This window comes from Prunus mume, linkage group LG6, assembly GCF_029339155.1.
Source record: "Prunus mume cultivar Tortuosa linkage group LG6, ASM2933915v1, whole genome shotgun sequence".
Lineage (NCBI taxonomy): Eukaryota > Viridiplantae > Streptophyta > Magnoliopsida > Rosales > Rosaceae > Prunus > Prunus mume.
The window spans coordinates 15,075,933-15,134,277 of record NC_142703.1 but is presented as its reverse complement, the minus strand read 5'-3'; the positions used below and the strand labels follow the sequence as shown (position 1 = coordinate 15,134,277).

Sequence of the window (58,345 nt, the reverse complement as noted above, 5' to 3'; positions counted from 1 at the left end):
AGGAAGGGAATGTTAGGACCCAACCCTTTCTTTGGGCCATGGCTTTAGCCCAAGAGATCATCAAGCTATTTTCCCCAAATAAGATGTTTTACTTTTCCGTGTATTCAGGAGTTGGTTAGTTTTTCTCTATCAACTGATTGCTAGTTGGCAATCGAAGCTAACTGTATAAACACCAGTCTGCTTGGTGGTAAAGGCATGAATGAAATTATAGTTGATTTCCTTTCTTTTCTTCCTTATGTATTTTGCTAAGTTCCTTTTTAGGTCCAAGGTCTCCCCAACCCAACTATCTTCTTCCCACCTTCGAATCTTCGCCACCAAAAATCAGCACTTCATTATAGGCTCGAAAGAAGCTCTGTTTCACTATCTATGTCGTCATGGAGGACCAAAAAGCAGAGCACCCGTCTCGAGAATTGCACAGAAAAAGCCCAAGAGGCTGTTGATTCTCAGATCCCAATTGTAATTCCGTCCGTATGTGTGGCTGAGAAGTTGTCCAGGAAGAAATAGGAGAGGTTCACTTATCGTCTTGTTGCGGTGATGTCCAGCTTTGGTATTACTTCCATGATTGTCATGGTGTTTATTACTGATTTTACTGGCAAATGGAGGTACCCAATTTCTCTCTGCTCCTTAAACCATAAAAGTTACGAACTTTATATTCTCTGGTTGAGTTTTTGAATTGGGTGATTTTGTTTTCTGTGTAGGGTGGGAATGTGCCTTTGTTTGAAATGTTGGGTGCATTTGCTCTATCTGTTGGTGCTGCTGTAAGTTCATTGACTGCTTCTCAATTGGGGAAACTACTAAATCGATTTGGATTTTATATATGTATATTTTAGGTGGGAATGGAGTTTTGCTTCGAGGTTTGCTTCGAATTTTGCTACTTTTTGTTATCTTTTTGATGCCAACACAATTTTGAGTTTGGAATTTTGTTTCTTTTCGTTCACTGGGAAACCAGCAATGAAAGAAACATGACAAGCTTGAGTTTTTATATTATTTTTCCATTCAGTTTCTTAGCATGACAGACCCGCCTCAATTTCAACCCGAGGCGATTTAACCTCATGGAGATCCCGGCATCACCCCATGCCGGGTTCACTCCTTAAATCTATGTCCTCGTTTACAGAGAGGATTAAGAGCACGAGACTTCTGCACAAATTTCGTAGTCTCCTAAATTGAACATTTTCCCAAAATTTCCACTGCATAAACACATTTTATAACCCATCCGGCAGCACGCACAATATAATCTCATGCAATTTACACAAATGGCCTCCGGCCTTCAAATGATTCTAGCAGAACTACCCACAATATTTTTAAAATAATTTAATGCGTCAAACATGCATATAACAAATTCAAAATCTAATTACGCACACCTTCACTCACTTAGTCCCCAGGACAAGCCTCAATTCAACCCAGTTTTGGGACCAACAACGAGGTCCAACCCAATCCCAATAAGACCACCTAAGTGGGGTCTAATCTGTGGCTGCACCTAGTAACTTCAGTGCCTACGTACCCTACTAAGGGATCAAGCCACACGTAGCTCTTTCGTATCTATCCTGGCTCCTAATATCAAATAAACCATTACAGCCATACAAATTCATATATGCTAGGATCTATCCATCACAACTCACCAAACACAATCACAACAAAATTCCCTCATCGACGGACGACCCGGCCTCGTAGGAGTGTCAACTCGCCGGCTAATCCAAAGACGCGTGCGACCTCTGGGCCTGGCTACATTCTCACCAGCCCTCACACAATCATATCTCCTTATCGTCGGGACGCACCCACGATGGGTGCTCAACACGGGCTAATCCAAAGACGCGTGCGACCTCTGGGCTCGCTACATTCTCACCACCTCACCTGAATACACCCGACTCCAATTATTTCATATTTTAATTTAATTAAGAGAAATATTAATTTACTCTTGGGTTAAGGGTAATTTTGGTCAATTTCGTATCCGGGAAGAATTTGGGACCATGAGTGGTGTGGTTGCGTAGGTGGTCTGAGACGAAACCGTAGGCAAAGTGTAGGCTTGAATTGGAGATTTAACGAAGTTTTGGCGATCAAAACTTGTTCGGTGGCGAACCGTAAATATTCGAAGGGTTTAGTAAAAAATCAGATTTTCACGATTTTCACCTCACTTCCTCTCTCTCTGTCTCTCCCGCGCTTCTTCTTCTCCTTCCTTGCGATTTTCCCCCTCCTGTTCGCTTCACCGATCGAAAAATTCATCACACCACCACCTCGACCACCCCATCCGAGAGACCGGTTCCGTTCGAACCGCCACCTCTCCCTCTCTCTTCCCGCCAAAGAAACCGGGATTCGCGAAAAGCTGCCGGGTAGCGAACTTCCAGCCGCTCGATCTCCCTCTTCCACCACCATTTCCGACGGGTAAGGTGAGGTTTCTCATCCATTTTCTGTGTTCTAGCTAGCTGTGGGATAGGTTTGGATTGATTTGCAGTTTAAATTCATGAATTTGAAACCTAGGTTTTGGCCGGTTTTCAATCTGAAATTCCGGCCACTTGCCGTCCGAATTGGACGTTGCCGTAGTTGAAAAAGTTGCTCCATTCTTCGAGTAGTATCTAGGATTGGAAGGGTGGTTCGTGATTTGGAGATTTTCCGTCGCCGGAAATTTCTCTACACACCCGCGCGCTGCGGCGCGTGGGCAAGACGGGTGAAGTTGTTTTCATCCTGATGAGATCCTTAGGATGTCACGAGTGCGTAGGATTTTGCGGATCTCAATTTGGATATCGTTTGACTATCGAACGGATTTCGCATATTGTGCGTTATCCGGGTTCGATAAGTTCTAACTGTTGGATCGTTTCCAAACTGAAGTATGTTGATCTAGGTACTCTTAGAAACCTATAAGAATTCGCGGATTGTGAATCGGAGCCCCGGATGTTCCGATTCAATAATTTGAAGTTTAGGGAAATCGCGATTACCTTGTGATCAAGCGATTTCCAAACCTCTAACCGGACCTTAGGATATTTCCTTGGACGTACACGCACCGGGAACTTGGGGATTTAAGTATTTCCTTTTGTGAAATTCTATTTTTGGAAGTACGTGATATTAATCAAGGATTTGTATCTCGAAATAGGTACTTCGGTTGATCACTCATGCAGGGACCCTCTCGGGGCCGGGCAGCTTGGGATTATTTGTGAGTGTACTTTGTTTTAAGCATATGCGTGGTTTTATTGATGAAAGTTTTGTGCATATATCTTAAATGGTGACTTTGAGTTAATAAGCATTTGATTGATGGATTTGAATATTCTTATACATCTTGGCTATATATATTTTGAGTATAGACATATATATATTTGAGTATGATGAATATGTTGATTTGGATTTTGGGATGACTATCTATATTATCTATGTATAGAGTATGAGAGGTTGTTGTGGTGAGATTGTGGAAAGATGTGAATTTGAGGGATGGTTGTGAGATGTATGAGTATGGTAGGTGAGTACCATTCCCTAGTTACTAGGCTTCCCACACACGTCGTTGGCAGTGCCGGTGGGGTGGGAAGGCCATGAGATTGCGGGTCTCACACATGTCGTTGGCGTGCCCGTGTGTGAGACACTTTCCATACGTATGCGTTGGCGGTGCGGCGATGGGAAGAGTATGTATATTGCTTGAGTATCATCACACACGCCGTGGCGGTGCATGGGGTGATGATACCGTCTGTAGCGCCGCGAGGACTTGATATAAGATTTGTGAGCTACACGTGTCGTTGGCGGTGCCGGCGTGTGAGCTATGGAGTTCCGTCCCCCGGTTGGACTACTCATCCACGGCCGGGTTAGTGTTCGAAATCCTGCGTACCACCTAACAATCCCGCTGTTGGATTGTTTCCCCGGTACATTAGTATGGAGAGAAGCGTATATTATATTAAAGTCCTATATATATATGGATATATATTTATATATGGGTATTTACGGGTTGATGAGAGTTGCATATCTTTGGGGGAAATGAGTTGTGGAGTTGAGAGGTGGAAATGTATCGGACTTTGGGATAATGTGTTTTGAGTTTTTGGTTTTCTGAATTGTGAAACTGCATGCTAGAGCATTATTTTTACATGGTGGGGTTACTATGTTGTTTTAAAGTGAAACTTTACCTTATTTTTGTCCACTCACATATTTCTGTTTTGCGCCTGAGACAGTAGTTGCTTTTGGAGGCATTCGAGTAAGTCACGAGCTCCAAACTTGTCGCGATTGTTAGGTCTCAGTATAAATTCTTTCTACCCTCGCTTTGTTGTAAACAAATTCGTAGATACTCATATCGCCATGTTAGGTTGCTACTTGAGGCCGAGGCCATTTTATGTTGGATTGTTGTATGTTAAAAGCATGCTGGCAGTTGGAATATATTATGATGTAAATTATGCAGTTGAATATTGTTGGGTTTGAGCATTTTACATGGGAGATTCTCGACAAAATTTTGGTAGGATGTCTTGGATTTTTAGTAAGCGGGCCCGCATCGCAGTGTGATGTCGGCACCAAGACGGATCCGCCTCGGGTTCAGAGGAAATTCTGGGCGGCTCTGTCACACACAATCATATATCCTCATACGCCGGACGACCCGGCCACGTGGGAGTCCGCAGTCAACACGCCGGCTAATCCAAAGACGCGCGTGCGACCTCACACCGGGCAGCTACATTCTCACCAGCCCTCACACAATCATATAATCCCCTCATACGGCCAGGGGCGCACCCGGCCTCGTATGGGTCCATCAACACGCCGCTAATCCAAAGACGCGCGTGCGACCTCAACACTAAGCCCGGCTACATTCTCACCAGCCCTCACACAATCATATCTCCTCATACGTCGAAGCACCCGCCACGTATGGGGTCGCAACACGCGGCTAATTCAAAGACGCGCGGCGACCTCAACACGGGCCTGGCTACATTCTCACCACCCTCACACAATCATATAATTCCCTCATACGACCAGGGACGCACCCGGCCTCATATAAGGGGTCTGTCAACACGCCGGCTAATCCAAAGACGCGTGCGACCTCAACACGGGCCGGCTACATTCTCACCAGCCACACGGGTTTAAATGCCTCAACATGATCACAATATGGGTACGTGGGGTAGTGCGTATAGCACTGTAAACTAACATTCGATTGCTTTATTTACCTTTATACATCCACAAATTAAATATATAAAATATAATTTGTACTCCTATACAAACCTCAACCCTGATATAGTATCTGATAATTTCGCAATTTAAATCATATAATAATATTCTAAATTCACGTATAAACCATTTAACTCAACAACGCTCAAGACCTGTCACTAAGGTCATTCTAACCCTCCTGGGATGATAGAACTACAACAAAAGTCTAGCGGTCAACCCGGGTCAAACTACCCAAACTTGGTCACACAGGCCCGCGGGGCCCACGACCTCCAAATTCCGATCCGAAAGTTCCTATAGGTTCTACAGGCTCTAGGACACATGTCCTGCAAGTTTGGTCCAGATCGGACGGTCGGATCGCTCACGATCGCACGATCGGACGGTCACTAAAACACTAACCCTAGGGTTGGCATTTTCGAGTATCCGGGACTCCATTTTACGATCCGTCAAATCCTACATGATCCTGGTAATACCTAGATCAACATATTATAACTTTAGGACCATCCAACGGTCCAAACCTAGTGAACCCGAAAATACGCGATATGCGATATCCGTTCGGAACTCTAACGGTATCCAAAATGAGATCCGAGCATACCTACGCGCTCGTGACATCGAGAGGATCACAGTGGGACAAAAATGCCCTCAACGCACGGCAGCCGTGTGGGTGTCCAAAGAGATATCGCATCGCCGAAAACTTCCAAATCGTGAGCCAAGACTCCTACCCTAGGTAATACACCTAATTTGGAGTCACTTTTGTTCTTGTGCACACCTCAAAAATTGACCGAGGTGGCCGGAATCTCGATCCTAAACCGGCCGAATTTCAATTCGTAGATCGAGCTACTTAGTCTCAAAATTTATGAAATCCTACCCAACCATCAGCTAGATCATGCGAAGGGATGAATTTCCATACCTTGATTGCTAAAAATGGCGCTTGGACGACGGAGAACGAAGCCGAAATTTCTGTCAAACCGGAGCTTTTCTCCTCGTTTTCCCGCGAAATCACGGCGGCTGGCGGCGGAACTAGCTGGGGTAAGAAGAGGGCCCATCATTTTGGTATCGCCCCGTCGACCTTGGTGGGGACGAGAGTACGGCCTACCAAACGTGGCTCCAAATTCCGCGTAAACCGAGGAGAGAGAGGAGACGCTACCGAGAGAGAGAGAGAGAGAGAGTGAGAGAGAGAGAGAGAGAGAGAGAGAGACGGGGGCAATTCAGTCTTTTAACCAAAAATCCATTTTCCAAATATTTACGATTATGCCACTGAGCTTCATTTAATCATATCTCTCTCGGTTACAACTCCGATTCGAGCCCACTCGTGTCTACGGACTCATCTCACCGTGCTCTACGCAACGGTACAACCGAATTCCCAAATTCCTTCCGGATAAGAAAATGACTAAAATACCCCTATCCCACGGGTAATTTCTCAATTCCACTTAGATAAATTAAAACATGGGATAAATTTGGGGTCGGGGTGTTACATAGCAACCAATCAGTGTTTGATATTTGATATGAACTTTAATTGTCGTCTCACCACCGACCCAGAGAAGGTCCATTCGAGCTTAACGATGGACTGAAACATAGAGAGAAGAGATAAGGAATCTGGCGGAGAGGAAAGAAAGAGAGAAGGGAAGGAAATAAAAAAAAAATATTTTATAATTTTGGATTGATTTGACGATTATATCCCCGGATTTAACAGTTTTTTTAACAGAGAGACTATTTAAGAGCACCTATATAAATGTTAGAGACCATGAGTGATACAAAAAAACTTTAAGGATGCAATATGATAGTTTCGCAAACGTCAAGGACGTTTTGTGATTAAAAAACCTTTGTATTTTCATGGAAATGAATAATTTGAGCTTAAGCAAGCTGTAACAGCTATAATACAAGATTCAAATGCATTAGCTAACAAATCTGGGATCTGAATCCGCTATCTAGAAAGACGTATAAAATGCACACCAAATAATCGTATTGGAGCATTGGCCAGTCAAAGGGCACTTGCAAGAGAATCCCTCATCATTTATCTGAAAGATGGACAACTCAAATACATTTTGACTGTTATATGAAAATTGAATGAATAGCTTTCATTTAAATAGGAATTTTATGAACTCCCTTTAATGGAGCCCATGAAAACATAGTTGATAAATTGCCTCAAGATATTCCACATCAATCAACATGCAGCGATTCAAATGTCATGGGATGACCAAAGATATACTAAAGGACAGCAGTCCCCAGGTCTATACTACTTGTATCCTCTGGGCAGTCACTGAACCTTGTAACCCACGAAATCTAGCAACATGAACCAGAACCTGAAAACTAGGTCCGAAATAAATCCTGTAACCACCAGTATAATCTTCACTTACATTTTACAGTGCCCCAATTACTCCTACCATCATGACCTGTGTGTTTCCTCTTAGAAACCACATCCTGCCACAAACAGAACTATCAGAGGCACAATCTTAACAGAAGTCGTAAACATCTACCCACCTATAACTCTTGCTATTGTGCAACTTCCCCATTTTTAGAGTTAAGCAGCATTAGGATAATACACAATACAAGATTTTTATCTATCTAAGAAAAAAGGTTGATAACTAGAGTAAAGTAAATTATTAAACACAAATCAGGGAAAGGCGAACTGGATTCTAGACCCCCACCGAGATGAAAAGAACTGCTACCAAAAGAAAAAGAAAAAGTAATATAAGATGAGTATCAATTAAACACATTCAGTGTCACTCCAGAGGAAAATCAATATATTTAACTTCCATCTCCTATTTCCCTCAAGAAGCACCAAAGATACTTGATTACTTTGTAATATTCCATGCTTAGTATAGTAAGACCAACTGAGAAGAAAACAAATGATGCTTATATAATTGAACCACTAATGTGAGGAAACAGATAACCAGCACAGCAAGCATCAATGTACGTGATTCATGTCAAAGACTTTGGTAGGACTACTTTCAACCCAAGCCTTCTTCCCATCAAGAGTAAATGTATCCATCAACTCATTGATTCAACTATCTGGTTCGTACATAAAAGTGACAGTGGCTGCAGGTGACCACTTGGCATGATCTTTGCCAATCCCTTTTCTGGCAATGGCCCTTAGCCTCAGCTCTTGCCCCTTTCGCAACTTCACAATGATAATCCCTTTAAAACCACCAAAAGTAATGTTACCCAATTTCAACAGCAAAACAATTCAACCATACCCAAATAACAATTCATATAATAGATTAATAGATTAACATCCAGAATGCATTGAAATTAGTATTAGTATAGGCATATATAATATAAATATGTTCAACAAAGAAGATGGAAGGAAATACATTTAATTGTTTGCAAAGTCCAAGTTGAGCCAATGACCTATTGCCACCTTTTATTACATAATAAGAAAAGGAGAAAATAAACTAATCTTCTTACAACTTGGAAAAGAAAAATGAAAAATAACAAGGTTGGTCAAAAGCCATATATCCATCCATCCACTTATGAATGAGTGCTACTGTACCTGCTGCTTCCTTCCTTGCAAAAGTCTCGCCCATTACAAGAAAATCGCTGAATCTATTACTTTGACGGTTCTTAATGTATTAGTACCTACAATGCTCTGAATAAAAAATACTCTGGGACCTACACGATGCTCTGTTTCTTGAACATCAATCCCATGCATTAAATGCATAGGCATATCAACCAATAATAGAGATTTAAGATTTTCGAGGTGGCGGATGCCGGAGGGCACCTGTCGCAGTTGTGGACTAGATTCAATTTCCAAAGTTTCAAGAAGGGCCAATGCTCCATTGTGTATTGTCATCAATTTCAAGCCTTTCAAGTTTTGGAGCCTGAGGTCCTTCAGTTTTGGAAATCCTTCTTCAAAGTGCAGCTCCTCACAACTAAATGCCTCATAGATATAAAGTAGCAATAAATTGGGCAGACCTTGTAGGACTTTTAAGGGATTGTGATCCCCTGCTAGTCTCGACCAACATAAAGCTAATCGAGTTAAAAGACAAAGTCCTGCAATCCAATCAGGTAGCTTTTCTAGACGCCCCAAGAAATTGAGAGATTGAAGACGTTGAGGTGGATTGGAGATCTGCTGCATATCAATAATTTCTTCATTATTTATTGCCGTTACTTCCAATGATTGCAACTGAGGCATCTTTCCAATGGAAGCGCATAGATCTTTCCCTTGTTTGCTGGTCAGTTTTCGAATTCCGAACCTTCTCAATTGCTTCAAATTCCCAACTTCTTTAACAAGACTATCGGTTGCCTCCACAACATATAGCTTTTGCATGTTTCCCCAACGCTCGATCCCATCCTGAATCACCACACCTCGTCGTCTAGTCATACTATACTTTTTGTTCATGTCCTCATTGTATGCTAAAAGACTTCTAAGTTTAGGAAGCTTATTGATTTCAATTGGTATCTGATCCACTAGGGAATGCTTCAAGTCTAGAGTCTCAAGGTTCACAAGCTTCCCCATGGATTTCGGAAGAATCTTCACTCTTGTATTCCTCAAGCTCAAATACTTCAAGTGGTACATGTATCCAACTTCCTCAGGAAGATTGTCAAGAAGACTATCTTCAAAGTCCAGTACTCTCAACAACTTGAATCTTTTGTACAAGTTGCTACAAGTAGTAAGAGGATTTTGTGGGTCACCTATGCCATTGAAAAAACACAAGGAATGGGCACGAGATTTTTCAATGCAACCAAAAATATTGTATGCATTGCTATAAACACACAGGTGCCTGGAATTTTCATTGAATCTTGAATCTTCTTCCAAAAATTGAGAAAAGCTAAGATCTGCAATCCTTAAAAGGATCACGGCCTCCCGCATGACATCATGGACTTGACATTGTTTGAGTTTCCCACTAGAATTATCAACTAATGACACTTGAACTAGGCTTCTTTGGATAAGCTCGGTCAAGTATTCTTCCAACATCTTCCAATGTTTTCCCTCTCTGCTCCTTTATAAACCCTTCAGCGATCCATTGCCGAATTAGTCTAGAGCATCTGATGGTGCGATTTTCTGGACATGTCCCAAAGTATAAAAAGCAAGGTCTGAGATGGTATGGTAAATCATAATAGCTAAAAGAAAGAATTTTTGTAATATCTGTCAAATGAGGATTAGACTCTAGCTCTGAGCTAAGACTATCAAGCAATTTTCTCCATTGAGACACATCCCCACCTTTGGTTTGTAGAAGTCCACTTATAGCCACAATTGCAAGAGGCAATCCTCCACATCTGCTAACTATTGTAGTAGCAAATTTCTTCAACTCTAGTGGACAATTTCCCCCGGAAACTTGGAATGTCTTCTTGCAGAAGAGTTCCCACGCCTTATCTGGAGACAATGGTTCAAGGTTGTACACTTGATCAAAAAAAGCTTCTCTGCAAGAAGCAGCAACCTCACTCTTGCGAGTTGTGATAATTATCCTACTGCCATTGTTGTTATCGGGTAATGCAAGCTTTACACACTGCCACAAGTTTGTGCTCCACACGTCATCAAAAACAACTGCATATCTCTTTTCCTTGAGATATTCTCTCAGAGTGTCAATCAACAATTTCAAATCCATTGTTTCAATTCCCTCTGGTACAGACTCCTTCCTCACCCTATGGAATTCTGCAATCATGTTTTGAGTATGCCTTCGTTCTTGTATGATTGGGACACTGTGATCCAAGCGCGCCAATCAAACCATTCTATGAACCTTGGGTTATTGTAGACTTTGTTTGCAAGAGTGGTCTTTCCTAGGCCTCCCATGCCAACCAATGAACTGACTGAGCGTCCAGATGCTACCTCTCCTCTTATCGACCAACCTATCAGTTTATCTCTCAAAGTCTGAATACCAACGAGCTCAGCTTCCTCTGTGTAAAGGGAAGCCATTCGTGGGTCAAACAACATATCATCTCTCCTTGAAGAGCTAAATGAAGTTTGCTCTGTTGAATTGAAGCAATATGCTTCACTTGTTTGCTGGATTTGGAGGACACGTTTTTTGATAAGTTGAATCTCCGAGGCTATCTCGTGGCGCGCAAATAGCCCTTCCAAAAAGTGACCAGTTTTATGAAGGAAACCAGTAAATCCACGTTTGTTACGACGGCGTGCCACGTGATGTAGGTATTCATCAATGACATCTTCTATGTGAGTGGCCATCTCCCTTGTTTGCTTCACCCAAGTTTTGACACCACTGCTCATGTTTGCCCTTTCTGCTTTTGCATCTGCATCCTTAAGGAAAGATGTCATGCTCTCTAGGAGATCTTTTATACTTGTAACGTCGTCATGAATGCCTCTCAACAAATTCCTTCTTCCCTTAACAGTGGAACCAACTTGTCAATGACAATGTTCACTGCAGTCTCTGCCATCACTCAGCTAGTTTGCTATGAGAAAACAAAAATAAAGACAAAAAATAATGTACAACTCGTATTAGAGGATAAGTCGTTGAGTGTGCCAGAAAAATTGAAAACAGATGAGTAAATCAGAGATAGCACAGAATCGGTGTTTGAGAACACTAAGTATAATCAACAAAACAAGCAAAGGAGGAAATAAGAACATAACTCAAAGATGAAGAGAAAAGACAGCACATACGAGAAGAAAGATGAAGAGAGAGAGATACCTGGTCACAGAGAGAGAGGAAGAAGGCGTTGGAGAAGGTAGCAGATGATGAGCAGAGGTGGAGCAATGCTAACACCTGGTTGACGAACTTAAAATGCTGCACGACATCACAACTCATTTTCTTATTGTTTATCTTTAAAATTAAAACAAGTATTTGGCTTATTTAAGGGCGGAAAAACACAACGTAGCATTGACCAGCAGGCCAAGGAGCCAAGCCAACCATCATATACACCTACTACGACCCAGCCCAGGACTGGTAAGAAATTTCTAATTTAATTTACGTCCTTTAAATTTGCACAAAAGTTCAATTTGGCAGCTTATGTTTGAAGAGTTCACATGTTACACCTTCTTCAGCTTATGTTTGAAGAGTTCACATGTTTCCTCCCCATTTTTTTTTTAAAATAAAATTAATTTATGAGATAACATTAAACGTATGCAATTTTTTGATACGAAAATCAACAAGTAAAAATTATTTTTAAAAGAGGATCGGGTTAATCACAAACTTGTGCCATACTAGATTTCTTTTATTTATTTATTTATAAAATTTTAACACTAATAAAACAATTGGAAATCTGAAAAGGACTATCCAATAGTTATTTCGTGCTTATATCTAAGTCCACTTAGGCAATCTCCAATGGAGGCCCTCCTCTATTCTAATTATTACAATACTTGAGCTAACGACAAAAAACTCCCTGAAGACTTGAGGTCATTTTCAATATGGGTCATGGGGTTTTAATTTTATCAATTTATACCCTAATGTTTTCAAATCTAATAATAAATTTAATTCTTCCGTTAAGTTGACCATTTAGTCAAACGTTAACCGATGACCTGTCTATTATGGGACCCATCTATTAATCAATCCCTGAAAACATTAGGGTGTAAATTGAATTACCTTGCATGTCTTGTGTAACTATGTATTTATAGTATCCTTGTGTACTAGGGTTTTGAGAGAATAATCCTTATTTGGTTAAGATTATTCTTCTCCAAAAAGATGATAGAAATTATTTCAAAAGATTTGGTGGATATTGGTTCCCAGACTATGTAGTGTAGTTTCTTTATGTTTTTATAGAATTAGTTTTTTTGTTGTTGTTGCAGTTTATGTTTTTGTTTGTATTTTTTTGGTTGCATTTTTTTGTTTATATCATTGATATCTACATTGTTTTGTTATAGAGTATTAGTTTATTTCAATTTTTGTTTTTTTGTTGTTGCAGTTGTTGTTCTGTTTGCAATTTTGTTTGTTTGTTTAAATCGTTGATATCTACATTGTTTTGTTATAAGTAGTTTTTTTATTGCAGTTTTTGTTTTTACATAATTGATATCTACATTTCTTATTATATAAACATAAATAATACCAATATAATATACATAACCTTTTAAAACTTATAAATTTTTGTAACTTTAAATTGATCTATTTATATATAACTCTAGAGCATGAGGAATTTGGTTCAAATCTTGCGTGAATCGGTGTTGAAATGATTTTTTATTTTATTTTTAAAAAATCGTTGACTATTAATATAAAATAAAGTTGGTGTAGTGGTTTGTGAATGAAGCTTTCCTCCCTTAATGATCAAGGTTTGGGTTTCCCCTAAACATAAATTTTCTATTTTTAAAGGATGAATAAAGGACAAACGGAGTTTGTGGCAAAAGTATTTTAATTTTTTGACACAAATTAAAAAATTGGAAATCTGAAAAGGACTTTCAATAATTATTTCGTCCTTATGCTTAAGGTCCACTTCGGACCTCCCCTATTTCAGTTATTATAATACTTTCATGCCCATCATTTAGAGTTGATCAAGTATATGTTTTTTTATGGCTCTAATTTTATGCACTGCTATTTTGCCATTGGAAAAGGGAGTAGATGATAGTGAGAGGAGAGCTACTACCTGGTTGACTAACTTAAAATACTACACACAAGTTGAAATATTTTCTCATTAAAAAACCATATCTTTATAACAATTTGGCTTATTTAAGCCCAGAAAAAACAATGTAGCATTAGGAAATGATAAAAAAAAAAAAAAAATGTTATTGGATGGCCATATATTCACTTATGATGAGTGGCATTAATTATTTTTCATTAAAAGCCATATCTTTAATCACAATGTGGCATTGACCCGCAGGCCAAGGAGCCAACCATCCATTCATGCCAACCCAGGAAAAAAATTTCTATTTTCATTTTAGGTCCTTTAAAATTTGCACAAATGCTCTATTTAGTACCTTATTTTGAAAAGTTGACATGTTAGTACCTTATGTTAAAAAACTAACCATAGTTTAAGCCTTAATTAACAGTTAAACGTGAAAGCATTGCTATTTCATTTTCGATTTGCTTCCACAAGTGAGAGGACAGCTCCCACTAAGAAAACATATGTTCATTGCTTGACAGATATCCAAAACTATTGCTTGCAGATAACAGATTAGCATCCAATGTATAATGAAATTAGTATAGTACAGGCAGTTGAAGCGGCAAATAAACATGCTCAACAAAGAAGATCAATTTAGGACCTCTGTTTCAAGATCATTTTTATCACATTGCAGTCCCCATGGTTCCGAGCTTTCTGGCATCCCCTGAGCAGTCTGATTACATAAAAATCAAGAGCTTTTACATATAGGCCCAATACTTCAGAAAAACACCATGATGCAATTTCAAGTGGAAAATTGTAACACAGTAAAAACCAATTAGAAATGAAAAGTGGCTAGTTGAGGATCTTTTCCTCCAAATAGGCTCTCTAAGGATTTTTGTATAAATTATTTTGTTCTCATTACGTTTTTTCTAATTTTCTTTAAACAAAGCACCGATGTCAGATAATAAAATGGACCCAAGAGATTACATGTAGCAGTGGTTTAATTGTTTGTGTTGCTTTTACATGAAGGCACCCGTCAAGAAATTCAGATACAAGAACTCAAACATCATAGGACGACAAAGATACAAATAAACGTAAGATACAAACATCATAGGACCTATGCTGATCACTTGCCGTTCAAGTCTTTTTAGTCTATGAAAATCAATTTAAATTAAAAGCTGTGTTTCAAGATGATTTATCAATCACTTATGTTCTACATTGGTTGTAAGCCTCCTCAGTCTTAAGGAGCCAAGCTTTTTTTCCATAAATAATAATATAATGAAAAAAGATAATTTTTGTTTTGGTGCATTCATGGAGGGCACCTCTCTCTAATTTTTTTTTTCTTTTGGAGTACAAGGATTGGTGAAGGGGGCTTACACAAATATTCGTTGGGTGCCAAGAGTTTCGAACCTCTGTCCACATGGATGGAGGTGGAAGATGTTGAGTCATATTCTAGTTAAGTTTTCTTTTGGATTCCCTTGTCAACGTTGTAATAGGACATATAATGTAATTACCGAAGCTCAAGGTTAGACTAAGATAAATTGCTCAAGCTGTTCTTTTCTGGCTATTATCTTGAAAGCTCAACACAATCATGTATTGGCAAAGGTAATTTCTCACATTACATTCATTGGAATGCATTATGTTCATTGAAATTACCTTTCCAAGTGATGAGGGTTTTGACCCAAAAGAAAAGTAAAGCAATTGCAGAAGTTGGGTGGTTTGGTTGAAGCAATTACTTGTAGCAGTGAGTGAGGACAAGGATTAAAATATCGGCAGATAATATCGGGCCTCAATTTACGGATATTTCGAGGATATATCGTTATCGTTTTGGGTATCGGGAAAAAATCAACAAAATGATAGATATAGGCATTGAAACACATAATTTTGGTGTAAAACTTTCATAGATGTTATGTACATTGTCAATGAATGTATTGAACAAATAAAACTCAAAATTTACTAATAATAAGATATATATATATATGATGAAATATAAGTGGTATGTAATACGTGTTAATGAAAAGTTTGAAAATAAAAAGTTGATTAGAATGAATAAACCACGCATAAATCCATAGTTTATTTGAACATTGGATTACAATTTAGATGAGTGTCCAACTACATAAATGAAGAGCTCCTATGAGGTTCAAACAATGTGGAACAACCATCTAGATTCATATAATAATCATACAAAGTCATGTAACCCGAGTAGTTTGTAAGCCATGTTTGAACATAGTGCACATATGTCTCTCTTGAGCTCCCTACTGTCATCCCATATATGGGATAGTTAGGATTAACCCAACTAGTAGGTCCATAATCTGTTTCATCATCTTGAGCTCCATATCTAGTTCCACTATAATCATACATGACATAACCATAGCCATCATAAGATTCATTTGAGTTAGTACTAGGTCTAGATTCTTTTGATGCATACTCTAAAACATGCATACTCTAAAACATCTTTTGAATTGAATATTGCCAAAAGCCTTTACACATATATCTAATCACTGCACATATACCTCCAAAAATCTTTTCAGTTTCAATTTGCTTCAAAACTTTTGAATTTTTAGGTTTTGTTATGGGTATCGGAAAATATCGAATATCGGCAAAATATCGGATATCGACTTATCGGGATATATCATCGATATCGGGAAGATATGACCTTACCCCAATATCGTGTCGATTCAAAATATCGATATATCGGTGTATCGATATTTCAATCCTTGGCTGAGGAAAGGCCTTAAATAAGTTGCCGTCATGTTGTGCAGTATTTTAAGTTAGTGGTAGAGCTCTCTCCTCTGTTTATCTTATCATCTACTCCCTTAAACGTACGGCCTCTTCCTCTTTTGGCTTCATCTCTCTCTCCTCGTAAGTGCTGTTAATTTTCTCTGCTCTTATTTCTTTGATTATTCTTAGTATTCTCAAACGTCCATTTTGTTCTATCTTTAATTTTCTCATCAGTTTTTTATATATCAAATTTCCTTGGCGAATTAGATTTGGACTATACCTCTACCTAAACTGATACATCATCCCCACACCATCAGATAATTTAGTGATAAATTGACCGCAGTGCTATTGAAGACTTTTTTTTATATGCAAGTCAAGCTCAAGAGTCAAGACCTGGATCATTAATTCATAAGAGAAAATACAGCAGGTGTATATATGTATATATATATAAAACTATTTATTTTCTTTTTCTTGAACAAGATAACAGAAAGTTTAGAATTAGTTCAACGACTTATCCTCTAATACGAGTAGTACATTATTTTTTTTGTTTTCTCAAAGCACACTAGTTGAGTTAGGAATGGGCACAGCTCGGTTTGAACCGGTTTTTGCTTTAAATTAGAACTGAATGCGGTACTATTTATCCGATTTAGTTAGGTTTTAATAAAAAAATTTCACAAACTATCCGGTTCGGGTTGAACCGATTCCGATCTGATTCAATTTTGAACCAAATTATTAACAATTTTTTTTTTATAATACAAATTTCAACTTTGAAATTTTATTTTTTTTGACTTGAAAATTAACAAATTTCATATAAAAATAAATATTAAAGCTAGAAAAGAGAGATGTTTTGAAATTGAATAAATATTAGTTATGAGATTAAAAATATAGCATTGAATATAAATAAATATTGAAATTATATATTTTTTAATTTGACCGGTTCGATCTTGCCCAATCAAATTTATGGAGTGCAACATAGAACTGTAACCAAAATCGATATGGTTCCCGGTGTGGTTCGCCTCGGATTTCCAGTTTGAATGCCCACCCCTAAGCTAAGTGATGGCAGAGACTGCAGTGAACATTGTCATTGACATGTTGGTTCCACTGTTAAGGGAAGAAGGAAATTTGTTGAGAGGCATCCATGACGACGTTACAAATATAAAAGATCTCCTAGAAAACATGACATCTTTCCTAAAGGATGCTGATGCAAAAGCAGAAATGGCAAACATGAGCAACGATGTCAAAACTTGGGTGAAGCAAACAAGGGAGATGGGCACTCACATAGAAGATGTCATTGATGAATATCTACGTCACATAGCACGCCGTAGTAACAAACGTGGATTTAGTGGTTTCATTCTTAAAACCAATCATTTTGTGAGAAGACTATTTGCATGCCACAAGATAGTCTTAGAGATTCAACTTATCAAAAAACGTGTCCTCCAAATCTAGCAAACAAGTGAAGACTATCGCTTCAATTCAACAAAGCAAACTTCATTTAGCTCTTCAAGGCGATGATATGTTATTTGACCCGCGAATGGCTTCCCTTTCCACAAAGGAAGCTGAACTCGTTGATATTCAAACTTTGAGAGATAAACTGATAAGTTGGTCAATAGGAGGAAAGGTAGAATCTAGATGCTTAGTCAGTTCATTGGTTGGTATGAGAGGTTTGGGAAAGACCACTCTTGCAAACAAAGTCTTTGACAACCCGAAGTTCACAGAATGGTTTGATTGGCATGCTTGGATCACAGTGTCACAATCATACAAGAACGAAGACATACTCAAAAACATGATTGCAAAATTCCACAGGGGTTTCTGAGTATGTCTTCGTTCTTGTATGATTGTGACACTGTGACCCAAGTGCGCCAATCATCCCATTCTGTGAACTTTGAGTTGTTGAAGACTTTCTTTGCAAGAGTGGTCTTTCCCAGACCTCCAATACTGACCAATGAATTGACAGAGCATCTAGATTCAACCTCTCCTCCTATTAACCAACCTATCAGTTTATCTCTCAAAGTTTGAATACCAACGAGTTCAGCTTCCTCTATGTAAGAGGAAGCCATTTGCAGGTCAAATAACATATCATCTCGCTTTGAAGAGCTAAATGAAGTTTGCTATGTTGAATTGAAGTGATAGGCTTCACTTGTTTGTTGGATTTGGAGGACACGTTTTTTGATAAGTTGAATCTCCAAGGCTATCTCGTGGCGCGCAAATAGCCCTCTTACAAAGTGATTGGTTTAAGAATGAAACCACTAAATCCACGTTTGTTACGATGGCGTGCTACGTGACGTAGGTATTCATCAATGACATCTTCCATGTGAGTGCCCATCTCCTTTGTTTCACCCAAGTTTTGACACCACTACTCATGATTGCCCTTTTTACTTTTGCATCTACATCCTTTAGGAAAAATATCATGCTCTCTAAGAGATCTTTTATACCTGTAACGTCGTCATGGATGCCTCTCAACAAATTCCCTTATACCCTTAATAGTGGAACCAACTTCTCAATGACAATGTCCACTGCAGTCTTAGACACCACTCTACTAGTGTGCCCTGAGAACACAAAAATAATGTATTAGTCGTATTAGAGAATAAGTCGTTGAACTAATTCTAAACTTTCTGTTATCTAGAAAGATATATACGTGTATAAAATGCACACCAAATAATTGTATTGGAGCATTGGCCAGTTAAAGAGCACTTGCAATAGAATCCCTCTACTATTGGTGACTATAATTCAAACATACACAACATCATTTATCTGAAAGATGGACAACTCAAAGACTTTTTGGCTGTCATATGAAATTTGAATGAATAGCTTTCATTTAAATAGGATTTTTATGAACTCCCTTTAACGGAGCCAATAAAAATATATTTGGTATTCAGATCAATTGCCTCAAGATATTACACATAAATCAACATGCAGCAATTCAAATATCATGGAATGACCAAAGATACAATAAAGGACTGCAAAATCTAGCGACATGAACCAGAACCTGAAAACTAGGTCCAAAATCAAGCCCTGTAACCGCCAGTATAATAATCACTTGCATTCTACAGTGCCTCGATTACCCCTACCATCATGACCTGTGTGTTCCCTCCTAGAAACCACATCTTGCTACAAACAGAACTTTCAGACGCATAATCTTACCATAAGTGATAAACATCTACCCACCTATGATTCATGCTATTGTATAACTACTGTCTACAATCTACTTAAGACAAAAACCTTTCGGCGATTGGCTCTTCATTGGGGAACTTCCCCATTTCCAGAAGTTAAGCAGCATTAGGATAATACACAATACAAGATTTCTACCTATCTAATAAAAAGGTTGATAACTAGAGTAAAAGTCAATTATAAATACAAATTGGGGAAAGGTGAACTCTAGACCCCTCCTGAGATAAAAAGAACTGCTACAAACAAATGTATTATAAGATGAAGTACCAATTAAACACATTCGGTGTCACTCCTGAGGAGAAGCAGTACATTAACTTCCATCTCCTATTCCCTTAAGAAGCACCAAGATACTTTATTACTTAGTGATATTCCATTAAATGTGTCCTCATGCTTAGTAAGACCAACTGAGAAGGCAATCAAATGATGTATAATTGAACCACTAAGATAAGGATTCAGATAACCAGCACAGCAAGCATCTAAAGCAATGACCTTTACAAAATCAGATTATCACATCCATTAACAAGAAGTACAAACGCAAGAAACAACCAACCTTCTCGGTTTTAGGATCAAAGTCAAAGACTTTGGTAGGACTACTTTCAACCCAAGCCTTCTTCTCATCAAGAGTCAACATATCCATCAACTCCTCATTGATTCAAATATCGGGTTCATACATGAAAGTGACAGTGGCTGCAGGTGACCACTTGGCATGATCTTTGCCAATCCCTTTTCTGGCAATGGCCCTTAGCCTCAGCTCTTGCCCCCTTCCCAACTTCACAATGATAATCCCTCTAAAACCACAACAAAAGTAAATAACCCAATTTCAACAGCAAAACCATTCAACCATACCCAAATAACAATTCACATTACGACATCAAACAAAACTTAGGGGTAAAGGACACATTACAATCTGTTCAAAGAACAATACCAAAATCCTAAAAAACCTTATAAATAAGATATATATGTATATATATATATATATAGAGAGAGAGAGAGAGAGAGAGAGAGAGAGTACATACTTTTGTTCGGAAGATTCCATGCCGGCGGAATCGGAGAAATCGACGGGGACGACGGTGTGGTCAGAGCTGAGAAGGTCCTTGCTAGTGACGTCTAGGGTTTGGTAGGAATGGCACTTGGCACGAAGATGAAACTCGACGGAGCAGAACTCGCACTGGCCGTCGCCGTCGCAGGCGTCGCAGTCACGTGAGAAGCGCATGCTCATGGCTCGGTCGGATGTCAATGGGATGAGGCCGAGTCTGTGGGCTATGAACTCGTCGTTAAGCACGGACGAGTAGTTCTCGATCTCGGCGAGTCGATGGCGACGGTGGGGGCCTCGGCGATCATCATTCGCCAGAGCGCGTTGGCGACGCTTGCGTCGGTGTCGCGGAGCTCGAACTTCATGTAGTCGTCACGCATTTCACGTATTTTGACCCGCGGTAGCCTCTGGTACGATTTGACTAGCACCGTCTCAGAGCTTAACTGTCGTGAGAGAGAGAAGGGGTTTGGGTGAAGAAGACGGAGTGGCTGTGGAGAGGGTTTTGGTCTTTTTATTTTGTTACTGTTTTTATTTTTTATATATTTATTATTGCTATGGAGGGTTTTGGCTTTTGGGCCTATGGTGTGCCCGCGATATAGATCACTTGCCCTTCAAATTTAAGTCTAGGAAATATCAATTTAAATTAGATTAAAAGCTGCGTTTCAAGATGATTTGTGAATCACTTATGTTCTACATACATAAATATAATGAAAAATAATAATTTTTGTTTGGGTGCATTCATGAAGGGCAGCTTCCTCCACAAAGAAAAAATAAGTTTTCCTTTTCGAGTACTCGGAAAAGGGGGCTTACATAAATATTCATTGGATGCCTAGGAGTTTTGAAACTCTGCTCACATAGAGGGACATAGAGGGAGGTGCAAAAACTCAACCAACTAAGAAGATAAGTTTAAACAAGCTGTAACAGCTATAATACAAGATTCAAATGCATTAGCTAACAAATCTGGGATCTGAATCCACTATCTAGAAAGATGTATACGTGTATAAAATGCACACCAATAATCCTATTGGTGCATTGGCCAGTTAAAGAGCACTTGCAAGAGAATCCCTCATCATTTATCTGAAAGATGGACAACTCAAAGACTTTTTGGCTGTCATATGAAAATTGAATGAATAGCCTTCATTTAAAAAGGATTTTATGAACACCCTTCAATGGAGCCCATAAGAACATATTTGATAAATTGCCTCAAGATATTCCACATAAATGAACATGCTGCAATTCAAATATCATGGGATGACCAAAAGATATACTAGAGTACAGCAGTCCCCAGGTCTGTACTTTTGGTATCCTCTGGGCACTCACTGAACAACCCACGAAATCTAGCAACATGAACCAGAACCTGAAAACTAGGTCCGAAATAAATCCTGTAACCACCAGTATAATCTTCACTTACATTTTACAGTGGCCCAATTACCCCTACCATCATCACCTGTGTGTTTCCTCTTAGAAACCACATCTTGCCACAAACAAACTATCAGAGGCACAATCTTAACAGAAGTAGTAAACATCTACCCAAATAACAATTCACATTACGACGTCAAACAAAAGTTAGGGGAAAAGGACACATTACAATCTATTCCAAGAACAATGCCAAAATCCTAAAAGAACCATATAAATAAGAGAGAGAGAGAGAGAGAGAGAGAGAGAGAGAGATTAACATCCAGAATATAATAGATTAATAGATTAACATCCAGAATTCATTGAAATTAGTATCAGCGTAGGCATATATAATATAAACATGTTCAACAAAGAAGATGGAAGGAAATGCATTTAAATGTTTGGAAAGTCCAAGGTAAGCCAATGAGCCATTGCCACCTTCTATTACATAATAAGAAAAGGAGAAAAAAGAAACTACTCTTCTTACAACTTGGAAAAGAAAAATGAAAAATAACAAGGTTGGTGTTCGAAAGCCATATATCCATCCATCCACTTATGTATGAGTGCTACTATACCTGCTACTTCCTTCCTTGCAAAGGTCTCGCCCATTACACGAAAATCGCTGAATCTATTACTTTGACGGTTGTAAATGTATTAGTACCTATAATGCTCTGAGTAAAAAATACCCTAGGACCTACACGATGCTTTGTTTCAAGAACATGAATCTCATCCATTAAATGCAAAGGCATATCAATGAATAATAGAGATTTAAGATTTTCGAGGTGGCGGATGCCGGAGGGCACTTGTTGCAGTTGCGGACTAGGTCCAAAATACAAAGTTTCAAGAAGGGGCAATGCTCTATTGTGTATTGTCATCAACTTCAGGCCTTTCAAGTGTCTAAGCCTGAGGTCCTTCAGTTTTGGAAATCCTCTTTCAAAGTGCAGCTCCTCACAACTAAACGCCTCATGGATCACAAGCTGCATTAAATTGGGTAGAACTTGTAAGACTTTTAAGGGATTGTGATCACCTGCTATTCCCGACCAACATAAACTTAATCGAGTTAAAAGACAAAGTTCTGCAATCCAATCAGGTAGCTTTTCTAGACGCCCCATCAAATAGAAACCTTGAAGACGTTGAGGTGGATTGGAGATATGTTGTATATCAATAATTTCTTCACTATTTATTGCTTTTACTTCCAATGATCGCAAGTGAGGCATCTTTCCAATGGACATGCATAGATCTTTCCCCTGTTTTCTGGTCAGTTTATGAATTCCAAACGTTCTTAACTGCGTTAAATTTCCTACTTCTTTAACAAGGCTATTTGATGCCTCCACAGCATATAGCTTTTGCAAGTTTCCCCAACGCTTGATCCCACCCTGAATCACCACCGCTCGTCGACTAGTGAAACTGAACTCTTTGTTCTTTTCCTCAGTGTATGCTAAAAGACTTCTAAGCTTAGGAAGCTTATTGATTTCAATTGGTATCTGATGCACTAGGGAATGCTTCAAATCTAGAGTCTCAAGGTTCACAAGCTTCCCCATGGATTTCGGAAGAATCTTCACTCTTGTATTCATCAAGCTCAAATACTTCAAGTGGTACATGTATCCAACTTCCTCAGGAAGATTGTCAAGAAGACTATCTTCAAAGTCCAGTACTCTCAACAACTTGAATATTTTGTACAAGTTGCTACAAGTAGTAAGAGGATTTTGTGGGTCACCTATGGCATTGAAAAAACACAAGGAATGGGCACGAGAGTTTTTGATGCTTCCAAAAATATTGTATGCATTGCTATAAACAGATAGGTGCCTGGAATTTTCGTTGAATCTTAAATCTTCTTCCAAAAATTGAGAAAAGTTCAGATCTTCAGCCTTTAAAAGGATCACTGCCTCCCGCATGACATCATGGACTTGACATTCTCTGAGTTTCCCACTAAAATCATCAACTAATGACACTTGAACTAGGCTTCTTTGGATAAGCTCGGTCAAGTATTCTTCTGCAACGTCTTCCAATGTTTTTCGTCTCTGTTCCTTTATAAACCCTTCAGCGATCCATTGCCGAATTAGTTTAGAGCATGTGATGGTGCGATTTTCTGGATATGTCCCAAAGTATAAGAAGCAAGGTCTGAGTTGGTATGGTAAATCATAATAGCTAAAAGAAAGAATTTTTGTAATATTTGTCAAATGAGGATTAGACTCCAGCTCTGAGCTAAGACTATCAAGCAATTTTGTCCATTGAGACACATCCCCGCCTTTGGTTTGTAGAAGTCCACTTATAGCCACAATTGCAAGAGGCAATCCTCCACATCTGCTAACTATTGTAGTAGCAAATTTTTTCAACTCTGGTGGACAATATCCCCCGGAAACTCGGAATGTCTTCTTGCAAAAGAGTTCCCACGCCTTATCTGGAGGTAATGGTTCAAGGTCGTACACTTGATCAGAAAAAGCTCCTCTGCAAGAAGCAGCAACCTCACTCTTGCGAGTTGTGATAATTATCCTACTGCCATTGTTGTTATCTGGTAATGCAAGCTTTACACACTCCCACAAGTTTGTGCTCCACACATCATCAAAAACAACTGCGTATCTCTTTTCCTTGAGATATTCTCGCAGAGTGTCAATCAACAATTTCAAACCCATTGTTTCAATTCCCTCTGGTACAGACTCCTTCCTCACCCTGTGGAATTCTGCAATCATGTTTCTGAGTATGTCTTCGTTCTTGTATGATTGTGACACTGTGATCCAAGCGCGCCAATCAAACCATTCTGTGAACCTTGGGTTGTTGTAGACTTTGTTTGCAAGAGTGGTCTTTCCCAGACCTCCCATGCCAACCAATGAACTGACTGAGCGTCCAGATGCTACCTCTCCTCCTATCGACCAACCTATCAGTTTATCTCTCAAAGTCTGAATACCAACGAGTTCATCTTCCTCTGTGTAAAGGGAAGCCATTCGCGGGTCAAATAACATATCATCTCTCCTTGAAGAGCTAAATGAAGTTTGCTCTATTGAATTGAAGCGATATGCTACACTTGTTTGCTGGATTTGGAGGACACGTTTTTTGATGAGTTGAATCTCCGAGGCTATCTCGTGGCATGCAAATAGCCCTCTCACAAAGTGATTCGTTTTAAGAATAAAACCAGTAAATCCACGTTTGTTACGACGGCGTGCTACGTGACGTAGGTATTCATCAATGACGTCTTCTATGTGAGTGGCCATCTCCCTTGTTTGTTTCACCCAAGTTTTGACACCGCTGCTCATGTTTGCCCTTTCTACTCTTGCATCTACATCCTTTAGGAAAGATGTCATGCTCTCTAGGAGATCTTTTATACTTGTAACGTCGTCATGGATGCCTCTCAACAAATTCCCTTCTTCCCTTAACAGTGGAACCAACTTGTCAATGACAATGTTCACTGCAATCTCTGCCATCACTCAGCTATTGTGCTCTGAGAAAACAAAAATAAAGACCAAAAAAAAAAAATGTACTACCGTATTAGAGGATAAGTTGTTGAACTAATTCTAAACTTTCTGTTATCTTGTTCAAGAAAAAGAAAATAAATAGTTATATATATACCTGCTGTATTTTCTCTTATGAGTTAATGATCCAGGTCTTGACTCTTGAGCTTGACTTGCATATAAAAAAAAAAAAAAACTGTCTTCAATAGCACTGCGGTCAATTTATCACTAAATTATCTGATGGTGTGAGGATGATGTTATCAGTTTAGGTAGAGGTATAGCCTAATCCAAATCTATTCGCCAAAGAAATTTGAAATATAAAAAACTGATGATAAAATTAAAGATAGAACAAAATGGATGTTTGAGAATACTAAGAAAAATCAACAAAATAATCAAAGAAATAAGAACAGAGAAAATTAACAGCACTTACGAGAAGAGAGAGATGAAGCCAAGAGAGGAAGAGGCCGTATGTTGGAGAAGGGAGTAGATGATAAGATAAACAGAGGAGAGAGCTCTACCACTAACTTAAAATGCTGCACAACATGATGGCAACTTATTTTTCTTATTGTTTGCTGATTATTATTTCTCCAGTCCAATAAGAAAGGAGTAAGCTGATTACTATTTTTCCTTGTTTGGTAGATGATGAGTGGTGAAATTTAAGGCCTTTCCTCTGCCCACTGCTACAAGTAATTGCGTTTTCAACCAAACCACCCAACTTCTGCAAGTGCTTTACTTTTCTTTTGGGTCAAAACCCTCATCATATGCTGAGCAGTGGACAATACAGTTGTTTGACAGATTTCCAGGACTACATGCTGAACAGATAATAGGTACATTAGCATCCAAAATGAAATGAAAGACTTGCCTAAACACTCAACAGCAGCCGCGAGATTATTCATTGTATTCTGAAGGCAATGCATTAATATGCAGACAACCATCTAAGAAACGAATGGAGGCATTTAGTTTAGAATACAAATTGTTTCCAAAGTGCACTGTGAGCCAATGAGCCATTGCCACCTTCCATTACATTAAAAGGAGAAAATAAGTACGTATTCTTACATGTGTAATGTTACACCTTCTTCGGCTAAGCAATCTATTCCGAACCGAATCAATCCATACCAACACCTTAAAACATAATAACCTTAAAACTTCACTATAATATATTGGTGCAACAGATTTATTCTTAAAGAGAGATTTTTTCAACAAAGAAGATGGATGATCAATTTAAGAGCTCTGTTTCAAGATATAGTCCACGTTGTAAGATACACATGCAATAACTCAAACATCAAACATACAATGAATGAGTGGAGGTACTTTGAAAATGTTGTTGTTGGAAAGCCATATATCCACTTACGAGTGGTACATGAAAACTGCTGAATCTATTACTTTGGCAGTCATGACTCTTTTGACTCTTTCACCTTCCGTCTTCACAACAATTACTCCGGGACCTACACGGTGCTCTGTTTCTTGAACTTGGATCCCAGCCATGAAATGCGAAGGCATATCCAAGAAGTCTAGATATTTTAGATTTTTGAGGTTACGGATGCCGGAGGGCACTTGTTGCAGTTGCGGACTTGGTCCAATTATCAAACTTTCAAGAAGAGGCAACGCTCCATTGTGAATTCTCATGAACTTTAAAATGTTCAACTTTATAAGAACGAGCTCCTTCAGTTTTAGAAATCCTTCTTCAAAATGCAGCTCCTCGCAACTAAACGCCTTATAGATCGAAAGTCACACTAAATTTGGTAGATCTTGTAGGACTTTTAAGGTATCTTGATCCCCTGCTAGTCTCGACCAAGATAAATCTAATCGAGTTATAAAAAAAAACTAGATCCTGCAATCCAATCAGGCAGCTTCTTTAGACGCCCTATCAAAATTAGAGTTTGAAGACGTTGAGGTGGAGATGTGATAGACTGTAAATCAATAATTTCATCACCATTTATCGCTACTACTTCTAATGATTGCAAGTTAGACATCTTTCCAACGGAGGCGAATAGATCTTTCCCTTGTTTTCTAGCCAGTTTTTGAATGCCCAACCTTCTTATGTGCATGTCGAATTCAAAATTTAGCCCCATCATAATGAACTTTAACCCCAACACCCAAACTCAAAATTTACCATATAAAGCATAAAGTCAAACCATAGACAATGGAAAGGGGGCCAACATGGTCTAGTCCAGTGAAAAATCATATTGACTTGCAAATTAGTGGTTTTAAATTCGAATTTCCATGACACCTTAACAATATGTGTGAGAAAACTAATTTTATACCTAACAACCTACTTGATCAAACCAAGCTTCTCTACAATGAAGAATGACTGAAAAATACTTCCCCGCTTTTATTTTTTTAATGATTGCATTTTTAACATTTGATGCTAAAATAGATATTTGGTTATGCTTGGTTTTGTTTTCTTTCCGTGGGCACATCAAAATATAATATTGTTCTTACTAGACTTTTTGTTCACGCGTGTGATAGAAGATTATATATGACCAGCAGAGCAACCCCGGGAAAAATGAATTAGATATAACACTCATATTCTACATATTATGAAACAAGATAATTTCTTGAAAACGTAAAAAAGATTATGCTTAGAAGGTAAGGGCATGTTTGGTATTCAACTTGAATCCAACTTTTTAAACTCAAAAATAGAATTTGAGTCCAAAACAAAGAAAACCTATTTGGTAGCCCTATTTTTTAAAACTCAAATTCAAGAACAACTAAAAAACACTCCAATTATTAAAAACAAAAAATATCTATTTTTTCAGTTTTTTTCTAACAACCCACAAGTTCTCAAATTTTTAAGATTTGAAAATAGTTTTCAAGTTGCATACCAAACAAGTTTTTTAATCTTAAAAATAAATTTAAGAACTCCTTGTTTTTAAGAAAAATCAAAGTTTTTGAGTTCCCTATCTGAATAGGATACCAAACGCACCCTAAGAGATTAGCATTCAAAACGCAATGCAAATAGTATAGGCAGTTGAAGCAGCTAGCATATGGGCATGCTTAACAAAGAAGGAAGATCAACTTAGGAGCTCTCTTTCAACACATAATCCACATTGTAAAGCACACGTGCAATAACTCAAACATCGACGACCAAGGATACAATAAATGAGTGGAGGTACTTTGAAAATGTTGTATACATGCAATTTTATCACATTTAGTTTAATTGTTGTGTTTCTTTTAGTTTAGAATAAATGTTTCCAAACTCCAAGGTGAGATAATGAGTCATTTCCACCTTTGATTACATAACAAGAAAAAAAAAGGTACATTTACAATTAGGAAAGGAAAGAAAAAAAAAAAGTTCTTGGAAGGCCATATATTCACTAATGATGAGTGCTGGTGCTCTGTTTCTTGAACTTGAATCCCTTCTGTTATGTGAAATGGGAAGGGCATAGTAGATTTTTCAGGTTGTGAATGTCGGAGGGCACTTCTTGTTGCACTTGCGGACTTGGTCCAATTAACAAACTTTCAAGAAGAGGCAATGCTCCATTGTAAATTCTCATCAATTTTATAAGATTGAGCTCTTTGACTTTCGGAAATCCTTCTTCAAAATGCAGCTCCTCGCAACTAAACACCTCATAGATAAAAAGTTGCACTAAATTGGTAGACTTTGTAGGACTTTTAAGGTATCCTGATCCCCAGCTAGTCTCGACCAAGATAAATCTAATCGGGTTGGGTCTAATGGTCCCTGAACTTTGACCTAATTTGCATTTTGGTCCCTCAATTTTCAAAATAGTTCACGTGGTCCTTCAACTTCACTTTCGTTATAACAAATGATCCTACCACCAATTTTATTATCTTTTATGTTAAATGCATGGGCAAAATGATATTTTTGTATTATTTTTAATTTATGCATCCATCCTCTTCTCTCTCCAGCATCCATCCCTCTCCTCCATTCATGTTTCCCAGTTCATAAAAATTATGCAACTCTGTTACTCTCTCTTTACGATCACTCCTTCATCACCTATTGATTTCTCTGCCTTTTTTTTTCTTCCTAATATATTTAAATTGAAGATGAAAAAGTGATAATGGAATGGCTCAACATGGAGAGAGATTCCTCATATCTTTAGGAGAGAGAGTGACGTCGGGATATAGTGTGTGAGTGATGAAGGATGAGTGATTGAAGAGAGAAAAGGAACGGAGGAGAGAGAGGGTCTGAAGAGAGAGGAGAAAATGGGTGCAGAAATTATTTGTAAAATTTTAAATTGAAACTTAAAATTGGTTTCCAACTGTCAGTATTTTATTGGATAGGGATATTTGTAAAATTTTAAATTGAAACTTAAAATTGGTTTCCAACTGTCAGTATTTTATTGGATGGGGATACTAATGTGGAATTCTGACTATGGAATCCCCGTTACAGGGAGGCTTTTCTCCCAAGAGTGATACAATTTCTGATTTTGACCCTCAACAGTACATCATATGCCATGCATGTGCTTAAATTTAACAAAAAAAGTTAACAAAACTGACTGCAGGACCATTTGTCCTAACGAAACTAAAGTTTAAGGATCATAGGAACGATTTTGGAAAATGATGGACCAAATGCGAATCGGGTCGCCATCTAATTGAGTTAAAAAAAACCAGATCCTGCAATCCAATTAGGCAGTTTTTCAGACGCCCTATCAAAATTAGAGTTTGAAGACGTTGAGGTGGATATGGATGACATGATCGCTACTACAAAAAAAGGTAATAGACAACGGCTAAAAACCGTTGTGGTTTTAGTTTTAAAACCGTTGACTTTAGCAATGTTGTCTATTCTATATTATATACACAATGGTTAATAACCGTTGTAGTTTGTATCCTTCCACAACGGTTTTTATATAAAACCGTTGTAATTAGTCACCTTCCATGCTTCTTTTTATGTACAACTGTTGTAATTGGTTAACTTCCACAATGATTTTTGTTTAAAACCATTGTAATTTATCACCTTCCACAACGGTTGTTATATCAAACCATTGTAATTGATCACCTTCCACAACGGTTTTATTTAACACCGTTGTAATTTGTCTACTTCAACAATGGTTTCTATATATGACCATTGTACACGATTATTGTCATAAAACAGAGAAGTACATTGAGGAAAATCCACACCCTTATCTTTAAGCTAAGCCAAATAATCTCTACCAAAAAAAGAAGAAGAAAGGAATCACCAAGAAAAGATATAAAATCCAGTAGTTGAATTCATGGCCACCAATTATATCCCCAGCCTAATAAGAGAAGGAGTAAGGAGTGTGATTATTTGTTAACAAATGATGAGTGGTGAAATTTAAGGATTGGGAAGGGGGGTTACACAAATATTCATTGAGTGCTTAAGAGTTTCGAACCTCTACCCACATGAATGGAGGTAGAAGAACTCAACCAACTGAGTTATACCTAACTATAGAAAAAAGAAGTTAATTTTCTGACAAATATCCAAAGACTAGTTCATACATATATGCTTAGGAGATAATAAATTAACATCCACAGTGTAGTGAAATTAGTATTAGCATAGGTATATATAATATAAACATGTTCAACAAAGAAGATGGAAGGAAATGCATTTAAATGTTTGCAAAGTCCAGTAAGCCAATGAGCGATTACCACCTTCTATTACACAATAAGAAAAGGAGAAAATAAACTACTCTTCTCACACCTTGGAAAAGAAAAATGAAAAATAACAAGGTCGGTGTTGGAAAGCCATATATCCATCCATCCAAAATACAAAGTTTCAAGAAGGGGCAATGCTCCATTGTATATTGTCATCAACTTCAGGCTTTTCAAGTGTCTGAGCCTGAGGTTCTTCAGTTTCAGAAATCATCTTTCAAAGTGCAACTCCTCACAACTAAACGCCTCATAGTTATAAAGTTGCATCAAATTGGGTAGACATTGTAAGACTTTCAGGGGAACGTGATCCCCTGCTAGTCTCGACCAACATAAAGCTAATCGAGTTAAAAGACAAGGTCCTGCAATCCAATCAAGTAGCTTTTCTAGACGCCCCATCAAACCAAGAGATTGAAGATGTTGAGGTGGAGAGGAGATACGTTGTAAATCAATAATTTCATCATCATTTATTGTTTTTACTTCTAGTGTTTTCAAGTGAGGCATATTTCCAATGGATGCGCATAGATCTTTCCAACGTGCTCATGTTTGCCCTTTCTGCTTTTGCATCTGCATCCTTTAGGAAAGACGTCATGCTCTCTAGGAGATCTTTTAGACTTGTAACCTAGTCATGGATACCTTTCAAAAAATTCTCATCTTCTCTTAACAATGGAACCAACTTGTCAATGACAATGTTCACCGCTGTATCTGTCGTTGCTCGCTATATATGAGGGAAAAATTAAGGCAAAAATCATTATGGATAACTCGTATTGAAGGAACATCGTTGAAGTAATTCAATATTTTATTTTTAGAGACTAATTCAATATTTTGTGATATCTTGTCCGCCAAAGAAATTTAAAATTAAATAAAAAACTGATGAGCAAATCACAAATATGACATAATCTTTGTTTGAGAATACCAAGTAAAATCAACAACATAATCAAAGAAATGTTTGCAAAGTCCAAGGTGAGCCAATGAGACATTGCACCTTTCATTACATAATAAGAAAAGGAGAAAATAAACGACTTTTCTTACAACTTGAAAAAGAAAAATGAAAAATAACAAGGTTGGTGTTGGAAAGCCATATATCCATCCATCCACTTATGAGTGATTGCTATACGTGCTGCTTCCTTCCTTGCAAAGGTCTCGCCCATTACACAAAAATCGCTGAATCTATTACTTTCACGGTTCTAAATCTATTATTACCTTTTGTGTTCCGAAACAAAACTCTGGGACCTACACGATGCTCTGTTTTTCTACCATGAATCACATCCATGGAATGCGAAGGCATATCAACGAATATTAGATATTTAAGATTTTTGAGGTGGCGATGCCGGAGGGTACCTGTTGCAATTGCGGACGAGGTCCAAAATACAAAATTTCAAGAAGGGGTAGTGCTCCATTGTGTATTGTCATCAACTTCAGGCTTTTCAAGTGTCTGAGCTTGAGGTCCTTCAGTTTCAGAAATCCTCTTTCAAAGTGCAACTCCTCACAACTCAACGCCTCATAGATATAAAGTTGCATTAAATTGGGTAGACGTTGTAAGACTTTTAGGGGAACTTGATCCCCTGCTAGTCTCGACCAACATAAAGCTAATCGAGTTAAAAGACAAAGTCCTGCAATCCAATCAGCAGCTTTTCTAGATGCCCCATCAAACCAAGAGATTGAAGATGTTGAGGTGGAGAGGATATACGTTGTAAATCAATAATTTCATCATCATTTATTGTTTTTACTTCCAATGTTTTCAAGTGAGGCATATTTCCAATGGATGAGCACAGATATTTCCCACGTGCTCATGTTTGCCCTTTCTGCTTCTGCATCTGCATCTGCATCCTTTAGGAAAGACGTCATGCTCTCTAGGAGATCTTTTAGACTTGTAACCTAGTCATGGATACCTCTCAACAAATTCCCTTCCCTTAACGATGGAACCAACTTGTTAATGACAATGTTCACTGCAGTCTCCGCTGTTGCTCGCTATATATGAGGAAACAAATTAAGGCAAAAATCATTATGGATAACTCGTGTTGGAGGAACATCGTTGAAGTAATTCAATATTTTATTTTTTAAAAGACTAATTCAATATTTTGTGATATCTTGTCCGCGCAAAGAAATTTAAAATAAAATTAAAAACTAATGAGCAAATCATAGATATAACATAATCTTTGTTTGAAAATAGAAAGTAAAATCAACAACATAATCAAAGAAAAGTTTGCAAAGTCTAAGGTGAGCCAATGAGCCGTTCCCTCCTTTCATTACATCATAAATAAATAAAAGGAGAAAATAAACTACTCTTCTTACAACTTGGAAAAGAAAAATGAAAAATAACAAGGCTGGTGTTGGAAAGCCATATATCCATCCATTCACTTATGAATAAGTGCCACACTTGCTACTTCCTTCCTTGCAAAGGTCTTGCCCATTACATGAAAATCGATGAATCTATTACTTTCACGGTTCTGAATCTATTATTACCTTTTGTATTCTGAAACAAAACTCTGGGACTTACAAGATGCTCTGTTTTTCTAACAAAAATCACATCCATGAAATGCGAAGGCATATCAACAAATATTAGAGATTTAAGATTTCCGAAGTGGCGGATGCTGAAGGGCACCTGTTGCAGTTGCAGACTAGGTTCCAAAATACAAAGTTTCAAGAAGAGGCAATGCTCCATTGTGTATTGTCATCAACTTCATGCTTTTCAAGTGTCTGAGCCTAAGGTCCTTCAGTTTTGGAAATCCTCTTTAAAAGTGCAACTCCTCACAACTAAACGCCTCATAGATATAAAGTTGCATTAAATTGGGTAGAAATTGTAAGACTTTTAGGGGAACATGATCCCCTACTAGTCTCGACCAACATAAAGCTAATCGAGTTAAAAGACAAGGTCCTACAATCCAATCAGGTAGGTTTTTTAGACACCCCATCAAACTGAGAGATTGAAGATTTTGAGGTGGAGAGGAGATACGTTGTAAATCAATAATTTCATCATCATTTATTGTTTTTACTTCCAATGTTTTCAAGTGAGGCATATAAACAATGGTTGCGCACAGATCTTTCCCTTGTGCTAATGTTTGCCCTTTCTGCTTTTGCATTTGCACCCTTTAGGAAAGACGTCATACTCTCGATGAGATCTTTTAGACTTGTAACCTAGTCATGGACCTCTCAACAAATTCCCATCTTCTCTTAACAATGGAACCAACTTGTCAATGACAATGTTTACCGGTGTCTCCGTCATTGCTCGCTATATATGAGGGAAAAATTAAGGCAAAAATCATTATGGATAACTCGTATTGAAGGAACATCGTTGAATAATTCAATATTTTATTTTTTAAGAGACTAATTCAATATTTGGCGATATCTTGTCCTGAAGAAATTTAAAATTAAATAAAAAACTGATGAGCAAATCACAGATATGACATAATTTTGTTTGAGAATACCAAGTAAAATCAACAACAAAATCAAAAAATGGTTTGCAAAGTCCAAGGTGAGCCAATGTGCCATTGCCACCTTTCATTACATAATAAGAAAAGGAGAAAATAAACTACTCTTCTTACAACTTGGAAAAGAAAAATGAAAAATAACAAGGTTCGTGTTGGAAAGCCATATATCCATCCATCCACTTATCAGTGAGTGCTACACTTGCTGCTTCCTTCCTTGCAAAGGTGTCGCCCATTACACGAAAATCGATGAATCTATTACTTTCACGGTTAAGAATCTATTTTTATCTTTTGTGTTCCGAAACAAAACTCTGGGATCTACACGATGCTCTGTTTTTCTGACATGAATCACATCCTTGAAATGCGATGGCATATCAATGAATATTAGAGATTTAAGATTTACGAGGTGGCGGATGCCAGAGGACACCTGTTGCAATTGCGGACTAGGTCCAAAATACAAAGTTTCAAGAAGGGGAATGCTCCATTGTGTATTGTCATCAACTTCAGACTTTTCAAGTGTCTGAGCCTGAGGTCCTTCAGTTTCAGAAATCCTCTTTCAAAGTGCAACTCCTCACAACTCAACGCCTCATAGATATAAAGTTGCATTAAATTGGGTAGACATTGTAAGACTTTTAGGGGAACGTGATCCCCTGATAGTTTCGACCAACATAAAGCTAATCGAGTTAAAAGACAAAGTCCTGCAATCCAATCAGGTAGCTTTTCTAGACGCCCCATCAAACCGAGAGATTGAAGATGTTGAGGTGGAGAGGAGATACATTGTACATCAATAATTTCATCATAATTTATTGTTTTTACTTCCAATGTTTTCAAGTGAGGCATATTTCCAATGGATGCGCATAGATATTTCCCATGTGCTCATGTTTGCCCTTTCTACTTCTGCATCTGCATCCTTTAGGAAAGATGTCATGCTCTCTAGGAGATCTTTTAGACTTGTAACCTAGTCATGGATGCCTCTCAACAAATTCCCTTCTTACCTACAATGGAACCAACTTGTCAATGACAACGTTCACTGTAGTTTCCGACGTTGCTCGCTATATATGAGGAAAAAATTAAGGCGAAAATCATTATGGATAACTTGTACTAGAGGAACATCGTTGAAGTAATTCAATATTTTATTTTTTAAGAGACTAATTCAATATTTTATGATATCTTGTCCACCAAAGAAATTTAAAATAAAATTAAAAACTGATGAGCAAATCACAGATATGACATTATTTTGTTTGAGAATACCAAGTAAAATCAACAAAATAATCAAAGAAATGTTTGCGAAGTCCAAGGTGAGCCAATGTGCCATTGCCACCTTTCATTACATAATAAGAAAAGGAGAAAATAAACTACTCTTCTTACAACTTGGAAAAGGAAAAGAAAAATAACAAGGTTGGTGTTGGAAAGCCATATATCCATCCATCCACTTATGAGTGAGTGCTACACTTGCTGCTTCCTTCCTTGAAAAGGTCTCGCCCATTACACGAAAATCGCTAAATCTATTACTTTCACGGTTCTGAATCTATTATTACCTTTTGTGTTCCTAAACAAAACTCTGGGACATACACAATGCTCTGTTTTTCTAACATGAATCACATCCATGGAATGCGAAGGCATATCAACGAATATTAGAGATTTAAGATTTCCGAGGTGGCAGATGTCGGAGGGCGCCTGTTGCAATTGCAGACTAGGTCCAAAGTACAAAGTTTCAAGAAGGGGCAATGCTCCATTGTGTATTGCCATCAACTTCAGGCTTTTCAAGTGTTTGAGCCTGAGGTCCTTTAGTTTCAGAAATCCTCTTTCAAAGTGCAACTCCTCACAACTCAACGCCTCATAGATATAAAGTTGCATTAAATTGGGTAGACATTGTAAGACTTTTAAGGGAACATGATCCCCCGCTAGTCTCGACCAACATAAAGCTAATCGAGTTAAAAGACAAAGTCCTGCAATCCAATTAGGTAGCTTTTCTAGAAGCCCTATCAAACCGAGAGATTGAAGATTTTGAGGTGGAAAGGAGATACGTTGTAAATCAATAATTTCATCATCATTTATTGCTTTTACTTCCAATGTTTTCAAGTGAGGCATATTTCCAATGGATGCGCATAGATCTTTCCCCTGTGCTCATGTTTGCCCTTTCTGCTTTTGCATCTGCATCTTTTAGGAAAAACGTCATGCTCTCTATGAGATCTTTTAGACTTGTAACCTAGTCATGGATACCTCTCAACAAATTCCCTTCTTCCCTTAACAATGGAACCAACTTGTCAATGACAATGTTCACCAGTCTCCATCGTTGCTCGCTATATATGAGGGAAAAATTAAGGCAAAAATCATCATGGATAACTCATGTTGGAGGAACATCGTTGAAGTAACTAATCAAGCTATTGGGACTCATTTAAATTAGACCAAAAAGAAAAGTTATTAGGATGTCAAATTTCTGGTCTGGTGGTCTGTTAAATATTATAGTTTGGTTGCTTTGGATATGCGAGGAGAAGAAAATAAAATGGCACAAGGGCTATTGTCAAGTTGTCACTTTACATTAGCAGAGAATAGACCCAGAACATACCCAGACTTTTTCGTGTTCACACTCAGACTTTTTCGTGTTCACACTCAAGGGCCGCCATTATAGGGCTCTCTCTTCAGTCTATAATCCAGGCCCAACTTAATTATAAAAAATAGGGTCAAAATTTTAAAAGGCCCAACCCAATCAAAACTTGTATTCTCATCTTTTGTAAGGTTTTTGCTCTTCTTCTGCAAGTGTCCCGAACTTTCACCTATAAGGAACGTTAATATTCATGTTTGTAATTCTAAGAGCTTGTCTAATGTAGGGGCAAGGGGCAAGGGGCAAGGGGCAAGGGATTAGATGCTGTTTTGGCCTTTTAAAATGGTACCATTTATAAAATCTAGCATGTCAATTTTTGTGTGGTTCTAGTGGTGGTGAGGGACTAAGGGCTAAAACTCAAAACTTTTTATTTTAGTTTATTATTATTTTATTTGTGATAAAAATTAAAGTATAAGAAAAGCAACACAAACATTTATTTTTGGGAAACAATTTTGCGTCATATTTTGGAACAACAATTTTGAGCAAAATGAAAAAAGACAAATAATTAGAAATGTTTGGAGTAATTGAGAGATTTTTTAGGTGAGAAGGTGATGAACAAATGGTTAGGTTTTTATAGAGTTATGAGGAAAAAAAAGGGCCAGCAATTGGCCGTTGGGCTGCTGCATTTGAGAGCGCCATGTGACAGCTTCTCAATGGCTGTTGGTGTCAGCTTTTCCTACTCCTTTTTTTCTTTTCAAAAATTGACAGTGAACTCCTTATCTAGCCCAGGCCAACAAGTAGGCAAAACCAGCTCCTCATCTTGCCTTAGGCCAAACACATATATTAGAAAGTAATTTTTTTCATTTAAGGCCAGATCTGGACCTAGCCCAGGTCAGATCAGTCTCACTAGAAATGATGGTGTGATACTGATCTTCTGTAGAGTACTCAAATGGAGTCAACTATCAACAACCTTGATTAAAAGCACCACTTGTATGTCATTTTGGAGACATTGATGAGATTATTATTAATTTATCTCTTCATTAAATTCAAATTTACCATTTTGCGTTTAACATCTCCCTTAGAAGTACTCTTACGTGATAAGTTTTTGCCAGTTAGATGGGGCTGCACTGTCTCTATCTCCACATGCATCTATTCTCTTCACAATGGTAGCTTGATATATGTTCTAAGTTATTGGGATCTAGTGGTTGACATAAGCAGGAATTCTACAACAGTAATTAACTTCACACAATTGAGGTCCAATCCAACTACATTCGGAAAACAGAAAATTTTTCTTAAATGAGAAATCTGTGAGACCAAGGTATGTGTTGGATATTGAAGGTTCAAGGAAGCACTGGATATTGTATGTTCAATGTCCTACCGGTAACAGTTCCGGTAGGCCACTAGAACATGGTGTTCCAATTATCCAAGATGATAATTTACATTGCATATCTATCCCATTCCTTGCAAGCACGATCTATGTTCAGTCTTGATGCGTCTTTATTCCATGCTACTTATCCTGGGGCGATCATCATTTCCTGCAATAAATATGACAAAAAGAATAAAGGTCTATCACTCAAATTGATGACAACTCAAACTGCTAAAAAGAATAATAGCGAGCTGATATATATTCCCACGTTAAAACCAAAAAGGCAAATGCCTTTGGCATGAGAATGGGTTTCGATGGTTCAAAACAGACTTTCAAAACACGAAACTTACAAAGATGAGAAAATAAGCAGATGCATCATTTGATAAGAATACATCTTACGGTGATCCTTCTGCACCTGGCAACCTCAAAGGTTAGCAGTGGACAGAATATATTCCTGGTTGGATGTCATCAAGTTTTAAGTCTTCAACAAGAATGATTTCCTGATACATTAGAGCAGTGGTTAGTGTAGAGTATTAAAACTACCTCTTCTTTTGGTGCTAAACTAATTAATGTTGGACAGTGGCTGGATGGCAACAAACAATCTACCAACTTGAACGAATCTACTAAAACAGTCATGATCTGGAGAAACCACTTTTTTCTTGATTCATCAAATATTTTTCTTACCTTGCCTTCTAGAAAAACAAGGTGGGACGGAATCAAATCATCATATGCAGCAACAGATAAGTAATCAATTCCTTCATAAATCCCACATAGCTGCTGTCAAACTCCTTTTGGAACATAAGCCGTCTAAAATTGCAGTAAGCTCTAGTTAATATTCAGCAATAGTTTCAGACTTACGAATCAAATTGAATTAGTGGAAACTTCAGTAGTCCAATCATTGATGAAATCAAGTTTTGGGAAAATATATGAATAAGGTCACCTCAGACACAACATTTTCCTTGTTTATCCGAAAATGGCTAGTTGAACAAACAAGGCATTCTTATTCATGGGAATCATCATAGTTACTAGAAACTACTGACTAAGGGATCAAATTATAATCATGGGAATCATCATAGTTACTAGAAACTACTGACTAAGGGATCAAATTATAAACCATCTAACAATATCTGACAGCACACGAAGATATGACATAACGTGTGAGTAGTGGCGACCATAAGCACTACAATTATACAACATAACTGGTACACACAGATGTGTGTGAGTAGTGGCGATTGTATAAAAGTACCTGTCAGTGTTTAATGTTCTAAACAGCACACGAAGTACCCCCTTGGGAATACGCAAGGACTTCATAACTTCAGCCGTAGTAAGTATATATATAAGACAGTCAAAAACCCAAAAACAATGAAGTAGAATACATGATATGTTCTCCTCCTTATTTATAAGTAGAGTTTGTCGTCATAAGTTTCACAAGATATGACATAACGTGTGGAATAGTCAACCCCCATCCCCACACACATATAATGTCCTAGTCATTTCTTGTAGGGTGGAGCTGCACATGATGTTTCGTATGCATATGGTATCTTTTATGTGCAGAAACGTAATTGAGAGTGTAAACTTGATATAAATTGTTGGTCAATTAATAAGTTTTTAGAGTCAAATAGTCGTCGAACATGACATCTGAGCTCTCGTTGAGGATTTACTAGAAAACTATATAGAATTATATTACATGTATGTACATATAAATCCCCAAAACTTTCTTGATGCATTAATAGTTCGTGGGCATTACCAAATTCCGCTATCCCTACAACAAAAAGGATATATGAAGATGTGAAAAGGACCGCATTAAGCTCCATGTGGTTACACTTGAAATAGCTGGAGAGCCTATTGCATATATATATTAAGGTAATCCCAGATGTAAAATTTAACAACGTAAAACCATATGCATCAATTTGCATCATGAAATAACTATTCTTTTAGATTTTTATCCGAGGCAAACCAAAGAGCCTCTGGCCTTTATGGCCTCGTACATACCACAACCTGCAACTCCAAAACGATATAAATTATTTGGCCCAAATTTTGTTTTAAAATCTTTTTATTTTGTTCATACAAAAACAAAGCCCGTGACTATTGCCATAGATTTATAGTACACTATTAAGAGTAGGTGTGCCATCAACTCTTTCCTTCCACATCCACTTTCCCCCCAAAACAGAAAAAAGAAAAGAAAAAGAAAAAAAAGAATGAAGAAGAAGAAGAAGAAGCTTCACAGGTGTGATATCCTGGATTAAACTGTGAATCATAAATAAGGAAATGGCAGAAATCGCAATGAATTACTAACTATTAACTCTACTGCTCTGCACCTACAGCTTGAGGTTAGACTAGTCCTTGAGCTTTGTCTTTTTATTTTTATTTTTATACAAATAACATTAGAGCAATGAGAATCGAATATATGATCTCGGGTGCATCTAGGTAGATGCTTTTAACCTATGATCCCACTGCAACCTTGAGCTTCTTCAATAGTGCATCTCCATACTAGGCCTTAAAAGTTTGATTTATAGTTGGAGTTACAAAATAATTATATCTTCGCAGGACAAGAGTTCAATTATAATTCTTCCCTTCCAACTTGTAGGGTAAGAACAAATATGAAGCATTTTGTCACAAAATACAGATATTTTTGGGCTGGCTTCGGGTGTTATCGGTTGGAATGCTTGTCTTTTTGGGCCTTTGTATTTGTTTTGAATTGTACTGGCTCACTTCCAATCCACCTTTTATTGTGGGCCTTTTTTCTTTTTATTTTGTCCATTTGTATTTTTCCTTTGCTTTTCAATGAATTTTATTCTCTAATAACGGCCAAGTCATGAAACGCTGTTTTGATGCTCAATGCCAACCAATTATGTCTTGCAAAGGCAAATATTGGATTGAAGACACAAAATGCAAAATGCTTTCAGTAAATCATTTCCAAAATTTTGTTATCTGGAGGTGAGATATTTCTACCAAATTCCAAACGTCAAATCATTTCCAGTATGATCTTTCATCCCCAGCACCCAAATTTCTTTAAATTTTGAATTCAAGCTTCCAAGTTTTCAGAGAGAATATAGGTGGAGATTCTGCAAAAGCGAATCCTTGGTGTAAGTTGATTACTACAACGAAGGGTAAATATAAAGTGCAAGCTACACTAGAGTTAAGCATTGTCTATGTGTTTCGCTTAAACATTTGTGACGACGACTCCAACAACGAACACAGATGCGAATGGTCTGGCATATATCCAAAGACATGCATAGCAGATAATAGATTAGCATCCACAGTAGAGTGAAATTAGTAAAGGCAGCAAGCGCAGCATATAAACATGTCCCATCGAAATCTATGAAAGATCCATTTAGCACCTAATTGGATCATCCTCCTCGCATATGAGCACCTAATTCACCAAACTGATCATCAGCTTCTACAGTATCCTCAGAAAGGCGCACTGCATCCAGTTTCTGGTTCAGGACTTCAATGGCATTGAGTAACAACTGAGAAGCTTTGACCGCACCAGTAGATTCCACTGTGAAAATAAAACTATCTTCTTTTGCAATGATATCCACAAGCCCAGGCTTCCCCGTAGCTTCTGCTTTCTTGATCACTTGATCATCATAGGTGTATGCTTCAGGATCAACCACCACGACCTTTCAAAAGAAAAAGTTCAAAAAAGAAACAAAAAAAGAAAGAACATTGAGATAGGCCATCAGGAATTATGACACAGAATTGAAGCAATGGTGATACAATCACATCAGGGAAACTGTTATTGAACATCAAGGAAACTGTTATTGAAGTAATTTTTTTTTTCTTCATATTCTCATGGAAATGAACAATTTAAGCCTAAGCAAGCTGTAACAGAGACAATACAAGATTCAAATGAATTAGCTAACAAATCTGGGATCCGAATCCACTACCTAGATGACGTATATGTGTATAAAATGCACACCAAATTATTGTCTTGGAGCACTGGCCAGTTAAAGAGCACTTGCAATAGAATCCCTCTACTATTGGTGACTATAATTCAAACATACACAACATCATTTATCTGAAAATGGACAACTCAAAGACTTTTTGGCTGTCATATGAAATTTGAATGAATAGCTTTCATTTAAATAGGATTTTTATGAACTACCTTTAATGGAGCCAATAAAAATATATTTGGTATTCAGATCAACTGCCTCAAGATATTCCACATAATATACATGCAGCAATTCAAATATCATGGCATGACCAAAGATACAATAAAGGACTGCAAAATTTAGCGACATGAACCAGAACCTGAAAACTAGGTCCAAAAGCAAGCCCTGTAACCACCACTATAATCATCACTTGCATTCTACAGTGCCTCAATTACCCCTACCATCATAACCTGTGTGTTCCCTCCTAGAAACCACATCTTGCTAGAAACAGAATTTCAGACGCACAAGCTTAACAGAAGTAGTAAACATCTACCCACCTATAACTCATAAGATTGTATAACTACTGTCTACAATCTACTTAAGACAAAAACCTTTTGACGATTGGCTCTTCATTGGGGAACTTCCCCATTTCCAGAAGTTAAGCAGCATTAGGATAATACGAAATACAAGATTTCTACCTATCGAAAATAAAAAGGTTGATAACTAGAGGAAAAGTCAATTATAAATACAAATCGGGGAAAGGTGAACTCTAGACCCCTCCCGAGATAAAAAGAACTGCTACAAACAAATGTATTATAAGATGAAGTACCAATTAAACACATTCAGTGTCACTCCTGAGGAGAAGCAGTACATTAAACTTCCATCTCCTATTTCCCTTAAGAAGCACCAAGATACTTGATTACTTAGTAATATTCCATTAAATGTATCCTCATGCTTAGTAAGACCGAGCAGAAATCAAATGATGTATAATTGAACCACTAAGATAAGGATTCAGATAACCAGCACAGCAAGAATCTAAAGCAATGACCTTTACAAAATCAGATTATCACATCCGTTAAAAAGAAGCACAAACGTAAGAAACAACCAACCTTCTCGGTTTTAGGATCAAAGTCAAAGACTTTGGTAGGACTACTTTCAACCCAAGCCTTCTTCTCATCAAGAGTCAACATATCCATCAACTCCTCATAAGTGACAGTGGCTGCAGATGACTCAGCTCTTGCCCCCTTCGCAACTTCACAATGATAATCCCTCTAAAACCACACCAAAAGTAAAGTAACCCAATTTCAACAGCAAAACCATTCAACCATAGCCAAATAACAATTCACATTACGACGTCAAACAAATATTAGGGGAAAAGGACACATTACCATCTATTCCAAGAACAATACCAAAATCTTAAAAAACCCTATAAATAAGATATATATATATATATATATATATATAGAGAGAGAGAGAGAGAGAGAGAGAGAGAGAGAAGAACATACTTTTGTTCGGAAGATTCCATGCCGGCGGAATCGGAAAATCGACGGGGACGACGGTGTGGTCGGAGCTGAGAAGGTCCTTGCTAGTGACGTCTAGGGTTTGGCCGGAATGGCACTTGGCGCGAAGATGAAAATGGAAAGAAATGCATTTAAATGTTCTCAAAGTCTAAGGTGAGCCAAGGAGCCAATGAGATACACCTGCAATAACTCAAACATCATAGGACGACCAATCATACAATAAATGAGTGGAGGTACTTTGAAAATGTTATTGCTGGAAAGCCATATATCCACTTATGAGTGCTACATGAAAACTGCTGAATCTATTACTTTGGTAGTCATGACTCTTTCACCTTCCGTCTTCACAAGAATTACTCTGGGACCTACACGGTGTTCTGTTTCTTGAACTTGAATCCCGTCTATGAAATGCGAAGGCATATCCAAGAAGTCTAGATATTTTAGATTTTTGAGGTTACGGATGCCGAAGGGCACTTGTTGCAGTTGCGGACTTGGTCCAATTATCAAACTTTCAAGAAGAGGCAATGCTCCATTGTGAATTCTCATGAACTTTAAACTGTTCAAGTTTATAAGACTGAGCTCTTTCAATTTCGGAAATCCTTCTTCAAAATGCAGCTCCTCGCAACTAAATGCATCATAGATCAAAAGTTGCACTAAATTTGGTAGACCTTGTAGGACTTTTAAGGTATTGGGATCCCCTGCTAGTCTCGACCAAGATAAATCTAATCGAGTTAAAAAACTAGATCCTGCAATCCAATCAGGCAGCTTTTTTAGACGCCCTATCAAAATTAGAGTTTGAAGACGTTGAGGTGGAGGTGAGATAGACTGTAAATTAATAATTTCATCACCATTTATGGCTACAACTTCCAATGATTGCAAGTGAGACATCTTTCCAATGGAGGCGCATAGATCTTTCCCTTGTTTTCTAGCCAGTTTTTGAATGCCCAACCTTCTTAACTGCTTCAAATTCCCTATTTCTTTAACTAGGCTATCTGTTGCCTCCACAGTATACAGTTTTTGCAAGTTTCTCCAATGCTCGATCCCCTCATGAATCATCACAGCTCGTTTTGTAGTCCGACCCAGCTGTTTGTTGTTGTGCAGATTGTATGCTAAAAGATTTCTAAGCTTTGGAAGCTTATTGATTGAATATGGTATCTCATGCACTAGGGATTGCTTCAAATCTAGAGTCTCCAGGTTCGCAAGCTTCCCAATGGATTTCGGAAGAATCTTCACTCGTGTATTCCTCAAGCTCAAATACTTCAAGTGATACATGTATCCAACTTCCTCAGGGAGATGGTCAAGCAAACTATCTTCAAAGTCTAGTACTCTCAACAACTTGAATCTTTTGTACAAGTTTCTACAACTAGTCAAAGGATTTTGTGGCCCACCTATGCCATTGAAAAAACACAAGGAATGGGCACGAGAGCTTCCAATGCTACCAAAACTATTATATGCATTGCTATCAACAGATAGGTGCCTGGAATTTTCATTGAATCTTGAATCTTCTTCCAAAAATTGTGAGAAGCTCATATCTCGAGTCTTTAAAAGGATCACGGCCTCACGCATCACATCATGGACTTGACATTCTCTACGCACCCCTCTTTCATCAACATATGACACTTGTACTAGGCTTCTTTGAATAAGCTCAGCCAAGTATTCTTCCGCAACCTCTTCCAATGTTTTGCCTCTCTGCTCTTGTATAAACCCTTCAGCGATCCATTGCCGAATTAGTGTAGAACATCTCACGGGGCAATTTTCTGGATATGTCCCAAAGTATAAGAAGCAAGGTTTAAGTCGATGAGGTAAATCATGATAGCTAAAAGAAAGAATTTTTGTGACATTTGTTAAATGAGGATTAGACTCTAGCTCAGAGCCAAGACTATCATGTAATTTTCTCCATTGAGGCACATCCCCACCTCTGGTAGATAAAAGTCCACTTATAGCCACAATTGCAAGAGGCAATCCTCCACATCTGCTCACTATTGTAGTTGCAAATTTCTTCAACTCTGGTGGACAATATCCACTTGAATCTCGGAATGTCTTCTTGCAAAAGAGTTCCCATGCCTTATCTGGAGATAATGGCTCAAGGTCGTACACTTGATCAGAAAAAGCTTCTCTGCAAGAAGCAGCAACCTCACCCTTGCGTGTTGTGATAATTATTCTGCTACCATTGTTGTTATCAGGTAATGCAAGCTTTACACACCCCCACAAGTTTGTACTCCAAACATCATCAAAGACAACTGCATACCTCTTTTCCTTAAGATATCCTCGTAGGGTGTGAATCAACAATCTCAAATCCATTGTTTCAATTCCCTCTAGAACAGACTCATTCCTTGTCCTGTGGAATTCTGTGATCATGTTTCTTAGTATGTCTTCGTTCTTGTATGACTGTGACACTGTAATCCAAGCACGCCAATCAAACCATTCTATGAACCTTGAGTTGTCGAAGACTTTCTTGGCAAGAGTGGTTTTTCCTAGACCGCCCATTCCCACTATTGAACTAATTGAGCGTCTAGATGCTACCTCTCCTCCGATTGACCAACCTATTAATTTATCTCTCAAAGTTTGAATACCAACGAGTTCAGCTTCCTCTGTGTAAAGGGAAGTCATTTGTTGGTCAAATGACATGTTGTCTCTTCTTGAAGAGCTAAATGGAATTTCTTGTGTTGAATTGAAGCCATATGCTACACTTGTTTTCAAAATTTCGCGAATGCGTTTTTTGATAAGTTGAATCTTCAAGGATATCTCATGGCGTGTAAATAGCCCTCCGACAATGTGGGTCGTTTTATGAAGAAAACCACTCAATCCTTGTTTATCATGATTGCGTGCAACGTGATGCATGTATTCATCAATGACATCTTCTATATGACTAGCCATCTCTCTTGTTTGCTTCACCCAAGTTTTCACGCCGCTACTGTTGTTTGCCCTTTGTGCTTTTTCATCTGCATCCTTTAGGAAAGATGTCATGCTCTCTAGAAGATCTTTTATGCTTGTAACCTCGTCATGAATACCTCTCAGCAAATTCCCTTCTTCCGTTAACAATGAAACCAACTTGTCAATGACAATGATCACTGCAGTCTCGGCCATTGCTCAGCTCTCTAACGATATAAAATAAGACAAAAGAATTAAGTAAATTTAGGTTTTAGCCAAAAAAAAAATTTCACTTTTGGAAAAAGCCAAAACTTTTTCAAAAAAGACAGAAAAACCTCTCAACTTTCAAATCAAAGACATACAAATGTAAAGAATTCCTTAGGGAATCTAAAAATAAATAAGGGCAATTTTGTCCATTTTGGCTTCTTTTACAAAATTTCTCTCTCTTTTGTGTTTTTCTAAAGTCTCCCAAAGAATTATGTACGACATGTATTGAAAGATTGAACCAATTCTAAGTTTTGTGATATCTTATCTTGTTTAATACAAAGAAAATAGATAGTTATATATGTATTGGCAAAATGCCACTTGTAGTCCCTGTGGTTTCATTTTCGTCACTTTGGCAATTATGGCTTTCAATTCCAAGCAATTTGAGGACACTTCTCAATTTCCGTAAGAGTATTCCTACTTCCATTACAGCTTGAGGGTATTACTATAAAATCTTGCCATTTTAGGTACAAGAGACAGTGCCTCTTCTTCTTTATTTGAATTAGGCGACTGCAAACCAAATTGGGATTTAGGATTCGAGAAATTTTTTAATTTCCTCATTGCAATTTGTTCAATTGATAGAGGATTTCCAGTCGCCTAATTCAAATAAAAAAGAAGAGCCAACGTCTCTTGTATCTAAGATGGCAAGATTTGGCGGTAATACTCCTCAAGCCCTAATGGAAGAGGAAGAATCTGACAAAAATTGAGAAGTGTTCTCAAATTGATTGGAATTGAGAACCACATTGGCAAAAGTGACGAAATTGAAACCACAGGGACTAAAATTGATGTTTTGTCATATATATTTGTTGTATTTTCTCTCATAGTTATTTACACTAACATCCCTTGAGCTTTTCAGTATTTTCATAAAACTCCTTAAGGTTTTCGGTGTTTTCACAAAACTCCCCGAGGTTTCAAAAATTACACGAACACCCCCTGAGGTTTTAAATTATTTTCACAAAACACATTTTTGTTTATTTTCACAAAACCCATTTTTGTTTTTTTTTGGTCCAAAAATTGATGATTTTATATCATGATAATAAAAATTCTGCTAATGACAAATTTAGCTTTTGAGATTAGATTGCACATACATTTATTTAGGTTAACTTTGTCATTTGCATGAGTTCTTTTTTTTCCTTTTTTATTTATTTATGAAATCATCAATTTGAATGATCAACAAAAATCAATGAAAATGGATTTTGTGAAAACATTTTAAAACTTTCGGGATGTTAGTATAATTTCCGAAACCTTAGAGGTTTTGTGAAAAATCCCAATAACCACATAGGTGTTGATGTATTTTCTGAAACCTTTGAGATTTTGTGCAAAACCCAAAAAGCATGGGGTGTTAGTGGCAATAACTATTTCTCTCTCTTATGAGTTATGGTCCAAGTCCTACTTTCAGACCAAAAAGAAAAAGCTGTCTTATGGGAACGATGTTACCAGTGTGGTCAATCGATCACTAAATTATCTTATGGGAACGATGTTACCAGTTTAATTAGAGCTAAAGCCTAACTTCAAGAAAAACGAAATACTCTGAGAACACTAATAAGCAATCAAAGAAATAATAACATACATCTAAAATGATCGAAAGAGACAGTAGACTGGACTTACGAGAAGAGAGATGAAGGCAGGACGTGTTGTGTTGGAGAAGGGAGCAGACGATAAGCAGAGTAGCAGAGGTACCAATTTTGAAAAGCGAAAAGCAGAGAATTTGTAAAGGAGAAGGTCAAAGTTTGAAAGATGAAAATATATTGATGGTGAGGAGGTGTACTTCCTCTAGAACAGGAGTGCTGAGATGAGGGTTGTGTATATTTAATTTCATTCTCCTCTGGTGTGCGCTTGATCACTCTGACTATTACCATCTGGTTGACTAACTTAATCACAACAGATTTTCTTATTATAATGAGTAAAGGAGTCGACTTGTTCAAAAGGGAAGTCGTTTTAGAATTCTGGCTTTAGGACTTGTTCTCTTTTTCTTTTGAGCCAGTGGTGTTTTTGGAGATCTTTCCTCTGTGTACGTGGTGCACAAGTTTTTTTAATTTTTTTATTGTGTTCAATTGGAAAAAATGAGTGCATATGTTGCATTAACTAGCAAAAGAAAAGGCTTCAATTTCAACACTCATCATCTTGCCAAACAAGGAAAAAAGAAAGGATCTCACTTCTCATTTTGTAAATCTATAAAATAAAACTCAATCTGTTGCCAAATAACATATTTGGACAGAGCTATAACATGGCCAATAACTTGGCATTACAACTTGGGATTTAATCTCTCTCAATCAAGCTTCTGAGTTAATTCAGCCATGGCTTCTCTCACTCTTCATGACAGTCCAACATTTTTCAGCTCCCATACATCACTTCTTCAGTGCAGGACCACTCTAGATGACACTTCTAAAAACATCAGAACTTCTGCAAAAAGTTTCAAAGAAATTTGTAATGAAATATTAAGAGAATTTATCAAGTCCAATGCGTCTTGAGCTTCCAAGTGGTGCGAAATGGAAAATAAAACTCACAATATGCAATTGGTTTAAAACAAGGGTTGGCCAAAGTTTTGCTCTCTTGACTTGTCTAATTGGCTAGTATTTGGATATGAAGGGAACTCAAAATTCCACGTTTTTCTATTTGATAGAAGTGCTACGTACAGAGGTAGAATATCCCATAACAAAGCCCGAGATTGAAGAAACGGATTATAAAGAAGAAGATGATGATAAGTCTATTGAAATCTTGGATGGTTTTCGACCCCACCCAAGAAAAGCAAGCGAGAAATCTCCATTGCCATGTCCTCAGCGGCACAAGAAAATGAGTCAATGTGGCAAAGCATAATCCAACATCAACTTTACACCAACAAGGAGTCAAACTTCTGAAATGATGTTTGAGAACTCACTGAGAACCAAGGCTTCAGATTGCTTCAAATCAGAAATGAAAAGACCATAATTGTCATTGATGAAAAGACCATAATCGTCACTCAAATTATTGCTCCTGACAAATGCCCTCCAACCTTGCTGGAATTGAGCCTTCGGTTTTGAATATGTGAACTTAACAGACCAAGTTCCTCCGTCCAACACCTTAAGTATGGCATTACCAGCAGGCTGCTTCATAAGATGCCTCTTACCAAACCCTACTGGCAGTCTTTAAATAAAAAAAATAAAACAATAAAAAAAAAAGAAAAAGAAAAAGGAAAGCAGGATATTAAGACAATAAGAACAGATTTGAAGAGAAAACATTGATTTATGATTTTGCTTAATACTTTTCACGCTACGACCTTAAATTAGAATATCAAAATGGTTGAAATATTTTTATAGAAAGCTTACCAAAAGACCTTTCTGGAGGTACGATGGATGCATTACAACAGTGAAAGAAGGGCTTGCAGATTCAAAAGCAATAGCTCTTTGAAGAGCTATAGCTTTTCCACTTGTGTAGTTGATGCATGCATCCTCCCAACACCATCTTTGACATTTGGTGCTGCTAATGGAGATTTATCCCCTGATTTTGGGCAGGGGGGAAAATTGTCCAAAGTTTCAACACAATCATCATCTGATTCATCTTCCCCTGTTTAAGATTTTAATAGGAATTATTGCAAACTAGAACATAATGAGACAAAACACAATAAGGTAAGAAACAAAAGAAGAAGAAAAAATGCATAATTCCTTACTTTTCATTTCTGATTTGGAGCAATCGGAGGCCTTGTTTCTCAGTAAGTTCTCAAACATCATTTCAGAAGTTTGAGTCCTTATTGGTCTAAAGTTGATGTTGCATATTCTGCTTTACACATCTTGTCATTTTCTTGTGCGGCTGAGGACATGGCAATGGAGATTTCTCCCTTGCTTTTCTTGGGCAGGGTCGAAAACCATCCAAGATTTTAACAAAGTTATGATCATCTTCTTCTTCATAATCAGTTTCTTCTATCTCGGGATTTCTTATTCTACCTCTGTAGCGTTTCTACCAAACATAAAAACATGGAATTTGAGTTCCATTCATATCCAAAGACTAGCCAATTAGCTTAGCCAAGTGCGCAAAACTTGGAGAACTCTATCGAACCCTTGCCTTAAACCAAACCCCATCATTATTGCATCTTCTGAATTCTATGTCCCATTCTACACCACTTGGAAGTTTAAGATGTACTGGAGTTGATAAATGCTCTCCGTGTTTCATCACAAACTTCATTGGAATTTTCTGCACAACAGAACATGTTAAAGCTTCAATGAAAATAACAAAAGAACTGAATATCTCAAAAATCAAAAAACATTCTTAGCATATATATATATATATAGAGAGAGAGAGAGAGAGAGAGAGAGAGGTGCTTACCATTCTGATGGTTTTAGAAGCGTCATCTAGAATGGAAGCGGGGTATGGGATGGGAGCTGAAAATGTTGAACTGTCATGAAGAGTGAGAAGCCATAGCTGAATTAACTCAAAAGCTTGATGGAGAGATGTTTGTCCTTTTATGAACATGAAGATTGAAGATTAGGGATTGAACAAACATTATGTTTAGTTTCATCAGTTTCCAACTGAGGAGCTGTGAGGAACTAGTTCTTCAATTGTGGTAACGACAGCTGTTTGGTTTTGGAGATTTTAAAGAGAAGAAGCTCTTTGAGAAAGACAAAACAGAGCAAGGATCCTCTTGTTTCATTAAGCCAGCTGGAAAAGTGACAAACAGAGCCAACAACGTCCAAATCAGCAAGAACGCATCACGATTTGGAAAGACAAGACCTGGTACAAATTTCAATAAGCTCTCCCTACTATAGAAATTGGCCATTTTTCAATACTTGACGCTAGACATGTGAGATACATGTAGCTGGGTCAGAAGTGCAGCTGCAATCAGAACCCTGAACTAATTTGATTGACCCAATACAAAACAAGCAAAGTATACGATTGACACAGTTGCTTCAAACACAAGCTACCACGGATGTCAAACATTACAATTGGAACCAAGAGATTACATGTAGCAGTTGTTTAGTTGTTGTGTTGCGTGTACAACATGCATGTGGCATAAAAATCTTCAGTTAAAAGAAGGGAGTTGTGGGTGATTAATTCATAGTGGGAGGGGAAATTATTCATCACATTCGGCAGGCAATGCATTAACCCTTAAAACAATAAATGCATACAATTTTTTCCTTTTTTTATAATCGATATCAATGTTTTAAAATGCGAGACGTAGAGATGAGGCATTTTTAGTCTGCTATGCGAGGCGTAAACCTTGAAGCAGTGAGGCGTAAGCTTTTTGAACATTAATTTAATTTAATAAAAAATATATATAAATAATGCAATATAGATAAATTACACTACTAATCCTTATTGAGCCAAAATATTCTATCAAATATAAGTATTAATTGTCATTTAAGCGTAATAATCAATCTCAAAACATAAAATACTTATTCAACATTATAATTTTTTTTTTTAAAACAACTCAATTCATGCATCTCACTCCTCATCACGAAACATCTAATGTTATGATATTTGGCATTTATATGTGGACTTGAGTGTTATTTTTAGTATATTGTGTTGTTTGGGAAAAAAAATATTATATATATATATATGAATCTAGTACAAAGAGAATTGCATACCAAAAAAGAGAGAGGCTTCAACTTATGGAGAGAATTAAAATTAATGCAAATTATCGTATTAGGGATATACATATAGGTCCATTAATCTATTTATTTAGAAGGAAAAAAAGGGAAGTATGGGATTAGGGATATACATATATATAGGTCAGGCCAAAAAAAAAAAGTGTTAGTTATAGGTCTGTATGTTAAATATATTATTTTTTAAATAAAAAAACTAAAAATGATTTGGATGCTGATCAAACGCACGTTCCTCTTAAAAGGGGTGCTTTAAAATCAAAACGAGGCGTTCAACTTAGTTTTGGACTATGTAACGACGACGTTCCATTGGGAAAAAAACCCTAAAAAAGAAACGCGCAGTTGTCTTCTTCCTCGCGCAGATGAGCTTCGCCTTCCCACAAAGCGGCGCTTCACAACGCCTCCCTACGCCTTGCCGTCGACGTGCATGCTAAGCGTGCAGACGGCTAACAAGCAGACGCCTAAGGCGATTTGCTAACGCCTCGCTCCGATGCGCGCTCCGACGTGTGCCTACGCATGCCTTTGAAAACATTGATCGATATTGAGGGAGAGGAGGGGGATTCGAACCAAGGATCTCGGATGTAGGGATAAATGCTCTTACTCATTTGGCCCTTACAAATGCATACAATTTTTAGAATAAATGTTTTCAGAGTCCAATATGAGCCAATCAGCCCTTGGCACCTATGATTACATAAAAATGAGAAAATAAACTACTCGTACATGTTGATGTTGGAAAGCCTTATCTACACTTAAACTCTAACATGGATTCAATTATTAATGTGATAATAAATCATCGATGTAATTAACTTCATGAGGTTGAATCACAGCCATCCATCAAGATTAAAATTCAAATTAGAAGACATAACAATTCTTGGTTTTATATCATTTAAACCAAAACTTAAAAACCCTCTAGACCTTCACTAGATTATTGATGCAACAGGTTTCTGCAATTGCCAAATAGTGGGAAGAAAACAGTTTAATTATTAATTATTCATGCACAAATTCAAATTGACACATTAAATTGGAGTCTGGCATGAGTGCTTGTTATTTGTTTCCATGAACTCTATTTCCCCTTGAGACAAGACAAAATGATTGTCTATCTCTTGCACACAACACCTTGACCATCCATTCCACTTGCACAGCTCAAGCTTGGCAACTCCAAACCCTCCAAAGAATTAGCTTCACTTCCAGAGCCAACACTGCCACCATTAAACCTTGCAATGGTGCAATCCGTGGAGAAAAGGCTGGAAGTTTCAAACTCTCTATCCCCTCCCATCACCGGCATGTTGGCTCCAATGTTGACCCGGCTCACATAATCGGGTCTGTAAGTTTGACCCAACACACCACTCACTTGGTTGCTCAAAGAGAAGAACTTAAACCCAAGATCAAGATGAGCAAATGTGTCATCTTTGGTAATGCCATAGTTGTGAATCCTTGAGTCTTCTTCAGTTATGGGCACAACCTTGGCTGTGATCCTAAAGCTCCCTTCAACTTCAACCATCACATTGTTGGTGCCACCCACCCTGGTAAGGGATACAGCTGGGACACTCGTGGATTGCCACCTGGCGCCTTCGGATTCAGGAAGGGTGATGAGCTCGCCATCAAAGGAGAGGGCAAGGCGGTCAGCATAGTCGTCCCACATGGCGGTCTTTTGGGCACTGAGGAAGAGCTGGTGTTTGCCAAAGAGGATGGCAATAGACTGGACCCAAGTGAAGTCCCTCTTCATGTTGTGGTTGCGCCTGCCGATGAAGTGAGCGTTGATGTGGAGGTTGGGGTCGGATAAGAGGCAGAAATCGCGGTCTTTCTTGCCGTGGAAGTAAAAGGTGATGCCATCGCCGCCTATGAAACGGGGGTCTTGGCACACTGCTCCTGGCTGATCACACTCTGCGCCATTTACCAAAAGAGAAAGAAAAGTATTTTCAGAACTAATATATAAAAATTTATCCTAGTTACTTGCTCATTGAATTATCACTACCCTTCTTATTTGAAAGTTTTGAGACCACATTAGCTTATCATAATATGTGATCATGACTAATCATAAAGATAAATGTGAGAGGAGACTTACTGCAGACGGGTTTGCAAGCGACACAGTCAACCTCACATCCACCAGGGCAAGAACTGGGGCATACATGTTCTATGTTGTAACATTGGGGGTAGTACTTGTTCTTGCACTTGGCCTTCTTTGGTGAGGTAGGAGGAGTTGGAGGAGGAGAAGAGGAAGTAGGTGGAGATGGTGTAGGAGTTGATGGAGGAGGAGAAGAAGTAGGTGGAGACGGCACAGGAGGTGAAGGAGTATGAGGAGGTGATTGGTAATGTGGTGTCGGCAGTGGTGGGGAAGGTGAAGGCGAGAGAGTAGGAGGGGTTGGAGTTGTAGTTGGTGGTGTTGGAGATGGAGTTGGGGGTGTGGGGGTTGGTGGAGATGGTGGTGGAGTTGGTTTAGCTTGAGGAGGAGGAGGGGAATAATATGTTGGTGGTGGAGTTGGTTTAGCTTGAGGAGGAGGAGGAGAATAATATGTTGGTGGTGTAGGTGAAGTGGTGGGAGAAACAGGTGGAGGAGGGCTTGAGGCCCCAGAACAGATGGGCTTACAAGAGACACACTCCACTGTGCATTTATCAGGGCAAAACTTCGGGCACACATGCACAAGATTGTAACAATGCTTGTATTTTTTAATCAAACACCTTGCATTGCTTGGATTCTTAGCAATCCCTGGAGGAGTTTTTGCCTCTGCAGCTGCCATCAGCATCAGCAGGAGAATTGGAACAACAACTTGCATTTTGAAATGAGCCATTTGGAGCAAAACCCTTGAATTAGTTCTCAGTATATTCAAGGGAATTCAATTTGGTGTGTTTGAGTGAGAAACCCACTGTTTAAATGCCCCTATTTATAAGATCAAAAAGGACCTATCTGTTCCCTAATATTTCGGATCATAAACTTCACAAGTCACTTCCACATGGTATCTTAAAAAGTCAAATCACATTGACTCCCTCTGCACAACATTTGTTATAATCGCTTGATGTTGCCTTGCAAATGGCATCACTTGCACATGAAGGAAAAAAGAAAACACTTCAAAACTTCTTCTCTTTTTCCATGGCTTTTCTTCTTTTACTGGCTACATAAATGGTATGGCTTACGCGACCCAATTAAGCTTTACAACCATGCAGTATGGTTTATGAGTTAAGGCACCAGAACAGTTCACACCACTAAAAGCCTACATCAGAATTATGATAATTAATAAGCATCTACATGCCCAGGTTCAGTTTTTCACTTTCATTTTAAGCAATTATCTGACCGACCCTACAATAATTCAGTATTTGAATAATGATATGATGGTTTTGAAGTAATGAATTAATCAGGTTATTAGAAAAAGAAATGAGTTATTCAATTGAATTTGACAAATGAGTTCAAATATATGCATGGAAATGATAATAAGTTTATAGCTCCTCTCATGCGTTAACCAATTGATCCTTACTCATCCATTATCCTTTAAACATGCAATTAAACCTTTTTTTTTTTTTTTAGTATAAGTGATAGTCTAAACTACAGCCTACATGAGAGGGGGCACAACTAAGATGTCATGGGGGTTCGAACCTAAGACCTCTGATCTACAAGTTAAGGTCATTTTCCACAGAGCTAGACCCCATTAAAAAGCAAACAATGTAATTGATCTGCTATACGTGCCACTATATATTCTGAGAAGATGGTCCATATTTAGGTAGTAATTAAAGGACAGAATTGGTTTTTATTTCCAATTATACTTCCATCTATATAGCTAATAAAGTTATTTCTTGCTAGTCATATATATATATATAAAGGTTTTTTTAGTCAAAAGCCATACAGTTCCTTGCTCGTGATTATAAAGCTACTTCAGTTACTTTACTTGAGTTACTTTTAGTTTACTAAGGTTTAGATTTTGTCTATTTAAGATGGCCTTTGCATCGTTTGCAATCAGAATGAAAAAGTTTAGTTTTCCTAGTTTCAAATTGTTCTGTCAGAAACAATGATCTGAAGAACAGCAGAGTGTGAGCGAAGCCAGGAACTATTCTTGTAAGCCAACATTCTCATAAGCCTATGTTTTAATAAAAGTATTTTGAGTAATTTAAAACTATCATTATGTTCATATGCTCAATATTTGTTTTTTCATTAATAAGATTCATGCATAAATTACGTCTTTTTTATTATGTTTGTTTTACCACTATCTGTAATTTATCCTTCTGGTTCTAGACTTTTTCTGGTATCAGAGCCGTAAGAGTTGTGAGAGTTTGAGTCTAAGTTGCAACTCATCCAACCCGAGTGGCTGTTTTAGGATTTCTGAGTTGAAGTCTTTAGTTTCTTCTTTTCTTTCTTTTGTTCTCCGAGTTACTTTTTGGCTTTCTCCCTTAAGGTCTGACCCGTGAGTCCTTTTTCCAAACAATAAGTCCCAGGGTGTGGCACGAGCGGTGGGCAGGAGACAGAGAGCTTGGGAGAGTACTAATAGGTTTCTTGTAGAATAAATAGTAAAGTTAAGAATTAACTATTTATCTTCTTCTTCATTCTTCCAACCCATACACTTGAGTAAAATGAGTCGCCTCTTTAGAACAAATTCTTGTAGTTCGAGTAGCTCTAGAACCTCTATAGGACGTATGCCTGAAATTGTAAATGAAGAACAATTCGAGTATAATTCTAATAATGATAATGAACAATTAGATTTTAGAGATTGGAATATACCTAAAATCCCTAGCCAAAATATTTATAAGAAAAAATGGTCTTTATCTACATTTAATTCAACTACACATGTTAAGACTGTAGAACAAGTTTATGCTTTAAGTAAAGAACATGAGTCTTGTCAGTTACTTAATTTAGATTCTATTAAAAAACACAAGCATGATGGTAATAATTTTCTACATATTGGTCTTGTTCAAGTTGTTGTTAAGCCATTAACTAGATTAGGATTACAAGCTTCCATATTGTTATGTTTACGTGATGCACGATTTACTGAATTTAATGATAGTGTGCTTGGAATGATTGAGTCCAGTTTATGCAATGGTCCAGTACATTTTGATTGCTATCCTGATTTCACTGTTAGCCTAAATGATCCTCATATTCTTAAGACTTTAACCTTAAATATTAAGACCTTTGGTTATAATGTCCTTCCAGGTACCCAACCCTTAGCATTAGTTTACAGAATTTATTATAAGGTTACAGGTACAAATATGAATTTTCAAGCTTTAAATAAAAGCCCTAAAGACCAGACACTCCTAATACAGAGTTGTACGCCTGATGCTAATATAAGAATTCCACATACTGTTAAATGGTCTGAAATTAGTTTACCTAAAGATTGGACCCTAGTTACTGAAACCCAACCTGTCCCTATCCAGCGTAGTCTGAATAATTTAGATTATATCCACCAATACTTAGATGGTACCGTCAAAATTAACTTTGGTAAGGCGCCTAAGTCCGCCGTTAAATTACAACAGTTACCTACACCAAGCCCATCTAAAAGACATAAGTCAGCCAGACATTCCTTTGCTACCTCTTCCTCTACCCAAGAGAGAGATTTAGAAATAGAACGAGACTTGATAGATCTCAAATTGCATTCTCTAAGGAAAAAAGCCCAGGTTAATCAACCCTGTTATGAAACCCTACCTCACACAGCCAATCAATCTAAACCAGAGTCTCCCTCTACTTCACCTACCCAAATCGTTTTCCTTGCAAGTGAGATAGCTAATGCCCATATTTATGACATAGATAAACAATTGCAGGTCCTTTGCAAACCTGAGTCATTTAAGATTAACTGGAAACCCTAGATAAGCACCTTTATGACCCTAGTAATAAAAGCAGAAGAGACATATATCACCAAATTATTCCTGATAAAAACCGGAGACAAGAGATATTTAATGCCTGGAAAAATCATATGCGTTCTGAGAAGATAGAAATTTATTATCTTGATTTTGTAGAAAGCCGCTATATATCTAATGAATTAAAAACTTTGACTAAAGAAAAATGGACAAAATTTGACAAGTCTGAGATTATGGCTAGTCACCCTCCAGTAGAAACTA

At 37.7% G+C, this 58,345-nt stretch overlaps 3 protein-coding genes, 1 long non-coding RNA gene and 3 pseudogenes across 6 annotated transcripts; all 7 read right to left on the bottom strand.

The window, feature by feature from the left end:
- Window positions 1–8,424: 8,424 nt before the first annotated feature.
- On the bottom strand, window positions 8,425–11,448 carry LOC103335347 (disease resistance protein RPM1-like; annotated as a pseudogene).
- A 7,278-nt stretch (window positions 11,449–18,726) lies between these two features.
- Window positions 18,727–22,462, bottom strand: LOC103335349 (DNA-directed RNA polymerases II, IV and V subunit 3-like; annotated as a pseudogene). Its single transcript, XR_016128129.1, has 6 exons — window positions 22,429–22,462; window positions 21,735–21,840; window positions 20,442–21,067; window positions 19,976–20,213; window positions 19,785–19,914; window positions 18,727–18,803 (listed from the first exon to the last, which is right to left on the bottom strand). The product of XR_016128129.1 is annotated as a DNA-directed RNA polymerases II, IV and V subunit 3-like (transcript).
- On the bottom strand, window positions 22,276–25,775 carry LOC103335350 (disease resistance protein RPM1-like). Its single transcript, XM_089053854.1, has 2 exons — window positions 25,418–25,775; window positions 22,276–25,289 (listed from the first exon to the last, which is right to left on the bottom strand). Exon 2 carries the CDS (start codon window positions 25,270–25,272, stop codon window positions 22,462–22,464), a length of 2,811 nt encoding a protein of 936 aa, XP_088909980.1. The 5' UTR covers window positions 25,273–25,289; window positions 25,418–25,775; the 3' UTR covers window positions 22,276–22,461.
- Window positions 25,776–38,069: 12,294 nt separating this feature from the next.
- Window positions 38,070–38,965, bottom strand: LOC107880084 (uncharacterized). The gene is made up of 3 exons (XR_001678076.2): window positions 38,894–38,965; window positions 38,560–38,709; window positions 38,070–38,378 (listed from the first exon to the last, which is right to left on the bottom strand). It is a non-coding gene; the product is annotated as an uncharacterized LOC107880084 (long non-coding RNA).
- A 2,444-nt stretch (window positions 38,966–41,409) lies between these two features.
- Window positions 41,410–43,805, bottom strand: LOC103335353 (DNA-directed RNA polymerases II, IV and V subunit 3-like; annotated as a pseudogene). The gene is made up of 4 exons (XR_016128128.1): window positions 43,785–43,805; window positions 43,590–43,752; window positions 43,194–43,355; window positions 41,410–41,832 (listed from the first exon to the last, which is right to left on the bottom strand). The product of XR_016128128.1 is annotated as a DNA-directed RNA polymerases II, IV and V subunit 3-like (transcript).
- Window positions 43,747–48,533, bottom strand: LOC148916224 (disease resistance protein RPM1-like). Its single transcript, XM_089054740.1, has 2 exons — window positions 48,345–48,533; window positions 43,747–46,699 (listed from the first exon to the last, which is right to left on the bottom strand). The coding sequence occupies exon 2, from the start codon at window positions 46,686–46,688 to the stop codon at window positions 43,887–43,889; it is 2,802 nt and encodes a 933-aa protein (XP_088910866.1). The 5' UTR covers window positions 46,689–46,699; window positions 48,345–48,533; the 3' UTR covers window positions 43,747–43,886.
- A 4,592-nt stretch (window positions 48,534–53,125) lies between these two features.
- On the bottom strand, window positions 53,126–55,936 carry LOC103335354 (late embryogenesis abundant protein-related / LEA protein-like protein). The gene is made up of 2 exons (XM_008238361.2): window positions 54,375–55,936; window positions 53,126–54,193 (listed from the first exon to the last, which is right to left on the bottom strand). The coding sequence occupies exons 1-2, from the start codon at window positions 55,096–55,098 to the stop codon at window positions 53,406–53,408; spliced, it is 1,512 nt and encodes a 503-aa protein (XP_008236583.2). The 5' UTR covers window positions 55,099–55,936; the 3' UTR covers window positions 53,126–53,405.
- Window positions 55,937–58,345: the final 2,409 nt, after the last annotated feature.

What these genes read in the sequence shown, in the direction of transcription:
- LOC103335350 (XM_089053854.1), bottom strand. Translation starts at nt 25,272, where the DNA reads ATGGCAGAGATTGCAGTGAACATTGTCATTGACAAGTTGGTTCCACTG.
- LOC148916224 (XM_089054740.1), bottom strand. Translation starts at nt 46,688, where the DNA reads ATGGCCGAGACTGCAGTGATCATTGTCATTGACAAGTTGGTTTCATTG.
- LOC103335354 (XM_008238361.2), bottom strand. Translation starts at nt 55,098, where the DNA reads ATGGCTCATTTCAAAATGCAAGTTGTTGTTCCAATTCTCCTGCTGATG. An exon ending in CGCTTGCAAACCCGTCTGCA is followed by an intron (nt 54,194 to 54,374) that starts GTAAGTCTCCTC and finishes TAAATGGCGCAG; the next exon opens with AGTGTGATCAGCCAGGAGCA.